The sequence below is a fragment of the Eleginops maclovinus genome, chromosome 19 (assembly GCF_036324505.1).
Source record: "Eleginops maclovinus isolate JMC-PN-2008 ecotype Puerto Natales chromosome 19, JC_Emac_rtc_rv5, whole genome shotgun sequence".
Lineage (NCBI taxonomy): Eukaryota > Metazoa > Chordata > Actinopteri > Perciformes > Eleginopidae > Eleginops > Eleginops maclovinus.
Window position 1 is genome coordinate 9,313,911 of NC_086367.1, and position 72,089 is coordinate 9,385,999.

Consider the following 72,089-nt stretch of genomic DNA (forward strand, 5'->3'; position numbering starts at 1 on the left):
TTTCTGTGTTCCCGGCTTTCCTCCTGAGGTTTGAGACTGGATCTTCAGAGAGGATTTTTCTCAGGTCGGGGCTTCTGTTGTATTTACAGGATTAGTTCAGCTCTGAGCTCTCTAACACAGCGTAGTGTACACTTGTCCATTTGATGGACGGCCCGCGGGGCCCGAGGGAGCGAGTTATTTACTGTTCGTTTGTTTGCTCTCACGCCGAGATATACGAGATAGCAGATTGTGAGGTAAAGTCGATGGTGAGTTACACGGGCCTTTGTCACAAATAGTTGTGGCAAAGGCACAATCATTGGAGCATGTCGTTTTCCCGAGTCGAGCAGTGCTTGCTGTGAGTGTATATTGTTTGCAGCACTTGACACTAGAACGTGAGGCTTCTCTCAGCCTCACGTTCTAGTGTCAAGTTCACCGGTCCTCAGAAGCCTGACGTTGTCTTGTGTGCTGAGAAAGACGACCCCGCCGACTAGTATGCTACTCAACATAATTGCCAGCAGTGTATAGCAATCTCTGTTATTTCTTCTTTGAAATTGCAGGAAGAGTGTTTTTACTAAAGATAGTTTTTTTTTTACTGCTGTCTAGAGTGGTGCTCTAATGTTTCGTATTGCCACAATCTGAATAGAACATTGTGGTGGAAGTCAATAGTTGTCTTTTTAATAGTTTAACCCCTGTTGCACTGTGAAAGCTATGTGCAGTTTGAACTTTCAGCTCTTCTGGATAAATCCTTTTCATGGATCAATTTAGCAAATGGAACGTGCTATTAATTTACTGCAGTATATGGTATTGTGTCCAGTCAATCACACTGTAACTGCTGTTACGATTTTTCAACTTCTTGTTCAGAGCATGAATGCAATACAGTAGATATAATTACACTATTTTAATCACACATACTCAGCAGTCATAATCAAATGGACAAATTACTAAGTGCAATTTTCCATTTTACGTACTGAACTGCACTAATAGAGGCTTTAAAGCTGGATATAATTATTTGCTCTTCATTTTGCATGGTTACATTATCCCTCTATTTTGAGCCTTGAATTGTTGCCAGGCCTGAGTTTCTACCCATCCACATTCAATAAAACACAGCATCTCACTTAATAACTAACTGTTTCTTTACTGATGCTCAGTAAGGCCTTTGTGGTCCCTGTTGTTAGTCTAAAACACTGTGTTTTAATTAAAGCTACAGTTAGCACTGCATTTATGGTGTAAAGATTTAGGAGGCAGAATTGCCCCATCTTTAAAATGTTTTACCATTGTTCTTCTTTCAACAGCTTATTATTTGTATTTGAGTATTTAATATCCCCTTTTATTCAAAGGTGGGTGTGGAACTGCAGGTAAAAGTGCTTGAAATGTCTGCTTCAATGGTGCATTTATGTGCAATTTTGTGAATCCTTTGTTTATGTGAAATCAGTGTTTTTTTTTACTCCCACATCGCTCACCACCAATATAGTTGTGGATAAGTCATGTAACAGTAGCAATACATCTAAGTTCAGTAAATATTGATTTCACAATCAAACAATGAACTTGGGGGACTGAATCGGACTGATATATACATGCATTATTCAAGCTTTTTTCAGAAGACTAATCATTTCAAATAAAGACGTTTTTCTTTTGTTTTCTTACAGATAAGAAGAAGGAAAGTCCATGTACTACAGTGTATAACCCCTGTCTAAGCTTGATGTTACTGCCCCTGTCAGCAGCCTGTCTGTCAGTCTGCCATGCTGTGATTGAGACATCAACTTAATCCATGTTTACACTGTCCTGCACGTGTCACGCCTAGCCGTTAACCACACAGAATTAGGCTGTGTTTGACACCTCCTGCAACCCGCCACTTGAACCCATCATCGACTTCAGCCTCAAAGAGCAGTACCAGTGCTCCGTAAGCAGTAACTGCATTGTCAAGGGCCGAGAAAGCAAAAATAAAGCAGGAGGCTATAAGGGGATCGGGTTGGGGTGGTGGTGGGGGTGTAAGGAGAAACGATGGATGGCTGTGGGTAAGTGCCACTCCTTGAATATCCTCTCCGGCTCCCTTCCTACTCTGCCTCTCTCCCCCTCTGTCCTTCATTCTCCTCATGTCTCTCCTCCTCCCATCTCTCTCCCTCATTCTCTCTATCTTCCTCTGCCTCCCTCTTTCTGTTGCCTACTCAGAGAAGCGGCCAGTGTTTGCTTCTCCTTATCCAGGTTTCTAATCCGCCGCCAGTGAAAGAGGGGGAGAGGGACAGGCAGAACCATTAGAGGAGAGTTTATCAGAGTCGCTCAATCTGTTATCACTCCTGTCCCTCTGTCCCTCCCGCCAGCCGCCACCTCCCTCCCTTGTCACAGAGCTACTGATTGTAGCCCCTACCAGTCCAAACACACACACACACACACACACACACACACACACACACACACACACACACACACACACACACACACACACACACACACACACACACACACACACACACACACACACACACACACACACACACACACACGGCCCACCTCTGAGTATGTTTGCGCATGTCTGTTTAACAGCTTTGTTGATGTGCTTTGCCATATGTTATTGCTACCCATCAGTTTCTGCACCACCTTAAAAATGGCTACAGCCAAAAATAAATAAAAGCCCCACTCTTTTCATCAAGGGTGTACTAGTTAACTTCCTGTACCTGATCACAAAGGCCCCGAGAAATAACATCAAATGGAGTATTTCACTAGAAACAGGAGAGGAGAAGGCGAGTGTTCCTGATGCACTTTGAGGTGTGAAGCTGCTGCTCTAAAATATGCCCGTGCCGCTTTGTTGGCACGGGTGCTACTGGGACTGAGAGGGGAGGGCTAGAGTTTACCTAAAGGATAAATGTCAGAGGATCAGCTAAATTAGATCCTCCCTGTATTAAGACATCAACGGCTGCTGGTGTGCGAACGGTGTATGTGTGTCTGCTCGGCTGTGTGGACCCCTGCTCTCAGCTAGATTGCAGTCCAGGCTAAAATGGAGCTCAGAATGGAAGTGGCAGAATAAGCCGTTTCCTAGAGTTCTGTCTAGTGCAGAACAAACCTGTGAAGAGGGACACTCCTTCTCTCTTATGTCACACTGTGCTGCTCATTCTATGGCCAAATGAACTGCACTACTGAAGACTCTGTTTAAAATACGCTTTAATTACTATTTTAATTCTGGATACAGAACACACAAATATATTTAAGGTTATTTCAGAGAAGGACATGTTTGCTATGAATGATTTATATTAGAAAGGTTTTGAGGAATTGTGTGATTGCTAATTTTGTGTTTAGCTTAACGATAGTTGTAGGATAATAATATATTTTCCGCTTCCGTACTTGATTGTGAAGAACATGAGATGAGTTGTTTTGATGTTTGTTGTGTTAATGTGGCTTTATTGTGTAACTATGTATTAGAATGTAATTGTGTGGACTCTATGAAAAATAGAAAATGCTCATGCTAGTGCAAATAGGGATCCTAATAAAGACATAAAGACACAACAGGTAGTTTTTAATAGTGGGTAATGTCCATTCTGTTTATTTTTCTATAACCTGTATCTGCATTAAGCATAAAGATAATGGTGATACTTAATACTTCACCGCAGTTAGACTCTTGAGTCTAGTTATATAAAGTGCATCAGAACTCCTTGACCACTATAGCTGCAGGCTTCCTGGGCCTATCTTTATTTACCATAAGGGTTATATAGGTGGACACAGTGTAAGTACTTCTTTGGCCCTAATATCGAGACAGGGGAGAGGTTGTCTTTTCCTCCCCAGGCCCAAGTGTGGTATGTCTGCTATACTGCTGCAGGGCTTTGGAAGCTTCAACACTCATCACACCTACAACTACAGCATTTGTTCTCATATCCGGTACTACCCAGAACACAGCAGGAGAAACATGCTGGCTATCAATTTGATGTGAAAATACAGACGGAAAATGACTGCATTTGGATACAGTTTCTGTGGGTAATTTGCTGTGAAAACATTGCGGCTGGCTTTATTAGAATTTGTGTGTTTTCAAATGTTCATGTTTCCCATCTTGGTTTATAGGGTGGGAAAGCACAGCACAGCGGAAAAGCAACAACAGGAAAATGGCTGGGGCGGAGTGACATTTCTGCCACTTCGTTCATGTTCCGTCATTTAGAAGTAATGGCCGTGACCACTGCCTCCATGTTTACATAGCAGTGGGCTCCCAGCACCCAGCCTGTGACAAATTATAAGCGCCAGGCCTCTGTAGCCGGGCTGCATTTCATTAAACTTTAACTTCCCTTATCTGTAGCGACAGAGGACGGAATAATAAAGGCTGACAGGTATCTAAAGATGTATGTTTGGACTAGGGGACAGGAACAGCATGAGAGTCTTAGCCAGCTTTGTCACCAAAGAAGGGACATATGTTGTGGGCTATAAAAACTGAAGGCAGATGTTGCTGTTTTACTGAAGCTGGGAGAGGTTGTCGACGCTGATGGCGCTCTGCGCATATGTCCACCATGAATAGCTGTCTGTTACACTAACAACGCTTCCTGCTGCACATTACAAAAAATGAAAAATAAATACAGGTGTTATTTGTTTTTCAATCAAATACGCTAAAAACCTCACAAAACATATTTACTTTTTAGCCGATTGCTCTAGATATTATAATTGTTCTCTTACCTTAAATGCATCTCCATGTACTGGGGCTAATAAGAATTTAAGTTTCAATTGGTAAATTAGTGCCAAATATAAACATATAATGGCATGCTAGGAATTTATAAAATGACCATGCACTCATGTTGGTAAAGAAATTTGAATATAAATTAAATATGAGTGATTTAGAGATGTTTCTTTGATTGCACTGAATAAATGAGTCACAAAAAATACTTAGGTATGCTGTCATTCATTATTAGTGAGAACAATATGCCTTAGCCTTGCTTGTCTCTCTGGTTGTGTTTTTTCCACCACACTGAGGCGGCTCTGAAATCCACTCAGAAAAGAAACTTGGATCTCAGGCGTAAGTTAGATGAGGTTTATATCTCAAAAGGATAATGTGGCAAGGCCAACATTAAACCATGTTAAGATCTTCTAAGAGAAGCAGTTGATTGATTCCATAGAACCTTGTTCATCAAGGCCACCAGGTTTGAACCAAAGATATTTGAAATGTGAGGAAGAAAGAGGTAGTTACGGCAACAAAAAGCTGCTGAAGCGGCCTTTGTAAGTATCTGAAAGGACCTATCTACAGCTTTCTAGGCTCTCCCGTTGAGCAGACGAAAGACTACCATGTAAATAAAAGCCAAGGGTGAGCTCACAACTTTGCCAGCGTGAATAAAAATACCCACAATAACTTTACAGATGCATACACAAATAAAGCCAGCCATTCATTTCCTTGTAATACTCAGCAGGCGCCTTCTTTTTAGTCACCACTGCGAATGTATATGAATTTCTTGTGCAGCTTAATTCAAAGTACAAAAATAAATGCATGTCCTATCTACCATTTGCTTCATTATGTTCAATAGTGCCTATTTTGCGAGACTTGATGATTGTCCGATATCATTTTCTCTCTCAGTTATATCCAGTTTCAACACTGGCTAGACTGTGTACACGTTTAAGTGCTGCCAATTTTGTGATTTTCCTACACTTTCTATGAAAGCTTGTTTTCTGTGGCTCTACCAGTGTGTGTTGCTACACAGCTGCGCACATGCTGCGATAAGGTCAGATATGGCCTTCCCCGTGGGTGTTGGTGGTGGCTGTGGAGGGTATCGGCCAGCCTGAGGAGTGGACGAGGTGGCTGAGATAGCCTCCTCCTGCAGGCGAGTCGGTCTGGAGTGCTGCTGCTGCTCTCTCCCCCCCAGCAGCCATGTCCTGTTGGAGTGAGCCCCTTCACCAAAGCTTTGTCTGAGAAGAGAGTAGCCGAAAGGGCCCTCTGACACACTGGACAAGACCCTTCAATATACTAAGCGCCACCTCCACAGCCTCGTAACTAACCTCGGCTACACACACACACGTGCACACATTCTGCATACGCTCATGTGCGGCACCACACAAGTGCTGATGTTGTTTTATCTTCTGTTTTTGTGTGATTTTAGAGTTTGAACAGAGTGCTAAGCTCAAACGCAAACATTGGGGAGCCGGAGGCGAGAGCAGAGCGCCATCTGCCCCGCTCACGGCCTATCAGGCTTTCACTGTCCATTTCCAACAAGAAAACCTCTGCATTCATCGCAAACCAGGGGAGAGAAAAGAAGCGAGATAGAGTTATACATCGTGACTGCCTGAGTAAACTTTAAATAGTGCTTTATCTGCTGTGTTTTTGGACTGTGTCTCTGGAAGGAGAAAGAAAGATGTAATCAATAATGAACAACCTTGAAAATGTCTGTAAACAGATGGCCTATTGAAAAGAGGCAGGCTTTCACCTTCCCTACTTCCCCCCCCCCCTTATTTGTGTTTTCTAATTTACAATCCAAAAAGAAGTTTTCTCCATTGCTGAGCCCCTGACTGCATCTGTTCCTGAAAAAGATTGCAAATCTCCCAGTCGATACCAGCGCACAATTGTCTTCCCTGTTATCATAAACAATAACCCACCTTTGCTTGTCTCTCAGGACAAAGTCTCCGCTGATAACTCACACCATGTGTCACTAGGCGTGAAAAAAAGCCCACAGTGTGACATATCTAGTCCAACAGAGAGGACTCGGAGATGGTGAGGGAAAGAAAGGAGAATAAAGACGAGAGAGCGGAGGGGGAAGGAGTGTTAAAGAGGAGTGCAGTATAATGTATAGTGGTTTTGTCCAGGTAACTGTTGGCTCAAATGCGGCTGTGACACATTTGAAATTGGCCCTGGCCTGCCTACAAAAACGGACAGAGGCGCTGCAAGCACTAGCCAATCCATACTCTCCAGACACCTGCTCTGCTTGGAGAATCCTCAGATATTGACCTTCAATTCAGCCGGCATTCAGAGTTGATGAAAAGAGATAAGCACTCTAATCTGTCCGTCGTCTTTGCGCTTCCATTTATTGACTAACTGACACAGACTTATTTTAGCTCTGGATGCACGCTGTCGCCGCACGCCAATGTGATACATAAACGTAATAGATGTTTATTTGAAAGAGGCTAATATGAAAATTGCCGCTAAAGACACATGAATCAATTTTCACAAGCAAACATAATTGGATATTCCGGGACACTTATTAAATGTGAATTGGCCCGGGTCTTCTTGTCTGTCAGAGAAGTCTGCCTTTCCCCCCCACCCTCTTTGCTATATTTCCTTGTGCGACATGTTATTATGCTCCGTTTCCCTCTGTCAGTCGTAGCCATTTAACAGATTGCCTGCCATGGAGAAACTACTTTAAAATCTCAATGGAGGAGTGTGTGTAAATGTGTGTATATCCAACCACATGCCTTTATGGGCATGCCATGGATACAGTCACACATTATACTCTGGTAGGTCCTTTTCCTACTCCTCCCACCATGGTCCTACATTTTCACATGACAGTTGTAGGCTGGACGTTAGAGGCACTTGACAATGAGTAGGGGAGTAGGAGGAAGTGCTTACTGAGAGCCTCTGTGGAGGATAGTGATGCCCACATACTGTCTGTGTCACAGACCTGCAATGAGGGTGACCATGTGGACGGATACACACACATACAATCAAAACACGTGCAGATTATTGAAAAGCTTCACCAACCGTGCATGCTCTCGCACCCTATCAGAGAGCCATCCGGTCATTTTCATATTCATATTTACATGTATATGAAAGCCGCGCATTCCAGGAATACAGATCTATTTAAATTCAGACAGAATCCGTAAATACCCCACCTCCGGAGAGCAGGGGGAGGGGGAGAGACTGAGAAAAGGAGGCCAGTATATTTATTTGAGTGACATTGTCTAAATTGAAGTTTGACACTCTTCACCACTCTAACCTTTATGCAAATGTGAAAACATCTATATGTGATGGACAGAATTCAATTAACTGAGATGACAGAAAATAATCTAGTGAACTGAATACATCATGCAGTTGAAAGTAACATAATCATCCCGGTAGGAAAGGGTTGTGGGGGCAGTGGGAGAGAGACGGAGATAGAAATAGACGGTGAGAGAGAGAGAGAAGAGGGGAAGGAAGGATGGGGGGGTGGAGGAATGGGAGGGAGGGCACAAAGGAAGTAGAAGATAGAGCCCATTTCTCCGGCGTCTTATCGAATGGCACAAGCTCTATTTCTCCAAAGCGGAGTCTTCAGTCCACTAAACTCTTGATCTCAAATGAGAGACCCTGGAACACTGTTGCTAAGCAATTAGGGGGGCTTATTGAGCAGCTGATTCCCGCCGCTCAGTGTCCATCATTACAATTTTTCTTCAACCTCATAGACTTCCATACTGATGAACAGCAGCCAGCGCCCAGTGACCATGCACAAGAAAATGGGCTCCGACGGGAAGGCTGCAAATTACCCCGTCGCACACGGAAACCCTTATTTCACCCAATATAGTAAGACTCCCCCTGAAACAACTGTTGCTGCTAAAGTAGTAAGAGAAAAATTGAGTGATATTAATATATCCATAATATTCTGTTGCAAAAAAAATACATCTTTCAACAACTCCTGGGTGATTTTGTTAAATTCCACAGTACAAACACTAATGATCTTGCTGAAATAATGAAAAGCCAAAGCAAAAATCATAGGTGGTTCAACCATCAATATCATCTAAAAATTAATTAAGGAAATTAATGGGTGAGATAGGAGGAACCAAAGGAGCAACCAAACCTGCTTCTCACACTCTGCACACTGTACACACTAGTGAGCTGTTGGCCAGAGGGGGGCACCCTTACCCAAGATATGAGAATCCATGCTTCATGAATGGAGCAGTCCCCCACAATGAAACAAGGAAGTGTGTGTAGGACTGGGAAGGGGAACTGCCAAAACTATTCAAAAGTTGAAATGCTTAACAATATAAACACTTCTGTAAGAAAACACACAACATTAAGAGCTTATTCATTGCATGTAGTCTAGATATGCTTTGAGATTAAGCTAGAATGGATTTTTTTAAATAAAATGATCATACAACTAAGCTCATATGTACTCCAACATATTTCTCAGTGTGTTTTCTGGCCATTCAGTGACAACAGTGTATGACCCAAGGCTGCCAGAGGACTGTATTGTGTGTTGAGTGCAAACACCAGGTGGCTCTGTGCTCTTTTAGTATTCCTGGGGAGCTACTCAGTCTCAGTGGATGGGTTTTGTTTTTACATACTGAATTTTACAAAACTTGTATTCCTTTTCTCCCATTAAATGTGAAAAGATATAGACCTTTGCTAATCACACTAAGTATTTCTAAAGTAAGGAATGTGATATTGTAGTGAAAACAACCAATGCTATCAATCAATAAACTATAGCACACTCCTTTGCAAATCTCCTCTCAATTCACACGTCTTAGCTAAATTGTATTAGAATGCTGATTTAATCATCATCATTTACATGTGGCTGAAAAATGGCAAAGCAGAACTGACAGCAGTCGTAATGGACGGTTAAGTTCTCCTCACCAGATCTCTTACATATAATATAAGTTCCATTAGCCCCGAAATGGCTACTGTATGGCATTTAATTAAATATAGCTTTTCAAAGAAAGCCACTGCACACTATTTAGAGTGTGGCTATATTTGAAGCCTGTGTGAGGTTACTAGTGCTTTTAACTACTGCACCCACTGCATAAACTGTTAATTAACATATTTAGAATGAAGTAGATTTGCCATGCACTAGGCTAATCATTCTCTAATTCACTAACAACTGCTGCCTTTCAAACGCTGGACAGTAATCAACATGGCGGGCCTAAACATTACATAATCTGTAATTATGTTTCCACTGAAAGACGTGAGGATATATATAAATAAATATACATAAATTAACAAAAGCCTATTGATGTGACTGGTTAATGGATGCCTTTACGTGTTGTGAAGGTCTATTTGCCATGTATACACTGAAACACACTTTGTGACACATTCACAGGAATGCTAGAGAGGAAGATTCAGAAGAGAGCACGCGTTCTCAAGTGCTCTTAATACATTTCACCAATTTCAAATGGAATGTTTCCTGCTCCTTGGAAATATTCTCAGCAGCACGCAAATATATAGCTTTATGTGTACAAATAATTAACATCCCCGTTGCTGTTATGGAAATGAGTCCACCCAACCCTGTTTGGTGCAAGGGGTGGGACTGTCCCAGAGGCCCCAGTGCACCATGGGTAATGTTTTGACTCCTCAGGTATAATGAGGGAGCTGTGGCTCGGCTGCTGAGAGGGAGAGTGGCAGCACTCCAGCCCTGACCCCCTCCTAATCCTGGGAAACCCATCCTGGATTGACTCCCGCCTCACTCACAGCTTTAGGCTGGAGGAGAGGCCGAGTACAGCTGCTCAGACTCAGAGAAGAGCCGGACACTCACTGTACCTGTGCCCAACCACAGGTTAAACATTGGACTTACCCTAACTTCACTCCTTCTGCAGTCATTCTCTTGCGGCTCTTACAGGATCACCTGTATCTACAATAGATTGGGCCCTCTACTACAATATAATTACTGCAAAATAAGTGAGATCTTTGCGAATGCATTTCCTTTTATGGCCAAGAATTATACCAGGAACAGTTGTATAAAATGATAGATGCAACACATAAAAATGCTATGGTGTAATAAAACAACTCCTATTTTTTATTTAGTTAATAGACAGTGGGAAAGTTAACCATGTAAGTAAGCATGTGCTGAATGTGAAAAGGAATGTGAATGTGAAGCTTCATAGCTGTGAGGTATAGGCAAACAGTAGATAAAGAAAGATAAGCAACAGTCTTTTATTATTAATTAAAAGTTCAAAAGCAGTTATTTTTTATATGTAGTTTTGTTGCATCACACTTAGGTACTGTGATGATCAAACATGCCAATATTGTGACTGAAAGAGGACTAATAAAGAGGAAACTCGCCAGGGGTTCAGATGTATTTTTGCATTACTTGCATCCCAGAGGCCTGCGATTCAGTCACACACAACCACACACACACACATACACATACACATACACATACACATACACATACACAGGGGAATCAGGGGAAGATCACACAGCGGGCAGGCAAGCCTCACTGCACTGGCTGTTGTCAGGTGACTCTCTCCGGCTCCGGTGGCGGCAGATCCCAGCAGGAGACGTTGCTGATTGCTGACCACGCACACAACAATGTCGCCTGTGAACCTACCGCTTCATGGCAGCCCCTGCTTTGATGCAACATCTAATTGGCCGAGATGAACTGTTTCTGTGTAGCAGCTTGGGGGCCCGGCTCCACTGTACGGCAGTCCACACAGTCACTGTCTGCCTTTAATTAGGTCCCCTCTGCCTCTTGTGTGTGTGTGCTGTACGTGTGTGCAAACTAATATGCACATCTGCCTCTATGTTTACTTCCACTTCTATGTGCAATGGTTTGTCAACTTGAGCATTAGAAACATCAATATATTTATTGTTTGTAATAAAAGATAAATCACATAAGAAATGATTCTGAAATAAGAATCAATGGTGGGGTGGTGACAATTTTAACTATTCTGTGATATGATGTTGTGTGTGCCAGAATTGAGTTTGGGGCTTAATTGCCCGGTGGTTTGTTTTGCCAGTTCTTGACGCAGCTCGATGTACTAGTGATTGGCTTGGGCGGTGACAGGGTGCGGTCAAGTACAAGAAAGAGTGAAGGGTGTCGTAGTGGTTTGTTGTCGCAGGCCCTTCACTTCTCAGTGCTTGGCGATGGGGCTGGAGCCTGTTGTCACCACGGAGGGGCTGCGTGTGAGTGGCGCTTTATTTAACTTCCTCTCAGTGCTGAAGAAACCAGCAGGGCCTGGTAATGAGTCGGCAAACAGGACTCACAAGGAAGAGCACAGCATTCCTCATTTCTAATTGCAGCGAGCGAGAGCAATGTGTTATCTTTTATTCAGCAAGAGGTTCTGTTTAAAAGGATACGCTGTTGATCATATAATCATCTTAATATCTTAATATTTTTTCATAGGAATCAACTTGTGTCCAAAGAACATTAGAGATTACTGAGCTAATACATATTTCACTAATACCCTAAAGCTACATGAAAGTTGCGTTGGCAGTAACATGCCAATAGATGTTTTCATTTTAGAAATGAGGGGCAATTTCTGAAGCTGTGCCGTTGTGTTTATTTGCATAAAATTGAAGAAACAAAAGTATTGTGTGTCTCAGCTTACTCACCAGTGCACAATGACTGATTATAGCAAATTACTATCCCTGTACGAGCTGCCGAGAATCCGCTCTCTGTGCTGTACGCAGCCCTGAAGCAGGGGAAGAGAAATTGTTCCGCCCAAGTACCATAAAAACAGATTGGAAGCTCGGCAGTGCGAATTAGCTGCACAGGAAGCCCCCTAAACCCCCTGTTTTATTCATGAGCATGAAGGCTATCGTAGTCTAAGAAACCCCTGTGGTCTTGCTCGCTACATCAAGGTTGCACGCCGCATCCATGGAAGGTTGCAATTTTTTTTACATGCCACATTAAAAAGCATCAGAGATTAACTGCTACTGTCATCTGCACGTACATAAACAAATGATTTAGAGAGAGATCAAACCAGTGCTCATGTTGAAAGATTTTTAATGATCCATCATTCAATCCCTGAATCCTGTTTGAAAAGTCCACAAGTTACATTTTGGGGTTCAGTGCTTTGTTTGGCCAACCAGGGGAAGAGCTGGTGTATGAGGGGAGGGGAGGAACTTTGCACAACTGTTGAGAAAATGCATTATTGTTGGTAATCCTTTGGGAAATTGAAATAGGGTGAGGCAGTGGTTCCTATGGGAGAGCGATGCAGTGGACACACACATGGCAGCGCCACACTAGAGCACTGCAGAGCCTGAGAAGTTGGTGCTAGCCACAGGGAGTGCCGTGGATTGGGGCCAAGTGAGAACAAGGTGAAGGGGCCACATCTGCCAAAATTGCAGAGGAGAGCACTGTAGAAAATGAGCTTTCAAGTAACCAAAGTCTCCTGCAGTCTATTGTTTACTGCTACAGTGCAATGTTGATCCCAGTGGAGCATATTTTATTAGGACAATACATACTACGGCACTGCAAAAAAATCTCACAAACAGATAAACTTAAATGTTCACAAACTGTAACAGCAATGGGAATTTCCACTATAATTATATGTTGTTTACATCCAAAAATATGATTGAATAAAATATGAATACAACCTGCATGGCGTGAACCAGCACAGGGTTCTAATCTCTGGCAACCCCCTTTCAGATGCATAAGATCAAAAAACAACAACTCCCTTTACCAATAAGTGGGGAATTAATTGGTCAATTTCCCTATTATGCTAATAAACAGGCCATAAAACACAGTTCCTGCTCCAACCCAAAATTACCCAGTAGGAGGCTAGTTATTTCTTTCCATTTTTAACTCCACTAAAGCTATATCTCACAATTTCCGGTCACAGTATATGTTAAATTCAGAGCCCTGTCTCTCTTTGCTTGTGTTGTCACAGTGCCAACATTTCCTAATTGTCCTCTCTGAATTTAGCAACTTGGTCTCTCGTCATTACGGAGGCACTGAAGTCCTAATGAGTAGAATTGTTGTCTGAAAGATGGCCCCCTTTTTTCCCTGCTGCGAAAGCATATTAGATCCAGACAGCTCATTTCCATTCCCCCTGTCATCTCTCTAGAAATGACGTGCAGTGCTTGAAACTGTTTATTTCCAAATTCAGACCTCCTCCGCGGCAGCCATCGGCTTCAATTACCAGTTTTTCCTGAGCGGAGCCATCAGGCAGCCTGACACTGAGGTCCAACCTAATTCCCACCTTCTCCAAAGTCAAGAGCATAATGTGCAGATAAAAAAGGTGGAAAATAGCCTGCCACTCATTAGCATGCAGCGCCTGCCTGTTCATTTGCTTGCTGCGAATGAAAGTTCTGACACTCAGCGCCTTGTGCAATGCGAGAATAGTCCTCTTCAGACTGCCTCGTGTCCTTACTGCCATGGAAAGGTCATCGGCAGAGGTGTGCGCTCACCAACCCGGCTCTCTGCTCTTCACCGACCCACCTGGGACAGGGGTTAGCTGGGGGTATTGATTCAGGGGGAACCTCATTACCTGCTGAATCAACATATTATTGCCATGTATCACCCAGCAGAATTGTTTACAAGTGTCTTTAGCGCGGGCAAAAGCCTGCTATGGTGGGTCACGACCGCATTCATTAGTCTCTGACCCCGGTGATTATGTGTTATCTGATACGCTGCTATCTGGCATGGCCGCATGAGCAGGGCCACTGGCCTGCATCGGCCTGGGCCCATTACAAGCCCTCTCTCTTTCTCTCTCCGTTTTTCTCTCCCTCTCCCCCTTGATCCCTCTTTCCCTCTGTCTGTGCTCCCTATGAATGTATCCATTAGCCTGCCGATGTGTAAATTGTTTTCACCTGCACTGCGGGCAGATGGGGAGCAGTGTCTCTGTCGTGATTTCCTATGCATGAGCTTTCTAATCAGTCGGAGAGTAACACGATTCCCTTGCTCCTTGCTCGAGAAAAAGGTGAGCTTGCACGAGCATGCACACATACATCGCATACATACACACGCATGTTCTCGCACTCACAATCTGCAATCAATATGCATGCTGTGTTGTGGGGATATTGGTGCAGTGGTGGCGGTGACAGGGTTCATTATGAGCTCGCCTTGCAACACGCTGATGGCTTAATACAGGGGAGAGGGACTGGGCCTGAGATGATCTCTGCCTCTGCCATTCCCAATTTCAGTTCAAATCGAAAGGATAATTTAACCTGGAAGACTAAACCCACATAAGCGCCATGATATCCAGTAGCAGTGTCAACTGAGTGTGACCTACAGAAGAGACAGGAGAGGACGCCCCTCGCGCAAACAAATAAAGCATTCCCTAACGCATTAATGTGGAAGTGACATGTGCCCTGTGGCCTCTCCTGGAGAATGGGTCAAATGAGCCATCCAGGACTGGATTGGCTCTTTAAATGTAGGAAAAGATGCTCATATATTGAGCTGTCTATTCCTGGCTGCTCACACAGGACAGACCTGGGATTTATATGTAGAATGCTGTATAAGAAACTGCTGATTAAATCTTCCATTATTACATTTTTACTGTATACGTATAATGTTTTTGCAATTATGCTGCAAGAGCATTTTATAGTCCTAGTATAGGATGCATGGGGATACTAGCACATCATCTGTATTTGCAATAAAGACTTTAAAATCATATATTGTCATTGGACAAAAATGAACTTTTCCTTCATACAGGCCAATAAAATAAGATAATGCATAGGTAATGCAAATGTTGAAGTAGTGGGTGCAAAAACAATATGTCTATAACAATATATGTTGGCGGTGGTGCCAGCATGTGGGGTGGCATTTTCTTATTTGTTTAAACATGTTTCATGAAAATCATTTTAAATGTTATGTATTACATGTAACTTAAGTTGAAGAATTTTGCCCACTGAATGTGGACAGTTCGAAAAGCATTATATTTTATGTCTGCATCTGCCAATGAGCCGTCATGGAATGATAATACGTTAAATTGTATTCTCTGAAATATGTGCGTACTGGTAGGGAATAAGTTGTCAAATATCAGTGAACCCAAGTGTAATATATTCAAAAATCTGAGTATAATGGAACATACAGGGTACAGATGCACAGTGAGAAAAGGGCAAAAAAAACACACAAGCTGTCAAATAGTTCAGCACCAATAATAGGTTCACTTCAGTAAAAAATACCTGCTGCCTTACAGCCTGAGTTGGTAAACATGGAGGTGGAAGGGCACTGTCTTAACAAGGCCGGGGATCAGTGTAACCAACTGGGCCAACTACAGGAGCAAACATGAAGCCCATGCTGTAAGACACCTGACCCGAACCGCCCAGCCCACATGAATCTCATCATCTGACAACCACACACACTGCCCTCACTCAATGCTGCGCACCTGTGTAGCTCTCAGCTGTCCGTCAAACTCCAGGCTCACAGACTCTTGTCAAACTCAGAGATGATCCTCTGCTTCCTGTCTCTCTCGCCCACTGACAGGGTCTGCTTGTTGGCCTTGAGCATGTGAAAATGATTGGAAAGGTGAGACTCACTAGTGGCAGATGTCCAAGGGAAAGAATAAAAAAAATGAAAGAATATACAAGAATGAATCCACTCTGAGAACCACGACATCACAAGGCGTGCATGCACTGACAACAGGCCACTGTCATTAGACCTGGGAGTCTTTGTTCACAACCACACTGAAGCATTGTGCTCTCAGACAGCACTCGAGACTGGCCTGATGTTTATTCAAATAACCAACAAGTGCAGCATCATGCACAATCTGATCTCTTCACTCATCCTGAGGGATACAAGAAACAGCAACAGAAAAATCTAAATTTTAAAGGAACAACAGAAAGTCGACCTAATGTGTTTTAACACTTCCTAGAACGGAATCTTGGTGTTCAATTTCTTCATAAGTTGTTACTGAAAAAGCAAGCATTGGAAACTAGTTTCCCTCCACCCGATTCTATTTTGTCAGCTTTCTTTTCCGTGAAATTATAAAGGGGATTTGTTGCAGCTTTTCATCCACTTGATAGCACTTAACTAATTGCTGTCTTCTCATATACAAAATTGCACTCGCAAAAACATACACACACAAATAAACCACAGGCAGGCAGGCAGGCACACGTGTGCACACACACACACAAATCTAGACTGTGATATTTTGTAGCCTTTTTAAAATTTCAAATCAGCCCTGGGTCTGAACAGATACTAGTAATATCATCATCTGGACACATTTAATCTTTTTAATATATCTTTGTGAAAATCAAGCTATACCTGTGCCAACTACAAGTGGCTACTTTTTGAAACGATTATAAAAGCCCGGTCAAATCTCTTCTGCTAGTGGTATCAGCCAATTATAGAAACAAGTGACCATTGAATTAACACATGGAACTTGAAAGCTTTTGCACTCTGATGTAGAACGCTCTCCGGAAAAAAATATGTCAGACCTTAATTTGCAATTTCACAGGGAGTCACCCGAGTTCTGTGCAAACAATGGGCTTTAACTCAATGGAAACACAATGGCATTGTAAATGTTAAAATGTGTTGATAAATGTCACAGTTCTTCCTCAACATTTTTCATAAATGCTATCCAGAAAGGACTAGGAATGAATGAATGAATAACAAATGTTCAGACTAAGTTCATTTTAAACTTGCAACAATAGGCAACGCCTACGCCTTTTTTTCTTCGTAGATGAGAACTGAGGATTTGCATTAACCCCAAACACTTCTTCAGTATCTAAGTGATAGTGAAAGGAGTGAAGGGAGAGCCATGAAAACCAGAGCTGTGGAAGAGCAGCCACAAAAGACAGATAAACCCAACGCCACAGAGAGGTGAGCCAACTGTTCCAAGTCTCACACAAGGGGAGGAAGAAAAAGGGTAGGGGGCGGAGAAGATAATTTAGCATTTGTGTAAGCTGTTTATCAAATTATTAACTGCACAGATGTTTCTGACTAGCTAGGGGCTGAACATGGGCTCTGCCAGGGAGGGGAACAAAGGTCTGAAGGATTCAACAGAGATGTGCACTGAATATCAATTTAATTTACTAGCTGTTAATTCTTATGCAAATTGTGACCTCTGTTAGGGCATATCAATGGCCGTACGCATTGTATGTCTTCAGAGCAGCAGCAGGCAGAAACACTGTATAAATTTACAAATAGGAAAAACAATATTTTCCGAGTTGCTATTTATTCAATAACATTTAGAAAACGTATGCTTGGGACTTCTTTGTTTTTACTGATAAACACTTGTAAAGGCTCTACCAACTTTATCATCGAAACTGTTTTTGTTAAGCACCATATGGGCTGTAAATATTTCAGGAAGGAACTACTGAAGATAACCTAATGTAGAGGTATGAATGCAGTTCAAGAAAAATAAAGATAAAAACAGTGTGGAAGAGAAAAGACAAATAATTATGAACTTGGAAGTTTTTCTGTGCATTTTCCTATGCAAAGTAACTGAAATCGAACTCACCAACATGACTTCGACTTCATTAGTGTCTTTACTTTGGTTGCAATCTCCCTCATTGTGCCAGCATCTTGATTCGTTTCTGCCTGATACACAAAGTAAATGAGAAATCATGAGAAAACCGTGGTTGGGAATATTGTCTATATTGTGAACCATATGCTTCTGAAAATAATTATTGCACAGTATGACATCCAACAAAGGTCGATCCCCGGATTCAACCTCAGCTGTGCTCAGCTGGAACAGCAATGTTGCAAGTCCAATTTCTTCATAACCTCCGAAGTACCGCTTTTCAGCTCTCCAAAGCACAAACAAAAAGCCTGGCAACAATATCAATTATACATGCAGGAAGCAAACAAGGGGATTTATTTCACAACAAATAGGCTCAGAGAGATGCTGAATAGGGCAGATTAGCATTAGAAAAGGACAACAAAACTCCCCAGTTCAACAGCTAAAGAGCAATTCGATGGGACTGGAATTGGGGAAATTGCTTGATTAGGGTGTGCATTTGGATGAGGCTGTCAATTTTATCCCAGCAAGGATGTGTAGTGTTGTTGCTTTGACAAAATGACATGCTGCTGCAGTCAAAACATGACATTATAAGAACTGTCAATTGTGAACTTTGATAATGCAAGACAAGATCAGGGGATGATACAGTATCCATCTGGGTAAATGAGACATCAGTGTGTATCTGATAAAGAGGGGGAGTCTTATCAAATGAAGATGCATAAATCATTTTATTGGATGGTATTTAGCCCAGTAAGGTTACAGACAAATGTTGACAGCATGGGGGAGTTTTCGAAAATATGTCTTATATATTTAACCTTAAAGGTATAATTTATACAGGATGTTTGATGGCCCCGGCAAACAAAATACGACATTTACAGCCAGTCAAACCGTTGAAACGTATATCTAGTTATCACATATTTTTCAAAAAATAGTAGCCTACTAGAGTGTGGTTTTCAGGAAGAGCTACTTGGTTATAAATACTACAGTTTTTCTTACCCGACAACCAGCAGGACTTTACAGGACAGCAAGACAACATTTGTGTCGTAAATAACAAAACTCTGCAATAAACAAAATATCTAAGGTGGGGGGGGCTCGAGCCTGCACTCGCACCACGTGCTCTCTGTTTATCAGCAATGCTTTCTGGGAAGCGGTGCTCATGGTTACCAATGTAAACACCGGCCATCCTCCTCCTCTTTCTAAACTCGGCTTTGCAGCAGCGCATAAGCGGGAGAAAATTTAAAACATGGCTTGCAGCGATGACCAGTATTATGAGAAGATAACATCGATTCAACAGAGCATGCATAAAAGGTGAGGTTTCCGTATGTTGTTGTTAAAGAAACAAGGCCTGGTGTTGACTGCGGACCCGAGTTGTGCTCTCTGGCTAGCTGCTCAGCTAACCAGTGAACTCCGTAGACTTAGCAACATTATAGCTAGTTGTGTTGTAGTTTGTTTACAAAGGAGGTTACAAGAAGCTAACAGCAGTTATATTGCCGTTGTTCTTGCACATACATGAATGGAAAGCTAACCCTACATATCTGTGAGTGTTATCGTTCGTTGCTAATTAGCCGAAGTTACAATGATGCTAAACTTCTTGTTTGTGTATGTAAGTTAGTTGCATGTATATCAGCATAAGCACACGCATGTAGCTGATGGTATGCTTGTAATTCGCATGCCAACATTAGCACACACACTACGGTTAGTTTGTTTACGATTAAATATATAATCACCCCTAATACTGCTGATAATACTAATACTTAGCCGTCAATTAGCCTAGCAAACCACGGGGATCCTGCAGTGTGTGGGTAACAGCCCCTCTGATTCTGTGTGCAGGGAGAAACGGAGGCTGCAGCTGGAGAGAGAACTGTTTGCTTTCTCCAGATCTGATAAAAGAATGTAAGTTATACGGATTCACTTAATAGAAAAAGCGATTACTTTACCTTGTTCTCATACCTTGACTTTCATATTAAGCTGTACCTTTGATAGATGCGATATTTAAGTAGAAAGCCCTTTCTATATGTACATTTGCTCAAGAAATTTACGTTTTTTTTTCCAGTTCAACTTTAAACCTCTACTACACTTCATCACAAAGGGAAATCTTAGACATATTAAATTACTAGTTACATAATATTGAAAGTACTTTAAAAAATATGATGTGTGATGATCTAAAATGTAATTACCCAAAACAATTCATGGAATGACAGAAGATTAGTTGACAGCAATACTTGCTAATTCAAGTCTTTTTTGTTAAAACATTTCATAATTTGAGATTCTCAAAAGTAAAACTTTGCTTCTATTCCTTAAAATTAATTGTGTAAATGTAATTGTGAGTACTTTTATGACTAGAGTTAAATGTACTAAGGTGTAATATTAGTACTTCTACCTAAATAAAGGATGTAAATACTTTCTCCACCACTGTAATTCAGCATAGCCATATAAGCCTTTTTATTTAGAATTATACAAGACCACTGTATTTTGTTCATCTGATTTTTCTTTTGTTAAAATAAACAGTAGGCTGAACAGCCTGTTTTTTACTGCAAAGTGATTCTAGTAAATATTAACATGCCATTTTAAAACAGCTGATATCCGAGTTGAGAATAAGATTTGCATTTAAAACAGATTGTGCTTAACCTATTCTTGTGAGAAGTCAAGCTCTTATTTTTTTTGACAATGCTCCTTGATAATATTTCCTTGGAATAATAGTTCTCCATTGCCTTCAGCTCACAGATAAAGTGTTCCAAACTACACAGTTATCTCAAAGAAATCTGTGACAGGGAAGCACGAGCGAAAATGAGAAACCTTGAGCTTCTGAGAGATGTGGAGTGCATAGAAATTAGCATGAAGGAATATCGTCCTGACCATGGCCCCCTGAAACAACAAAAGGTAACACACAGACACACAGACACACACACACACAGACACACAGACACACACACACACACACACACACACACACACACACACACACACACACACACACACAATTTCAATTATTCAGTATAGCGGTCTTTTTCAATATAGAGTTGTATTAAAAAGTTGTGAAAAATCATGAGGTTTATTCAGGTTCAGACATGGTCGTTTTTTCTATAAAGCAGTATTTGAATACAATAAATTATTTATTTATTTATTTTTGAGTACTGTGTGCTCAGTAAAATACTACCAAAAATACAGGGACAGGGAATAAGAACAATAAACTCACAGGTCTACAATATAATTGAACATTTGCCTTAATGATGTGCAGTAATTTAACATGGAGTAGAAATGTTTGCTTGCAATTGCTTGATGTGACAATAGTAAACACTCAAACTGCGCAATTGATCACGACAGGCAAATGAACGAGGGAGAAAACAATGAGCCAGTCAGATTATCACTTAAAACTCAACGACAGTGCTTGACAGCTTAATATCAAATTAACAAAATTGGCTAATTATGACTCGCTGAGTTAATTGCCCAATATAGAGACTGTGAAGTGCTCCAGAGGTTTAGTCATTTTCTCCCCTCAAGCAGTTGGTTTATTTCCTCTTGATGCTTTATGAGTCCGACATGTTGGTTGTTATTTTGGTTGTCCTGCTGCTTTGTCTCCATTGTCTAAAGTCACCTATATTTTTCTGGTTTAACTCTGATGTTTTTGATGCAATGAATACATAAAGTGAAGTCCCTCATACACATAACGATGTGTATACATGTATGACATGTTTCAGTGTATTTTTATTTCTTGGTTTTGCAAAACATTCAAATACCGAGTGGATGAATGAGTAATCGGGTAAAGTTGTCTTTTAATTGCCTGCTTCTCTAAACTATCATGTTTTGATGAAAAGCTTTGGCATGTTTGAGCTAATCCAAGTGCCCTTAAAATGGCCATTGTTTTTTTTTAATTGAAGTTGGGATTAAGACAGTTTAGTCTGGCCGGTCAGATAAATGCTTAAGGGTGTCAGCAGCTACACAGAGGACACTCGCATGGGAAAACCCGGTGTGATTGACTGATCCTTTGCACTGTCACATTTTTCTTTTCAAACCTTCTGCTTTTACATCACATTCAGATAATATCCAACAACACTATCACAGCAATATAACAGTCAATTCCTAGAATGCAGTGTTAGTTTGTTTGTCAGTTAAATATCTTGACTATCACCTTTGTGTCATTTTTCTGCTCTTATCTTGATCTAATATTTTCTTTATTCTGTCTTTACATCTCTTACAGGCTCTGTTTTTCAAAAAGATTTCTAGATTTATGGTAGAAAAGAAGAATATGGAGAAGGATCGTGATGCAGCAAAGGTAATGCTATGATGTGCAAAGTATATACTATAACAATTGCATTCTTATCTAGGGTTTACTTCCTGCATTTGTACATTTTGTACTTGACGTATCTATGTCTTCTGTGACCTCTGTTGTGTGTTTGTTTTATCACATGTCTTTTCATGGTTAAAAATAGCACTTGCTTTATTTACGTTAGATCCTTCCTTTTTGAAATGTTTACAAGATCTATGCAAATCACAGTTCTATCAAGCTGTGTTTGCAGCTTTGGAATAGCAAAGGAAAGTAGATATTATGCCTGGTAAATCTGTAGAGCAGTCTACATTTAAACTGTGTATCTGTAATAGCACAGGTGTCTAATCCTAGCTGGTGCATCTGTACAAGCGATGTAGTTCAAGTCCATAGCTGCTTTCTCCCTTCACTTAAAGCAGTTAAAGCTCTTTTAGATGAAATGTCTAAGACATCTCATAATAACTTGGAGCATGCTGTCTAGAGCAGTCACTTGTAACTGTGTGCAAAACCCCCGTCAGCTTGTCGATATTGTAATGAGCAAAATGGTACCGTCACTCCATTATGCATACAAGCCATTGGCTGGCAGTGTGCATGTCCCTCAGGCTGCAGCATTCATTAAGGGAAGCTTACCGGGCTGAAAGCTGGAGACAGATGATAACGGGATATGATTTTCATATTTAATACATTCCTTGGAAGAGCACACGCGTGCCGCAGATTGATAGAAGAATCAATTGCTACTTTAGTGAAACACTTTCTACTTTGCCCTGCAGCTACCGATGGAATCACTCAGCCAAGAAATTAACTTTTCCTCTTTTTTTTTACCTACTTTGTGGATCTGCTGGGCAGGCTGCATGGTTTACATTGAATGTTATTAAGCAGCTAACTGTTTGGTATTTAAGACGCTTATCAGAAAAGAAACAGAAGCCATGCTTTTTGTTATTATGTTTGGAGGGAGGCTTTTTTGCTTCCCTCCCCCCCAGCCCCCCGTCTCCTCTCGGTGACATTGCCGACATGAATCAAACTTGTCTAAAGGATTTTTAATAAGATGAAAAGTTAAAACATTGATCTTGAGACATTTTTCTGAAAGCTGTTTGTAAAAAATAATTCTGACCTTGGCCCAAATGAGCTACTCTTATTCAAATTTGTAAAGTGGATAGTAAACATACTTGTGTTTTAATTTTTAATAAAAGGTTTAATCAACCAGAGCAAGAAATGAAATGTCTTTTGAAGATCATTTTTATTTAAAAAATAATAATAAGAGAATGGACATTTGTAAATACACTGATTCTTTTTTTCAATTATTTGCAGGTTGAAGCTGTACACAGAGAATACCAGGACAGCTCCCTCTTTCAACCAGATAGGGACTCTACACAACCATCAGCAGTCATTTTTATGGGCCGCCAGACCTCCAGAGGGTCTGACGCTGAAGCTGGCACCACAAGTGTACACTCACACCAAGCATTGCATCGTTCACCCAATCGCAGCATGCACTCCCGCGAACGTCTACCAAGTGGCCTTTTGAAGGACTTCAGAGTTGGCGGAGAGGATGCCGCCGGCAACCGAGCACATTTATCAGATGACATTTCAGGCTCAAACGATTCCCCAGACGGCTGTAATTTGAGTGACAAACATGAAAGAACGATGGTGATGCTCCCATCTGTCCACGCATTAACAGGCGCAGCTGGTAATGTGCCTTTTGGAAGTGATGATGAACAAGAACCATCACCTTTAGTGACCTTGACGGGGCCTGAGAAGAAACCCAGCAGCAGTAGACTCATGAAGGCTGAGAATTCCCCTGTAGAGAACTCTGACTCCCGAGAGGCAGCTCATCAGCCACCCATAATGGAAGATGTGGAGAGAACTCTCAGCCATTTCCTGCCTCAAACCACTTTCGGAGAAGAAGCTGAAGATATTCCAGGTTTGCAATACTGTTTCTAATGCTTATTACATTGATTTTTATTGTCATTACTGAGACGTGTTTACTTTCAGGTAGAGGTGAGAGTGTCAGCACACCGAGCTCTGATGTGCAGCTGTCCGAGAGCACTGCTAGTGACCTGTCCATTTCCCTGACACAATCTGAGCTAGATGAGGATCCACCAGAGGGTGTGGCACCTGAGAGAAATGGCACTTCTGAATGGAGCTATGATCAAAATCAGCACAGTCCTGAATCCTCCCTCCACTCTGACGGGTCCAAAAACAAACCCCAGTCAAACGGCCAATCCTCAGCTCCAGCGGTGACCTTGGAAAGGTACAATATTTCTTCTGTACTTTGTTGTGTTGAATTTTCAAACTGCGTCGATGGGGAAAAACACCAACACTTCTTAAAATGTGCACAATGCAGTCAGTATTTTTTTTGCCAAGATTTAAGGCTAAGCAGGCAGAGGAAGGGGAATGTTGTGCACAGCCATGCTGAACCACAGAGGGCTGTTAATGATAGGAGACAGCGTACAGTCCTTGCCACCATCACATCAGAGGCTGACAGAGAGGATTGTGGGAGTCACGGTCGGTGCCACCACGCTCTCTGTAGCTCAGCGGCAGCTGCGGTGGTGGCAGTGATGCATCTTATAGGAAGAGCTCAGGACCTGTCACCAACAATATTGCCATAATCCAAGATAATGCTGTAACAGAGCAATTTTCTGCTTGAGAGACCTCAGGAAGTCCCCAGTAGAGGAGGAAATTTGTGGCACCATAGAGTGTTCTGGAGGGTGGGCATGTGGACAGCACTTACAGCCACAAATCCTTAGCGTGATGATGGCCTCTGAGTTGAAGGATCATTTTGGATGGGGTTAGAGCCACAGAAAATCCCATGAGAATGTTTGCACCCAGAGTCTCTGCATTTCCACTACTATATACACTATGTTAGGAACAGTTCCTGTTACGCTCCTAAAAAGGAGGGAAACTTTATTTTTCTTTACCATATTCTGAGGGATATTGTTACATACATTATTCCTATAAATCATTATATGCTTAATTAGTTTAAGCTAAGCACCAAGTTTCACACTTATTTTGTTCTAATCAAACCCATTATCATCTTTTTTATTGTGGTTTGCAACAACATAGTGCAGATACATCAGAGCATTATGTCTTGAGCATTACCATTATGTCTTAGCATTATAAAAAAATATCAAAGGTTGAAAGATTTTATTTTCTCTATGAGAGTATTGCATGTTTGTTTGTGCATGACTGTGTCTCTGTGTGGTCTACTATACTGTTTATGGTGTGACCTCAAGAGGAACTGCAGTTAGCCTGCTCCAGGGAAACGATGGGAGGGGGGGGGGGCTGCAGCTTTCATTGTTAACACAGAGGGCTTCTGTGTGTGAGGAGAAAACCAGAGGCTTTGATGTAAAGCTCAGAGAACATCCACTCTCTCTCTGTCTCTCTCTCTCTCTCTTTCTTAAGGTTAGTGTTTGTATCACTCCCTCCATTCAGCTCACCGTCAGGAAAAACAAGCCTGAGAAATTCATTAGATTATCCCATTATATTTCTCCTCCAGCATGGCTGGGGTGAGTGAGGGTACACGACGGAAATATCCTCCAGGTATTTTTTTTTTCTTTCTTCGAGACTCATCATAATGGCCACCCTGTTTCCTCCTCTCATGTGTCGTCCCTGAACTGCATGATGGTTCGGTCTCATGGTGGCAGTACGCCTTACAGTATACATTCTTAAAAATCCAATACTAAAGGTAGAAAGAAAGAAAATATGTTAAAGTTTTGCAATGTCATTAGATTATTCAGAACAATTACTTGGTGGTTTTATTTAGTGGATTTTGGAGTTGTTGCACATTGTCACACAGTCATATCCCAAATTTAGCCTTGCAATCCCATGCTCAATGTGCTGTTATTACTTGTGGTTTTTCCATTCCTTTGTCTGTTATATTTGCCGTCTGTGCCAGCACGGTGAGATTCCTGTGACACCAATCACTCCACAATGAGACCGTTCCGTGTGGTAAATCACACCGGAGCCAGTGCAGTACACTGTAGAGCAATATCACTGCAGAGAGGCTGACCCTTTCCTCCTAGCTAACAATACGCGCTCCTGATGATGTCGACATGCGGACAACGGCAGCATCTAAAGTGAGGTCGGGGACCTTGACATGAAAGCTGGCCCAATACAATGAGACAGAGGGAGAAGGGTTTGCAGAAAAACACAACTAATTCACTTTCTCCCTCTCTAAAGGTCTCTTTTTGAAGAGCATTGACAAATAAAGTGGAAAGAGAAAGATGACTATTTCAAGGCCCACGCTGACGATAAGGGAGAGAGAAAAAAAAAAGATAGCTTTTGCCTATGCTACTTCAGCCACACTGAAGAGGACTTAGCACAGACGGATTGCACACTACAGAATGTCATGGATATAATTCGAGCTGCCAGCTTAATCAGGATGTTACCAGGAAACAACCTGCAAAAAAGAGGGAGCAATTGTTTGCTGACCCCTAACCCAGGAGCCCATTACAGATTGTCATAAATTCTTTTTGGCCCCTTTTATGTAGGGGGGCTCAGGATCTCTCGGCTTGGGGTTTCATGGCAGAATTCAAAGAGGGCCACCCAGAGCTTAATGCTCAACGAAGAGATGGATTCTCAATATCCACATGCATTAGGCATCCATTTCTCATTTTGCAGCGCACACCGCTCCAGATTATTGTGTAAATCTCTCACAAAATGAAGAGAAATCATCTCGAGCATCACATTTTTTGGGGAAAATTCTTTCTCCTTGTATTTTTAAATGTCAATGTCGTATTGTTTTACTTGTTAAATTTGATATATAAACATCATATTTATAATGAAGTTTACTTGACCATGTAACTGTTCAAGGCTGATTTTTAAAGATTTATTTCCACATTATTCAGCTAATTCTACAAGCTCTAATTTTGAAAGCCAGTTTTCAAACACAACCAGTCATTACGTGTGGCACAGACATGCTTTGAATTGCTTGAAAAGTCTGTTATGTACCATTTTTTCTTCTTCTAATGATGAGATTCCTCCAGCAGTCCTTGAGTGCCTCAAGGAAATTGCCCTGAAAAATGCATCAGATATTCTTCGATCAAATTGCATCTTTTTTATTTACTTTGTATAACTATCAAGCTTATCGATCACATGGCTTCCTGCATTTTTATTTCCTTTCACCACATTAATTGGAAACATGTATTTAGTCTCTCCCAGGAAGGACTCTTTCATCTGCTAGACGACATCGAAGGACGACTCCATGGCGAGCAGACCGGTGTGTATGAGGATGCTTCGATTGATGGAAGACAACTCCAGAGAATTATCCGGTATACCCTTCCTGTCTTTCCTCAGACTTTACTATCTTATCGCTGCATTAAGTGCGGTCTTTATTTATTTAATGGCCATGGAGCAGTTTGTGCAGACGAGGAAAACATATTATCCTTCTGCCAAGGGCTCTCACTTTAGATGAAGTGTCATCACCAACATGCACGTCTTTATTTCTGAGGGGTTTTCAAACACACAGGATTGTTACCACCCCGTTGAATTGTTAGTGGGAGTTAGGGGAGATGGAGGATGGAGAACGTGTTTCATTAGACCAAGCTTATTTTTCATAAGCCTTTTTATATTTCATAGCATGATTAATTTACCATAATTGCAGTTCTTGTTGTAAAGTACGGATAAATGTCTGGCGAACGAAAGCTTTCGCACTCTTTTTGAACCCAGTTTATCCCCATCTATGCGACTGTGAATGTTGTAAATGATGTCAACAAGATATTCAATAGTAAAAAGAGTGGCGGTCGTGTAGTATGACCCTCAGTGCAGTGTCTAGTCTTCCTGGATATTTTGTGTGTATGTGCATTGATGTGTATGATCACGCTTGTTTACTGCGTGTGTACTGTTATCAGCTGTTAAATGTCCTCTGTTTGCTCCTGACCCATGGGGCTCCATGGCAATAGCTGACTGATCTCTATATATTGGACAGCCTTTGTAACGGTGGCGCGAGCGTGAATGGCGAGGACCTTAAAGCATGTGGAGCAGTCATCCTTCATGGGCTTCAGAGGTTGTCATGGAGCACAGAAAAGGGCTGCCTGCTACCTCAGGATCTAGTGAGTGCTCAGCAGTCCAGCACTGAGCCTAATGAAATAAGGTAAAGCCTCCTGGAAATCCAACACTAAAGACCGTTAAAAGTGTTTTTGTTTAATTTATTCAGTAGAGTGTGATGATTTTTTTTGTTATCTTAATGACACGGGTTATTGTGGGGTTATAAAAATGGCACAGTCATGTTTGATTGTTTGTGTAAATCTGTACTACTCAGGTCGTTTTTTCACTTTTCAGGACATTAAATTTCGTAACAAACTGCTACTTCTGAGAACAAATGCAACACACACACACACACACACACACTAAAATAGATCAAATATAGTGAGAAAAAAAGCAGGGTTTTTGCCGGTCCTTAAAGGGCCCCTATTATGCTCATTTTCAAGTTCATACTGTTTATTTTTGTGCCTTTTACTGTGACATGTCTCCATGCTTTAATGTTCAAAATCGTTTGACCCTCTGTCTGAAACCAGAGCCCAGTCTGTTGTAATTGGTTAGCTGGCTGGCTCTGTTGTGATTGGTCAACCACTTAGAGATTTCCCACCCTTTAGCCCATCATGTAAAATGTGTTGAACGGCTTGCCAATAGAAACGCCTGTGTTACCAAGTGATGTCATTATGTTACGGATTAAACAAAGGATTTAAATGGGGGCATTTCAGCCCTCCAAACCGCAAAAGCATTATAGAGCCCCTTTTTTAAATCGTCTTAATTTCAGAACCATAACATCTGTATTATGAGGTCAATATCATTAGCTTTAGTGTTGCTGTGTGTTTTTGGGGAAAGAAATGTCATGATCTTTCTGTTCAAAACTAAACATGCAACCAATATCCACCAATCAAAATTGTGTTGCCTGGTCAGAATTTATCCGAGCAAATTCAGCTACTGTCTACCCTATAAGCAAAAAAAGCTTAACATTAGTCTTTGAAAGGAAATGAAGACATAGATGAGCTCTTCTGACATTGATTATATGTTTACTCAGTGTCATTCTGGGACTTTTCTTCCTATCCTTCATACTTTTTTTTGCCATAATGGGTATAAAATAGGTCTTAAATTGCATTCCTGACCCTTCAAAGCACCTAAAAAGTTGAATGTCTTTAGACTTGCAGAAACCCTGTGTATTATATGTTTTGTGTTTACATTTCTAACTCTCCGAATAAGTAGTGCTTTAGTAGAGTATATCAGAGTGCAAATATCATCCATCTGACAGCTTTTCATAGAAAATAGAGAACAGTCTTGAATTCCACTTTCCAGACAAAGAAAGGTTAGCTACATTTTATTATTATTTTTTGGCCATGACAGTGGGAGGAGAGGGCTCGCACTTACAACAGTAGCTGAACATATCGCGCATGCTACCATTCGAGACAGCCTCCCCTTGTCCAGAAATATAAAGGTCATCTTTGGTGTCACCTCGTGCGGCAACACTGCACGGGTGAATGTCATGAGTAAATTAAAATGCCCTATCTGTGACTTCCAGTCCCTTGGATAATGAGTAGTTATACTCTGAGCGAAATCCACGCTTTGCTTCACTACTCTATTGATTTCACTGAGACCTCCATCCAAAGAAACACATCCAGCAGTGTCCCCCACTTTGCTCTGGAGATGCCTATTGGCGCTTTGACCTTTTATCTAGGTTTCAACCTGGTGCTATATTAGTCTCTATGTATTTCTAAATGTTCCTGATAATTATGGAGCCTTTCTCAGTAACTAAGGTTTATTGTAACTAATTTAAGCATGTCCCACTGTGTATTCAATAAGAAATGCCTCTTTTTATTTTCTCCCAAATCCCCCCACCCTCACCTCAGCACCAGCCTCCCTCCTGATGCCGCTCGGCTGTGGGATCGCTGGTTCAAGCACGCCCTTCTGCTGAAGGAGCGCCGTGTCCTCAGCACTGAGCGCTTGGTCCAGCTGTTCACGCCGCTGGTGCTGGAGCGCCATGCCACCTACAGCCACCAGGTAGCGTTGGAGGCACATACACATCCCACTGCTACACATAAAATACTAGGTCACACACTTTCAAGGCACCCCCTCCCAAACCCAAGCAGGCATTAACACACACATATGACCGCAGGAGTAGAATGCGTCCTTTTTTTTCTTTCCAAATAGGCTTGTTTTAATTTCTTTGCATGTTGTTGATGCCTGGCGATTGAAACGAAGCCCTGGCTGCCGACTCATCAGATTGCGCTACACATTGACCTAGACAGAAGGGGAACCCTGACCCATGCGCTAATCGCAAATTAAAGCCTCTGCTTGGCTCCTTTCATCTCACGTGGTGTATTCATCAGAGAAACACTTGCTTTTAATACAGCATTAGCCAAAAGTATAGCCATCAGCTGGGTCCTATTGAATGAGGGAGCCATTTGGACTCTCCCCACATAGATTATTTACAATATCCCACTCATTGTCCTTGTGTGGGATTATGCTCAAGTAAACAAAGACAGGAATTACAATTAATATTCACACTTGAAGCCTATAGATATGTCAAGAGATATGTCAGCAATCTTCCGAAAAGGTACCTCCTTTCTGCAGGAATGATCATATACATGCAGTTTTATACGTTTAGTTGAGGACTCATCTTGTCGGGGTTCTTGTGGCTCGGAGATCTAGCTCCAGTGTCCCAGACGCACTGAGGCAGACTATAGAGCCTCTTGAAAATATGAACTGACAAAAGGAAGAGAGGCTCTGCCATCTACATCATTGTGTCCAAGTGCATCAGGAAAAGCCTGAGTGAAAATCTTTCTCCCCTTTATCGCTCTCACTCCATCTACTCCATCTATTTCTCCCTCCCTCCCTCAATTTCTTCTTCTCTGCTCTCTTTCTGTCCACATACAACAGCTTTACTCTCCTCACACAAGAGCAAACAGAAATTTCCATTCACGTAACGCCACACAGCCTGGCTACTCCGACAAATGGGAGCATGCAGCTCGCATGCACACACTCAAAGAGGCCCTTTGAATATTCAAGTGCTAACAGTTGCATTCATTGATATTTAAAATGCAGTGGGTCCGCGAGAGCCCTCAACCCACGGTACATTTGACTAAATAAAAAAAAAAAAGAACAAAGACGGATATCGGGGACAAGGATCAAGACAGTTTTTATTGTGCAGAAACATCAAATACCAAGTGGCAAGCTCAGATTGGCATGTGTTTGCCTCTCTTCCCCTCAAACAGAATGAAAGCATGTACTTTGTCAATCTTCACTGCGACCTACTGATAACAACTCACAATGCACTTAAAGTTTGTCACTGTCAAAATCCTCCTGATCATCCCCTCCCTATTAGTGCTCATTAAAAGTTGCAAATGGCCATCTGAGGCTGAGAGGCAGTCTTTGATCACAAAAGAGAGATGATGATGGCACGATTTGATATGGGGAGGGAAAAAGGAGAGAAAGGGAAATCGGTGTGTGACATCTCCATGCTCCTCATCTCCCGGAACAGTTCCTCTTAATTGTGTATCCTCATCTCCCCGGAGATAAAAAAAATGAGCTGGAGAGTGAGGAAGAGAGCAGTTTGTCTCAATTCCCTCAGCCAAAAGGGGAGATATATGGAACGTGTTGCACATTAATGCCAGGGTGATTGCATTCTTTAGGCGCTTCTCTAATCTCATGGATGAGAAGAGAGAGGCAGAGCGGGAGCGAAAGTGTGCGAAATAATCTTTTTTTAGTTAAATGACTGAGAGAATTTGAAGTTATTTTCTCTTGGCGTTTGAACACGCGCTTCAGCTGCACCTCCTGTGCGAGCAGCCATGGCCAAAGTAAATGACTTGCCTAATCGGCAAGAGTTCAATTTGACACTTCCTTCACAAAATGGGAACAATTAAGAGTGTGGTTTTAATTTGTGCTGCTCACAGGCCAAAGTACTGCTGAGGACACTTGTGTCCCGGTCCAGTGAGGAGTGCCCCTCAGCGGAGGACTCGTCTTCTTCCTCTGGTCCTCCTTCTCTGCTGGAGGATGATGATGAGACGCCCGCCAAGCCGGTACAGAAGCAGCAGATCCAAGGTTACTGAAATGTATTTTTTATTCTAATTAGCCCACCACATTTGAATGCTGGATTTTGTTTATTTATTATGGGGAAATTCATTTTCAGACAATTTAAAAACTGTGAGTATATTCCCCCAAATGTTCAAAACAACCACTATTCTCTATCTTTGCACAGCAATGTAAAACAAGACCATTACTAGGAGCAGATGTAGACTTTTACACATTTTTTTGTAAACCACCTAAGCAGAGAACTTCGCTTTTATGAAAGAAATCAATTTCACCATAGAGCTTTTTTATTAATCCCTCACAGCCCAGTTTTCCTACAGGCTTCTATTCAGAGCTAAAGAAAGACCCCCCATTCCCATTTCTACCCCGAGACTCCCTTCCTCCCTGCCACTGCTTCTCACTATGCGCTTCCCTTTCTTACAGAACTACAAAGTACTGAAGAGGACAGCGAAGACGAAAGCCCTGTGGAAAGTGTTCCTATTAGAGGTAAAAAGGCATCGCCGGTGCCCCAGCATTCACACTGTCCTTATGTTGTGGTTTATTTTCCTCCCACTGCAGTGAATAATGGGCTCTTTTCACCCAATGGCTGAGGCAGGATGATCAAGGTGAATCCAGGGTCAAAGTCCCACCTGAAGAGCTGTGCTAGTTCTCTCTAATTATCTCCCAGGAAAAAAAACACTGGCTATGTTTTGAGCCTTGTCTGAGGCATCTGGCGAAATTGATAATTCGCTGGCCCCGGCATAATGCGGCTGCTTTAATTGTCAGGAGGCTAGGGTGGGAAGCGCAAGAGATCTGTCATCGCTTCTCATTATCTTCTAAACAATGCCCTGAAAAGGCTGGACTTGAAAAAAATACTAGATGTGAAGGCATCCTGGAAGCAGTTGGTGTGCCATCCCTAAGCTGCACCTCTGAAATGTAAAGCAACCCTATATTACCTTCGGCTATCAGATGTCCCACAGGCTGTTTCATGTGTCTGCATCCCCAAGGTGCACAGCCAGCAAAATGAGTCCAGTTTCCAAACGCTAGACCTAATCAAAAGAGCCCGTAAAAAGAAAACATGACTAAAGATTTTGCAAGGAAAAGGGGTTTGCTGTGGTGAGCAACATCAATGTCACAATCAAATACCATGACCTTGGAAGGGAAAGTAATTGCCCGGACATTATCATTATAATGGTTGTTTTTTCAGACTACGTGTAAAAGCAATGCCTGTGTAAAGTGCTGTGGGTGGCATAACACTGTACATATCATATGATATTTAGAGCATGATTAAAACATTTTAAAAATTCAGGACTTGGTCATACAAGTTCACAGTTTTTTCTTTCTCCCTTGATTTGGTAAGTGTATTTTTTCTGATAACAACCCATGATTTATTATGTTCTCCTGCTCTGTTTATTTGTTTGCCAGCTCCTCTCAAATTTGATACCTACTTTAGAGTGCCAGTGTGAAAGTAATTATGAGTGTTTTTTTAAAACCGAAAAATCATTCAATGCCTTTACTGGCAGGGGTTGTTTAGATATAGTGAGATTCTGATTGCTGTCTCATGGAAACTGTTGCTACATACTGTAGGCTAGAACCAACAGCTTAGCTGATTGAGCGAGCTGTTTTCAGCCGCTCTGTCACCAAAGGAGTCAGCCACTGAAGCGTGTTGTCTCATCAAACACAGAAACCTGTGAAAGTTGGAAACCTGGGTTTTAAGCAAATATTTGACAGCGACATTGTGTGTGTGTCCCTAAACAGAGACAAAAGCATATCGGTTACTTAAACAATCAGCGATGCAGGAAAGGCTGCAGAGCTCTGAAGAGGAGGAGGAGGAGGAAGAGGAGGATGAACTCTCAGGTAAGACATGTAGCCCATTCTACCAGGCAAGTAGCGAGCAACAGGAGCCTAATGACTGGTCAACACTGGCCTTATGTCACAACAGAAAGTAAATTTCGAACAATTTTACAACCTAAGTAATGACATAGCAGATACATGTCTAATACATACTTACAATGCAGAGCCAACAAACAAAACTAAAAACCTCTCATACATACAAAGGAGGTTACAGGAGAATCAGTTTAATGATTGTCTCTTCTATGATTACAGGAGATTCTGGAGGTTCTTTTTACAATAATGGCTGATAGATCAGGCCCAGTGAGATTTAAGTAAGGCTGCCAGGTTTTATAGAACTGCTCAGATTAATACTTGTAAAATGTTCCAGGTAGAAAGTACATTTTAGTCTACTAATCTTGGTTTTCTCAACTTCATTTTTAGCACTCAAAGACACCTACATATATTCCTAGCCTCACATAATGATGTGCACATATCAATGTATCAACATCAGGGTTAGGGTAATCAGTCAAGTCCCTCATAAGCATCACCGTATGTTTCTGTCTTAATATGCATTGTAGATTATGTGATGAGATGTCTAAATCAAATGTTGCCCCTGTTTGCTCTTTTAAGGAATAAATCATGGCCACGATGAGGACCTGGGGAGGGCCAAACGCTCCTCACATCAAGACCCTTACCCCGGGTAAGAACATTGTTATTATTCAACGGGCCACAGGAAATGGGCCACCAGACACCAAAGTGGTTGATGTACATTTGCATGGCCGCTCTCATAATTCCCTGTTCATTTCCATAAGATCAAGGGGGTGCCACCCATTAACTCGCTTACAAAGACAAAAGGCCTCTAAAGCCCCCTTCTCACTCACTGTTTGCCCGGTTCAGCCAGGTTTGGGAAATCAAAAAACCAAAATGTCCAGTAATAAATAAATTGGGAGGCATAATGTTGCTGTCTTTGGATGGTTTTCTGAAGGCAAATAGATCATGTCAAGAAGAGAATCAGGGACAACTGTTTGGTACGGAGGACACTCAAGTGTTGACAAGGACAAATCGCCTTTCATTTTTCACCCTTGAAAGGCATTTAGGCTTCTCAAATCAGGGCCCTAAGTGGGTTGGAAAAGAAGATGTAATGATAAATAGCTCGGTGGAAAGCAGCTAAAACCAGCGCGGCTACATTTGAATATCAACACGACTTCATCAAATCTGCAATTGCACGTCGGGTCCTTCGAGCACCTCTTCACTGCAAACCCATTTGGGCTGTCGTAATGGCTGGGTAAACGTTATGAGGAATAATCTTCTCTGATTTCATGTGATTACTGGGCAACACGCTGACACAAGGGCTGAAGTCTGTATCTCCCTGGCCTGGCAAGCAGGCTGCTCCCAGTCTGCCTATTAGCCCAGGGAAGGGCCTAATGGGCTGGCTCTATTGTGGCCCTCATAGCTGCCTCTGCCAGCCCAAGTGACCACCCTCTTTAATAAACATGAGCCAATTTTGGACACAGACCCTCTCAGATGGTGCCTGTCCTCCCGTCTGAATGTGCATTGGAAGCCCGCAATATATTCGATTAGCCAACATTTTCAGAAAAACTGAGAATGATATCAACTGTTGTGTACATTAGACAAATGGTTAATACATGCCTAACTGTAATCTCACTCAGGTTAGCAAGGACATGAGCTACCATGACCATAATCCTTTCTTTGGTCATTCAACAAATTCCCCCCTGTCTTTTCTTTGCTTCTCCTGGACGCTTAGATTTAAGCATTCCACTTACCACAGTCACTTCTTGCGCTTTATTGCTTCCACAAGTGGTCTGCAAGCCCTGCACTTAGGCAGAAGCATAACACTGCAGCATGCCCTCGTCCTGCTTCTCTGTGTGTGTGTCTCTCTTGCCCTTTCTCCATCTATTCGCCCCTTCTTCCTCTCGGTCTTCCTGTATTTTCCCCTCCTCCTCCTCCTCCTCCTCCTCCTCCCCCCCTCCTCTCCATCCTACTTGTTAATTATTTGCTTTATTTTGTCAGCGAGCTGATGAGTCTCATCAAAAGGAGGATGGAGCCGGACTCAAAATACAAAAATGGCTTCCTCTCTGTTGTCTTAGACAATAATTATGATTTGCCAGTTAAGCCTGGACTACAGCAGAGGGATTGTAGTTTAAAGCAGAGGCTTTGGTGCAAAAAATGCATTTATAGCCCTTTGTGAGGCTCCTCATTATGTGTGGGCCCGATTCATTAAGTAATTGGTTTGCAGTTGTTTACATGAGTATTAAGGCCTTCTATTCAGGGCCTTTGAGAGATACATTGTGCAAATGTTGCATGTTATGAATGCAGAATGAGAGGCGGGGGGCCAGTCCTATTGGCCAAACACTGCACTCGGCTGAAAAGCGAGAGAAAAGCACTGGGTGCTGCTTTGCATAGCAATGACTAGGGCCTTAATAAGCTTTACAGATTAAATACATGCAGTCTATACAAGATGCAAAGAGATACTCTTAACACATTTATATGTGCTCATTTCACTATTATGGCGTTGCAGAGAATTGAGGTCTTTCATATTATTTTTTTCCCTCTATCCCTCTCTTCCTTGCTCTCTCCCACACAGTGTTTTTCAGTCAGATACTTTTATAGAATGTGCTGTTTATTGTATTATAACTCGTGGGGAAGCGACTGATTTGTCCATTAGAAATCTTTTGCTGTCTTTGTGAGTGGCAAAGTAAAACCACTTTGTGGTTGAGTGGCGATGAAAGGAATAATGCACGAAGGAGTGAGTCTTAATAAGCAGCTGCACTCCATGTAAAGACCACTTGTTCCCCTTTGTACGCGAGTGCATGCCACTGCTTCCTCTCGTGCAAAGAATCATTGTGCTCCTTTCTACTGTAGGCATTTCAGATGCCACCCCTTTCTTGTTTTTATTTTGAGTTTTATAATACCTTTCCGTCATCCCCCTCCGTCTTGAATCGAGGAAAAATGCTCGTACACATGTGCACACACAAAAACACACACACAAAAACACACACTATCCTCCAGCCATCAGCCGGTGTGATGATTGTTGTGCCTAGTGCCTGCTTGACAAAAACCTTGACTCAACAATTAGTGGTTTACAGCTTTGCCTTGGACAACAGGATGTGCTCAAGCATTCGACCTCAAATCACTCAGAATGTCAAAATCAGAAGCTCCCTCTCTCTCTCTCTCTCACTCGCTCTCTCCCTCTCTTTCTCTCTCTCATGGGGAAGTGATGTATGTGGATCTCTGACAGCTCACTGGGAGGAGGGATGGAGGGGTGAGAGGGACATGAGCTGAAGGAGAGTGAAAGAACCGGATTGGAGACGTAAAAAAGGGTAGTGGGAGATAGAGGGAGACAGAGAGGCGGATACAGACAAATGGGTAGTAGAAGATGTACTCCTGTTCTTCAAGCCAAAAGTAAATGAATGGGAAACACGTGTGAACCGTTTAACTGAAAAATATTAATCAGCAGAAGTCCGGCATGTGGCAGCATTCAATCTGTGGATTTGAAGAATAACTTTCAAAAACAAACAGAACACGTGGTTCATACGTGTCATTTTCCTTTTTTTTTTTTTTTACATTTGGCAACACATTAAATGATCTCCTTCAGTTTAAAATAAGATTACAACCCAGCCAAAAAGACAGTAGCCATTGAGGAAGGCATCATTTAGGGTCTCTAACCAGAGGAGGTCACTGTCCTATATACAGTAAGCTGACTCAAACCAGTAAATAATGCCTGTGATTTAATGCCATATAAATGTAACATTTTAAACACTTTCAATGCTATATTGTTTTATTTCTATAAATAGACGACACCCTTTAGGTTTAGGATGTATTTACTCTTGAGCTACTTAAGCTGTTACTAAAAAAATAAAGACAAAAAAAGGGCAGTCATTTATTATGCTGTCATTGCTGATAGCATTTTCTTGTATTGCTTGATGTTGGTTATTGATGCATGGGGCAAAATGTTACACAAGTATTCCTTTTGTCATAATGAATTCTTAGTTGATTGACAGCCATATGATTTTTACAAATAATGTATTTAATAATCAGATCTGTTAAACTGAAGAATATAGTAGAAGCACCACTATACAACTTGTGTTTACCAGAGATGTTTCTTGAACATTATGAAAATAGGAGGAAATAGGCATTCAAAATGTAGTAATCCTCTAAAGAAATGTTTGTGGACTAAGAACAAAACAACCATTTAGTGAACTAAGAGAGAGCAGCCCTAAACATGAGATGAAGGATCTATCCTTCAGCCGTCCCCACTACACAGCCTTCAGTCAGGAGCACAGCTCTGCGTAGAAATCATTTTCCTCAGTAGATTTCCTCTGAGTTGCAATACTTCCTCATGCCCAGCAGAGAGCACTCACACGTTAGAGAGTTCCCCCTCGCAGTGCACTCACAGTTTGCCTCTCACTGTTTCCCCCCACTGAGCCTATATCCTGCTACCATTCAGGCCCGTGAGAGTACATCTAAACGGAGCCTAAACAATGTTTCTACGGGGTCATAGCTGGGATGGGAGTAGGAGTTGATGGGAATGATGAGGTGATGGGTCTCCCTTTACCTTTAGACAAGCACCGCTGTGCAAAAGTGCTATTGTGCTATTAGCATTTGTGTGTGGGTGGCAGGAGCTTAAAAAAAGCCAGGGTAAATAAAAGCAGTTTTCTCGCTATCTGTGTGCAACACAGTTTTAAATGCTTGGTAAGCATTATTTCCTCTGTCAGTCCTCACATTCCCTAATGCGAGTGTTAAGGATTACAAGTAAAATCCGTCACCAGAAACCCTTCCTGGTCTTGCTTTGCAATTGCTTTAGACTGCAGTTTGAAAGAACATTGTGTTCTATATGATCATGTCTTTTTCCATGTGCTATTTTGGTTAATATTCAATAACAATATGTATGATTGCAGCATTCTCTGCCTAAAGTCTCTGTTGAATACAGCATGCTGTTTCAGCTATGGGTAGGCCTATGTGGTGACACAAATTAAAACCATAATCTAAATTATCCATGTATTTGCCAGATATTGGCAGAAAGAAATTTCTCCAAAATTGTCACAACATATTTGCTGAAGTAGAATTGGCATGCTGCTCTTTTTTTAACTCCAGGTTTAGAAATATAGAGAACAGTCTTAAAAGGAATTTATATTTACACAGATAAAGATCAGTCATTGTGTTATTCTATTAGAATGTGTTCCTGACGAATGGTACCAATACCTTCCTTGGCCAATGTATACATTGTGTCCATTGTGAAGTATATGCGGTAATATGTTTGTTGTATTTTTGATTAATGTAAGTATCACATAACTAGGAGCCTTGCATAACTATCTTTTTACAATCTGTTTTGAAAGTTTGAAAATATGTAAATCTGTGATGTTTAACTAAGCTTGTGTAGTTTAAATTAGCAAAACAAGACCAAGGTTTTCATTAAGCAAATGCACAGATTACATAACGTGTATTAAACTCATCATACAATGTTAAAGGGTCATTGTAGACTCAGCAGACAGGCAACTGTTAAAACAGAATATAAACAACAATATGAATCATAAAAGGCCAGAGAAAGAGAATGAGCGAGGCATTGAGGGAAAAAAAGGACATTACAATAGCTGTAATTTGCATCATTTTACACATTACATTCACCTCTATCTACCGGAGCTTGTGAAACACTGGCCAGCCCAGTCTTACATATTCAGATCATTTGCCTCAATTAAGGGAAACTCAGCAGAAGATGAACTGGCATAAATGTTTATGGAAACGGAATATTAGATTGGTGGGGTCAGATTCAGTCTGGGCTCTCTATGGTAATAGCCCTGTCTTGAAATCAGTCCTGTCCCTCACTGAAGTGGAACAGCTGATAGACCATTCCCATCCCCGGGAGGGAGTTCAAGAAAAGAAAAGCCCAATTTACTCTCCGTAACAGCTATTATTGTGGCAAAGGAGAGGAAGTAATCGTATGGATTATTGCTGTATTTTTGCTGCAGCAGGGACTGGTGAAGATATGTTGCCTAACAATTGTAAATGGATGCAGCAGTCCTCTTGCTTTAGTCGTGCTTCAGAGTCTCTACTTTATCTCTTAGTATGTTTATAAAGCAGAATGCTTATCACAGGTGTATACAGTACATTGAAACACTTTAGGATCCATGATATTCTTTTTTTTTTCATCTTAATAATTGTGTATATGGCCATCTGTCGGTCTAGTACGGTCAATAAGAAATTATTCTAACAAAAAACCCTCTAAATATTTCAAAAACATTACTTACCATCCTTTTGGTCTCAAAATAGATGACCAAAATAAAGTTACCATCTGCAAAATGCCTCAATGTCACAAGATTTGATTATTGATTTACTAGAATACATATATTTTGGCCAACAAAATCCTCCCTCTCAATGAAACACAACACCCTGCACCTTTTACTTTGCGTGCTGATTATCCATCATTGTGTTTCTTTTCTTTTTTTGGCCCAGCTTCTCTTACTCAGCCTCTGCTTTTGATTTGCTAGCATTTTAAGTGCCTGAGGTTCAACATGCTGTCTGAACAGATGCAAGAATCCTCCAAATGTCCTGTAAGAAGCCCTATCAGCATATGAATATAAAAGTTATTTTCTAATGGTTATACGGGCTGTATGGTATATTGCTTTTAGCACCGAGCAATCTGTTCACAGTTAAGAATGGGAGTTGCTTTGCGCTCTGCCTTGAGTGGTGCAAAGCAGCAATATATAGTTTAGAAGATGGCAATTGGAACGCAGCCAGAGTAATTTGCTCCTCACACTCAATGTACAGTCACATGTGCCAAGACTTAGCGGAGGGAGAGATGAGGAGATGAGGGTGATTTAGAGGATGACAATCAAAGGGGTCATGGGTTTGAATTGATGCAGATGGAGTAACACGCCACACAACAGTTTTCTTTTTTGCCTCATCTATTTCAGACTCTGATTTTTTTTCCAAGAAAAGTGACAACACAGCGCCCTAGATAGAGAGTCCAAACAAATAAGCCATATGGATATGTATGCTAACCTGGGAGATGATGAGTATATATTGTGGGGTTTTGAATAGCCTCTGTGATGATGTAAATTAAAGAGGAGGCCTTTAAAAGTGGAACGGGGGGGGGGGGGGGGGGCCTTATTGCATATGCATTGAGGTAGATCAAAGCCTTTTCGGAGGTCACACATTTACATAGCGATATCACCAGAGCTATGGGAACCTGGCAACCCTGTCTCTGGACTATTTTTGAATAAAGAGGGCCTTGTGGAAGTCCTTTAGCACAATTATAGGAGTCAAGGAAGTTCCCTGAGCTGCACTGTGCCTGCCTTTCTCCCTTTTTTTTTTTTACAGTTTTTTGGTGTAAAATAGCAGCGGCTCATTTCCAAAGTAAGCGTAAGATAATTACTCTACAAGGCTAATAACTGTCTTTGTGTTTCCAGGAAAGAAAGGACTAACTCAAACATTCTTTCTACTCTGAAGTCTAGAGGTGAGTATAGACAAAGACATTTCAATTATGTGTGTTGGAAAATGGTTAATAAGAGGTTTAAGCATTCACAGACATGACATACACAAATATTTGTGGCTGAGAAGAAGAAGAGCAGCTGTTTGATAACATTTCATTTTTATTTAATACTAAGGACAAAACCAGGTAACTGAAAGCCTAGATTCTTATATTGAAGAAACATTATCTAAATTGTATAATAAATTACGAAAGCAGTGCTATTAAGGTGTACTGACATTACTGAATTTGCAGAACTGCTCTAAATTAAACCGTAAAACACAAGTGGTGATTCTAATTGCTTTGCTATGACATCTTTGCTTTATTAAAAAACAAAATATATCATATATAAAAGTGTCTTGCTTCAACAGGGGCAGGTTGCAATTGACCACATGTTTCACATTGTATCTCAGTTCTTCTTTAAGTCTAGTTAAAAGGAAATATTACACTTTTAACAACATATGCTAAAAAAGTCACCAAAAATGATTTCCAATTTTTTATTTATGAATCCAATCATCTTTACTTTCATGCTAAAACAGATTTGAAGCAATCATATAATGGCATTCATCAATCAATCTGCAACTTTATCAAACAGAAAGTTGTGTGAAGCCAACAGTCCTCAAAGCCCGCCCCCTTCTTGGCAGTCTAAGATTAGAGGGATTTATTCCTTGTTGTGTCTGTACAGTGCTTTGGTTAAACTCTGGAATACATCTCAATTAAAAAAAAAGGCTCGAGACACCTTGAATTATGTTTTCAGTATCAATCTTTCCCAAACATCAATTCCTTTCCAGGTAAAAAATCCCTCACATCTGCGTTTAGATTTTGTTACGGCAGTGGTCAGATCAGACATGAGTGCACAAAAGACTAGCTACTTTTGATATAGTATATTACCTTGTTCAATTCAACTCAAGGTCAGCTTTAGCTGCAGTGCTTTCAGATTCCGGAATGCTTATAAGTGAGAGATTACAGATGACTGGATAAATAAATTATGTAGACAACATTAAAGGTTACTCCACATTTGAAGCATGGATGGGGACACATTCTGCTATAATAAGCTTGTTTTCTTTCCCTTTTTATGAAGATTTCTGGGGGGAATCGGATGACAGCAACTCGGAGATTGAAGCAGCCTTACGTCCTCAACCTTTCAACACAAACATCGGTGACACCGACAGCTTCAGTGACTGATATTTCCCCGCAGATATTTTTTTAAATGCACAACATTATAGCGCTGCAAAATTCCAGGCAGTTTGGCTCACAGTAACTCAACCCCTGACCATTCTTTTATTGGTCTGCATTGTAAATCATATGCGCACTGTATCGTAAAAACAAATATTAAAGTTGACAGCTCTCACGCTGGGTAAAGTATGTGAAGAGTTGTCCAACACTCTGATGTTAACCCTGCTTCAGTCTCTTTATCTGAACAACTCTCCCGGCTCATAATAACAGCTCGAAATAGATTAAACTGATCTTTTAAAGCGATTTGTTTGCACTAGGCTGAAAATCATGCATTTTGAATGCCGCAAGCATCTCCGAGTGCTCTACCTCCAGCATGCTCGAGTGTAGTGATGTGAGTCACCTGTGAAATGACAAAGCACAATGGCCACTCTGCACGCTGCTGCACGACCTGTGAACCTGCTGAAGAGGCCCATCTCCCGGGGCACAAAGTGTTGCTAACAAACTCAGAATATTTAGATCCTACGACAAGCGCTTTGTTCAAATTGACACAGCTTCTTCCTTTAATCATGCTACAGAAACACATATGTCTAAATGCCTCTGTGTTGTTGTGCACATGAGTCTCGAGTAGCAGGATTGTTGCTGAAACCAAACATTAGTCTTCTCCCTTTTATCAGTTTGCAGCACATTCAACACTCTGTATCTATTAATAACTCCGAGCTGCTGTGTGGGAGGCTACATTCCCAAGTTTACATTTATAGTTCATTATGTCTGTAGTGTAAATTTCCAAATCTGCCATTCTGGGATGTGGTAAAAGCCCCCTGGCATTCAGTGTCAGCAGGATTCCATTAGTCAGCTCCAGATGACTTTACATGCCTGAACCTTTTTAAAGTAGGACTCCACATTCATTACCAATAATGGCTTCAGACGGCCCTGACCCACCACAGAAAGGGACCGTGGCAGAATAATTTGGAGTTTGCTAAAAGGCTCCCTAACATAATATCCATGTTAAGGAGCATGTCAACAGATACTTGTGTGCGACAGATAGCTCACAGTGGAAGCGGAGTTATATTGTACTAATGTGTACTAACACTAATATAAAAAAAATAACTTTTCAGATTACCTGATGAGGGACACAATGAGGATGACATTCGGCTAATTCTCTTGTCATTCTGCGTATAAAGAAAGGCATGGAAGGTGTGTATCTTGCGGTTAAATGGCGTTACCAGTACAGCGTTATCATTTTCAGTTCTAGCGTGATCTATGTTTATATGACTTAATACAAGGTGAATCCAGATATAGCTCAAGTGTAAGGGTTGGGTAACAAAAGTATTTTTTACATCTATAATTTATATGCAGGAAAACATGTTCTCTTATAACTCAATAACTAAAAGGAGATTATTTATCTTTAGAATATAACACTTTTTAAGCCTCAAAGAGCACAAATATCAGAAAAAAAGGGTTGAATCTTATTATGCCAATTATTTTCTAGACTAATCAATTATTTGTTTATAAAATGTCTTTAAATGCTATTTTTTGTTAGTCTAAAGCCCAAAGATAGGCACTTTTATGATTAAAAACCGGATAACGCCATATTTGAAAAAATCAGCTTTTTCATGAAGAATGTACTTCATCCCAAAAAATGTTTAAAATGGACGTATCGATGAATAGTCTACAAGTTCAACTCATTTGGATTCAGTCACTACGCAGAATCAATACAAGTTTTCATAACCCTGACAATGGCGACACTTAAAAGTTAATGGATTTCAGTCTCCAATATTATTCACCTTCAATCATTTCTTTTCAGGACACCCAAATAATAGTCCTTAAAATCTTTAAATGACATCCAGGTATTAATGTGATCAAAATCGCTCATCTGTGAGAGGCTTATCATATTTTATATTCACTTTGAAAATGTAATTTTGCTGCTTTAAATACAATAAATGGCAGAAATGGAAATATGTTAGACAAACTCAACATTTCAACTCATTTTTTGTATGCAATGCCCATTATAAATGCTTTCAAAGTATGACTGAAGCAATAATTGACACTTAAAGTTGACGTGAAAGTCAACATTTATGACATTGAGATGGAATATAAAATATACTGGTTGAATATAATCTTAAGATTCACCAGTGTGTTGGAAACTCAAAGTTCTGTCTCTTTATAAGATGTCTAAGTTAAGGCCAGGGAGACTGCTTAACTGCCATCATTGTTTAGAACTTTACAACTTTCAGAAAAATATGTAACATGCACCGCGTCTACCGGCATGTATGAATCCACCTCATGTTTCCACTAAATGCTATGACCCATTCTTCATGCGCCCGTTACCTACCGTATGTAACAAAGGTCAAGGTCTGACACTGCAGCTTTTTTAAATGTTCATGCAATGTCATTAACCTGTCGGCGGTTTGACAACACAGCAGGCAGCGTTTCGGTAGTGATACAACAGGTGGACACCGCATCACAAACAAGCAACAGAGAATATTATAACTAATATCATTTTGTTATCATCGAATATATCAAATAAACTAGTGAGCTGCACAAAGGAAAAACCAGTAGAGACTTTCCAGTTTCTTAAATTAGGAATTCTCAGTGGTTTCAAGTCTGTATATTTTTAGGTTTTGGCTGCCGTTGTTACAAACATGACATTTTCCGATACCACCATTGGCTCTAGGAAACTGTTATGAGCGCTCTGCACTGTTCGCTGATATTTAATTGACAAAACAATAAACCATTAAATTGAGAATTAATAATCTGTTAATCATTAATTCATCTTTGATGCAACTACAACTGATGTTATAGTCATATCTTTTAGTTCACTGACATATTTATTCTTAATGAAATCTCATAGAAGCAGTGCGGCTCCTAGACTACAGCGTATTGAATACATCGCGTGACATTGAAGTTCTTCAGAAATATATCTATCAATGTAATTTCTGTGTTGTACATAAAAAGTGCATTTATCCCACATATACTGGAACAAAGATATAGGACCAGCAATGGTACACGGCTCACATAATAACATAAATATGCTTTTGAATGTGCGCTTGTAACAACTACTGTGTTTTGAGTATGGGAGCCTGTTCTTTTCAGTCTGGCACACTATCAAGTACTGAGCTTAAAGCCATTCATGTTCGGCCCACATCAATTCAGCCTTTTTTTCCTCACCAATTGCTGCCATGAGTGTCTGGAAAGTTGAGAGCAGGGTCTTGCTCCCTCACAAGCCAGATTGACCTACTTTTTGTCGAGACAACTTCCAATAAGACGAGGTCAGTGTTCTTTCATTGGTGTCTTGCTTTGGAGTCTCCCACATGTGTCTAATTTCAAAAGACACTTGTGTTACTTAATAGTAGAAGAAAAAGTGGATGTATCCCTCTATGATAGTTCATGCATATAAATAATCATAATAAATTAGGAACATTGGTTTTAAAAATGGCTATTATTCCTTTTGGATTTATGTTTTAATAAGAATAAAATGTTGTCTGTAAGTGGGGGACACATAGATGAAAGCAAGTGGCAAAGTTAAACACATTCATCCACAATGCTGTGGTTTCACTCTCATATGTTAGTGTAATGTATTCCCGCCTGCCGGACAAACCGAGGCTCTCAAGTGTGCGCCTTCCATTCTCCCCTACCCTACTTTTATTTTTATCACTGAATAATCATTAAGAGCAAGGTCATTTTGATCTTCTGCCTCAATAGGCCTCAATTAAATATTCATTCATTCTGATGTGGCCTCCTCGGCAGCTTCTTTGGTATGTGTGTTAAAGAGACAAAAGGCTGTGCTTTTGATTACACAAGCTCAAGCTTTTTCAAAGACATCAGGCACCATTATATAGAGTTAAACCATCTTTTCCACTGATCAACAGAGTTGTTGGTAAAATGTTTATTTTGGCGAAGATCCGTGATTTTGTCCTTGACTGTTAAATCAAAAATAATTCAGTTTGCAAAGCTTAATGGAGCTGTGTCTTCAAGGCTTTGGTTTTATGTGTTGTGCTGTACTGCTACATTATGAAATTCAGCAATCAGCCACACAATATCTGGTTGTTGTTTAACCTGAACACGTAGCAACATGACATTATTTTCATCTATATTAAACATCTAAATAACAGCATTAGGGACGTGGGAAAGGCATGACAATCCTAGTCATTTGTTCCATTGCAACACTTGAGTAAATAACTATAAGATGGATAGACGTTGTTCTTGGTACATATTCATTGTCCACAGAGGATGAATTGTACAAAATGGTGATGATCCCTTGATGGTGGCTTTGTTGTACTCAATTAGAGGGCTATGTCCAAAATGTGTTGCACCATATATTGCACTTCCTTTCCCCTTTGCCATATAATTTATCCCAATTTTTTGTGTGAAATTTACGCAGCATATATTGCCCTTGAAATTCATGTACAGTACACTTCTGTGTGATAACGATCCCAAAATGCGATGTGAGACAGTCACTCCACACTACATCTGTGTCATACAAAATTACTATGATTCAAAAGGCTCTAGAAAGACACAGACGTGTAACACATATTACAACCCTGAAACAAAAGCAGCTAAATGCAATTCAGCCATCTTTAATTTAGTTTTTGTGCTTTTATTTAAATAAAAATATAGAGGGAAGAGTGCAGAAATAGTACTTTTTAATCCTGTCAGCCATCATCTGAGAAAAAGCACAGTGTCAGTAAAAACATATGTATTAGCATTAACAAAACATTAAGTTGTCCATTGTTCTAGCTAGGTAAGAGTGCTTATTGTTTTACGTCTTATTATAGCTTTTCACAATATGGAACATATCTCCAGCCCTGCCATTACATTTATCACTTGATTCAGCAAGTATCTGAAAGCGCAGTGAGTGAACAATAGGTCCAAGGATGATTTGCACATGAATGATGTCTGTGAATGAGAGTGGGTTACAGAGGAAGGCTGTCTCTCCATAGTCGGGGCAGGAAGGTTTTCTCCCCTCTGCCCCCACTCCAAAGACCAGGTGAGATTCTCCGACACAAAGGGCCAAGTGAAAATCTGTTCAGTATGGACGCCTAAAACCCTTATTATGGTGATGCTTTATGTTGGATTTCAGGGGATGTATATGAAAGCACCAAGGTGCGCCTGTCTGCAGCTGGGTGCCGTGTCTTTATGGACTGTTGTTACATGTCCACCTGGCTTTCAACTTTTCAATACATTATATTTTTGCCATATATTCAATACCAGTCTCCATCTTGATCTGTGATGAAGCAATTTTACAGCTCTTTGCTAAGGCAGTACACAATAGGTTCAGGATTTATCCAAAACCTTTCACTGTGCAAATGTAATTACTTATAAGTATTTTAACGAGAAAAAAAAACCCTAGGGTGAATAGAATATTGAATTAATACATTGAATTTTGGTTGACACTGTTTAATTACACATCTTGAACATATACACTTTAACGAATGCATTGCCCAACCCCTACACACATTCACACACAAATTGAAATGTGAATCATAAGCAGCATTATTCTAAGCAGTCATACGTTTATAGCAGAACCACACTCTATGCTCCATTTACTTACAATTCCATATGCCATTAAAATAAACCATAAGCAGTTTACGTAATATAAGCACGTCCACCTATTGTTAAGTGTAGTCATATGAAATGTTTAGCTAGTAAACATACACAATGTTCATAATGCAAGACTCAATTCGGTCAGGTATCTTGTTTGCACAATGTTCCTACTAGTTCCTTTCCCCCATCCAAGTGCAATAAGCTCATTTTAAAGGATTTAATCTAAATCACTTGTTGAAACCTTCTACCTGGATTGATCACCTGAAGGTTATCCAGCCCTATGATTCACAGTAATTTAATGATTCTTCTCAATGTGTAGTTAGCCCTTTACCTGTTGACTTGAGAGGCAGATAAGGCTCATACATGGTTTAAGATAGTCAGTTATGTATTTTGGCCCTTAGCACAGACAATTTAATACAAGAAGCTGAATCTTAAAACCTTTGTTTTACACAATTAAAGCCATTCAAAAGAAAAGAAATGGAGTGTAGCCTCCATTTTAGTTTTTGTTTTAGTAACATGGAATTGTTTCATGATTCTTTCTGTTTTTCAGACGGTAATGGTTTTGTTTTTGAAAAAGATAGATGAATGCCAACTTTCATTGACCCTACTCTTGTGCCAAATGCAGTAATTCTCTTTTGGTCTGAATTTTCTGCATTTAGCTCAAGTTCATAAACGTTTGTTAAATTCTTTGGCTGAGAAAAAGCAATGGAAAAGTTGTTGTTTGTTGATAGAGCAGTGTGCGTTTGAGTGTCGTCTTCACAAAAACAAAACTTGACTTTATTGCTTTAAGTAATGTTGCCAAGCATTTAAATTTCAAATAGAGGAAGTCCAGGGATTGAAGTCGGGGAACCACACACATCATGTTGATCGGCTTAGATGCATGATAACGATAATGACAGCCATAGCACTACATACTTCCTGATAGTCCTTGCGCTGTGGTTTGTCCATCTTCCAAAGACAATTGAAAAAACAGTCAACTGTAAAGACGCCAGCTCTTACTTAGCGTTTAGGAATAGATCATTCAGCTGGCACATGACCTCATATGTGACAAAGCAATAGCCATGTTGGGCTGCAATTTCATCATTTGTCTGTGAATGCTATACAAAATGCATTTCACATTAGGGTAGTCTTGTATGTGCCTCAGAATGCAACATTTAATAATTAGAGAACTGGATTTGAAAATATCCTTATATGAGTATTGTTGCATTAACTCACACCCTCCATGACTGACTGAAATGAACTAAAGGACTTGGGGTTAGGAATCTGAATAATCTGCTCCAAACATGCCTGGAGTAAACACAACCAATGTGCCCCAGTTTTTCTCTTTTGCTTCTTGTCTATTTCTGAGGCTAAGATAAGCACTGGCTATGTTGAGTCATAATGAAGAGACCCAAACTGGAGCTATGGTCAGAGAGCTCCAAATCTAGATTGCCAGATTCCTGCTCAAGATGCTTCAAATCACATTATAATTAACCGCATTTAGGATGGAGAGCGTAGACTCCCTGCTTAGAGCTATTCCCATGATTCTGTCTCTCTCTATCTCCTTCGCTCCCTCAGACTATCTTCCGCAGTCCCCATCTCTTGCTATCCCTATTTTCAGTTTGGGTAATTAATATGGAAAGATGGAAAGGCATCATATTCTACAAATTCCTATGAGATTGGCTTGCAAAAGCTGTTAAAGCCAAGTAGGTAAATTAGTATTCATGCAGGTTTTCCTGTTGCAAGTCATCTTTCCCTGTGGGACCAAGTAGTAGATTGGGTAGACAGGCAACGCTCATCCTTGATTATGTGAGCAGAATGCCACCACACAGCCGAAGCCCAGCAGGAAAAAAAAAAAAAAACATTCCTTAGGCAGTAAATCAATTTCTGTGACCTGCTAAATGTAATTGACTACACTCTAATTCTTTAACCCTGTGTATGATGGTGAAAAAACCTCCTGAGGTAGAATGATTACCAGCTATTATACAAATCCATGGTTTCTGTATCAGTTAATAACCATTTACAGCAAAATTATACATGTGCCATGATGCAGTGGCAATAAACAATTGCTTTAATGCACTAGTCATGTCTTTGTTTAGTCAATCAACTGGATCTCAGAAAACCACCTATTATTCAAAATACCAAAATGGCTTGGTAAAGAGTTTTTTTGCTTTTAGATGCATGGAAATTTGTATGTAAATTGAGATGTTAATATTTCAGCAAAACACTGGATATGGCCTTTAATGTTATGGTTCATACACCATAGGGTTCACTGGGAACATTTGATGCTGTTACGCGACGTAAAATGCTTTAATGATTATGGATACACATTACCGTAGTTTCAGATATTTTGCACAGCATAACAATGTTTATACATATGTGTTTATGTCAAATACATTTTCAAATAATTGCTTAAGTACAGATAATTCACATTGTTGTTGTTTATACCATTCAGCATTCAATATATTTGACAGAACAGTTTTGCCATACTTTTTCTTCTACCTAATCTTTGGTCTCCTTTGACTGAACATGTTTTCCTGGCCTCAACTTGATCAGTTGACAGCGGGCCCAGGACATGGACTCTGACTTTGGCCAGATTAATTAGCAGTCCATCCTCAACAGTCCATTCACCAATTTCTATTAGACCCAGCTCAGCAATCTGGTGGAAGGTAATTTGGTGCTCCATGCACACAGGGCGCAGCATTGACACCTTATGCTTCGTGATTGAAGGCAATCTCCTGGGGACAGTGCTAAATTTATTCATGGTGCGCTCTCCCACAGCCACTAGAGACGTGTCTGTGCCCGCCTGCCACACATTCACAGATTTCCTGCTCTGCATCTTTCACCGAATGCACAAATAATACTAAATGATCTGAGGGAGTTGTTGCGGTGTCTTACATTCCTACCCTTGCGGGAACCTGGTGATATCTGGCTGAGTGACTTGTGTCCCTGAAATGAAGACAATGCATAATGTCAGGCTAGTGAATATTATTGCATTTACAAATCTTCACCCTTACAACCTCTTCCATTCTCCCTTTCTCTCAGGGGAACACACATGTTAGCAAACTCACGCACACACACATCCATGCTCTATGCAGCAAGGTCACAGGAAGGGGAATTGATGTAATTCCTTGTTGATGGTTGACATCTGTTAATAATAGAGATGTTAGCAAAGGTGATCAAAGCAGATTAGCTCAAGACACAGCAGGGGGATTCGTTGGACCCCCTGTCATTAACACAGGCTGTTATCTGGGAACCTGCACGCTCACTAGTCCACACTGGGGGAATACAGGGTCAGCCATTAGCATGGAGTAGAAATGCTAATGCTCAACTTGAATCAACAGACCTCTGGCTGCCTGCCACCGTTTATTTACTGTCGAGGTTTCAAAGCCCTTATTAGCCACTGACGCAAACAGCTGAACTGTGGCACTGCTAAGCTTTGTGGGTAGTTGCTTTAGGGCATGCAAGGTCACTACCAACATAACCATACGTGTTTTGTCACGATCTAGGAACCGGGTGTAAGGCTAAAGAATAACATCACATGTGCAACCTGGCCTTTTGTGTGACACATTTTAAACCGAGCGAATCACAAACATTACAAGCCTCGCATGTGACACGAAGGTGAGAACACAGTATTAGATCATGGTAGTATCACTGAGAGCTTTACACATCCCCTCGTCTCTTGCAGTGATAAGAGGAAGTACGAGCTTTCACTCCTGAGGCTGCAAACTTGTTTTGAGTTATTGAATCATCAGAGCAGAAGAGGCAAACAAGTGCCCTCAAGCCTTGCAGCGCTTGAGGTGGAAGAGGTATTTTGACAATTAGCCCTATGAATCTGGTTCCCTCGGCATCAAAACACGAGTGCTATCAATATTTGTTACACAATACATGCTGTTCCCAGACTGAGGCAAGCCTATTTCCTAATACAAGTGACAACATTGTAGCGTTGGAGTAGGAATAAAAGAGCTGAGCTTTCGCTATAAGAGGGTTGTCGTATAATCAAATGATTTACCAGTAATCATTGTTTATGCAAATGGTGTGAGGATACTTCTACATTTAGTGCATTGAACAAGTTAAAGAGGAGTATTATTTCATAGAAGAACAATTTAAGCGATAGATAGATAGATAGATGGATGGATAGATGGATAGATAGATAGGTGGATAGATGGATAGATAGATAGATGGATAGATAGATAGGTGGATAGATAGATAGGTGGATAGATGGATAGATAGATAGATAGATGGATAGATAGATAGGTGGATAGATAGATAGGTGGATAGATGGATAGATAGATAGGTGGATAGATGGATAGATAGATAGATAGATAGATGGATAAATATATTTATATCCAAGATGACACCAAAGCCAACGGAAATGCTTAACCTAAAATCTTTATCACAACAACATTCTGCATGCTGGTTATAGCAGGCAGAAAAAGCGAATGCTTGAATCCTGATTTAGGGATTGATTTGGAAACATGTTTTGTGTTACATTCTAAGTGAAGACTCAAGGAAAATGTATTTGGTCTGACACACAGTCAGTCGAGCACAGAGAAATAAGTGAAGTTTTATGAACACAAACGCTGAAACACAGAAATTCATGCCAATCAGTTTGTTAGTTCTCTTTTCAAAAGCTCCATATTCTGTGAAGGAAGGTCAAGCAGTAGGCCTATTCATTAGTCCCTGCTTTGATATATTTGCTCAATACTGTGTGGAATAATGCCCCGCAAAAAAAAAAGAAAAAAGAAATCCATGGGCAAACATGTCTTTTTCCTTTGGTTCATTCAGTAAGAATACAAGTAGTCTAGCTCCAGTTATAAACAAACTATTCAAAGATGACAAAAATGCTAAACTTTTGAGTGTTATAATATTTATTTACGGCTTCTATGCAAGTGTTTTGATTATTCATGTATTGAAATATAATATAATTGATTGTGGACAAAATCATCATCCCTTCAATCATCACAATTAGTTTTTTTGTAGCGCTGACTTAATGAAATAAAAAAAGTATGAAACATGTTTAATAATTAAAATGTAATTGGATGTGCAAGTGTCTCTCACAAGGTTTGAATGATTCTCTCAACTCTTTACTGCAACACTCTCTTCTGAAATGCATTACATCCATATTTAACAGCACGTTTCCACAATGCAGGTGTGATAATGTGCAGCAGATTGGTCCAGCAATAGCATACAGATCAGATGACCTCTAATAATATGACATAAAAATAGAATATTCATCCTTTAATCCATCAATGAATAAGTCTACAGTAGTCTTATGCATCACGTTAGGAAGGACGACATTGATTTTCCATTAAAGAAAATGGTGTTACAGAGTTTGGATCATCACCATCAAATTAGCATAAAGGGAAGTCAGTAATAGTCCAGGCTGCTTGTGGATCTGCTGAATTTTAACACATTCAGCCTCAGGTCTTTAGTGTAAGGGAGAACATCACTGCAGCTGCATGTGACAGACGTGAAGTGTTTAAATATGAGTTTTGTTCCAATAATGTTGGTGCATTGATTTACTAATGATCAGTGTTTGGCAAATTGAATATGCTATCAGTTATTCTTACAGATTATTCTACTTATTAACTGAGGTGGCACCAAGTCATTGTTTTGCAAGTTATAAGTCTTAAGTCACTGAAAGGGGCACAGATTATGCTCAGTTTCAGGTTCAAATTTGTAGTGAGTGCCTTTATTGTGACATGTTACATGCTTTAACGTTCAAAGTGCTTTATTTGTCTCATACTACCTGTGCTGCAGCACCTATTTGCAGAAACTCTGGGATTATAGCCTTGGCAGACCATGTACTTGCACACAAACCTACATAATACACTACAGGAAAGGGAGAATCCCCAAAAGCAAAATGGGGTCCCTTTAAGTCCCAAATGAAGACCCAAGACAAGACTCAAAAGACTGAGGTCAGGTGTTAAGTCCTAACCTCTGAGTTTTGAGTCCTAAACAAGTAATAGTGCTGTATACCAAAGCTAATGCTATTTACAATCTGTACTTTCTGAAACTGCAATTTGTTAGGGACCAGTGTATAGTTTTTGCACATGATTAAAATGATCTTTGGTATATTTTAACTGATTGCTGTCCAAGTTATGGGACTCATGTCTACATCTCTGCTAACAAAAGAAGTATATACTAGAGTATACTAGTCCTATCTAAGTTCATTATCAGCTGAAACTAAGATTTGTTGTGATTTTTTAAACTAAGAATGAACCCTTTATAGCTACATAGGGAGTATGTCCCCTTCCACGCAGTCACTCATGTCCACACACAAGTACCAAAAAACACACAACCACTCTAAACAATTGCTATGTTATCGAGATACAATGCCCATCTCTGATCAGCACCACGGACAGCAACCCAAGACTCAATTTATCAACGTCAATTAGCCTGCCTTTGACTCGGCTACCAAATTTGATCACAAACACAAATGACACGTATGTGCACATTTTATACAAACGAGACATAAAAATAACATTGCTATAGAATTAAATGTGTAATTCCACTGTATAACAAGACATGTAACTGAGAGCTTCTGGTCCCCTGTACAGCTGCATCAGTTCCACAGCTGTAATTTACAACAGTTTTTTGACCTTGAGTTCATCATAAAAATGTAAAAAACCAATGTGTGTGTGCAATCTAGCTTTAAAACCGGAATATGTTTTAACCCCAAGAAAAGCCCAAACAAGCTCAGAATGTTTAGTTTTGTGCCGGATTCACCAATTGTTGTCAGGTTTGTCATACTTTTAATTATTAACCATGTTATAACTTTTATTAAATAGAACATTTGTAAGGCTTGTGATAAAGTACCTCCAAAGAAGTGAGAACTGAGTTAACCGATATAAAAAAATAAAACAAAAACAGGGACATTAATTGTTCCTCAAGTGAGTGTTTCCAACTCTGTGTGCACTCCATGTCGGTAAAATGACTATCTATTTGAAATTGAAGTGAAAATACACTTTAAAACTGATTTATCTTTCATATATGTTTCACATTTCTTACAAAAGTATTCTGTGTACAGGCATTTGATAAGGGTTGTAGAAATGGAAATGAAACTACCTACTACTAGTATTGACTACAATCATATTTTATTTAAATTCACATTTATCCAGTTACATTAACATGTTCACTTAACTTTATAGCGCTGGTTCTTATTTTTTTTACCATGGTTGTGTAAATATTTGTTTAACACGTGATTGCCTGATAATTCAATATTACATCTGTTCCTTTGGTCTATTTTCTGCTCTGTTGCTTTGCTGTACATTTCCCCACTATGGGATGCTAAGGACATTTGTGATTCTGATTCTGAAGACTATTTGCGTCCATATATCCTCTCCTGATTTACCTTTCTGTCCAAGCTGTCACCTTTCCTAACACTGCTCCCCCCAGCCCATTTCTCAAGATGAAACTGTGTCCTGGCAACTCAACCCTGCATGATACACCATATACTGCACAATATGCTGTAAGCATCATACTGGTTTTCATTGCTGCTTACTGGGTGCTCTACTGTTTATATTTTTATGCTTTGCTATACTATATTTATATAGGCCCTATTTTAGTTTTTTGGTATCCCTTTCCTGTAGTGTGTTTTTGTACATTTAAATGGTCTGCAAAGGTTAAAGGTTTCTCTCCTACACACTCCCCCCCACTGCCTGAACGCTGCCCTCTTGGTTTGCTTCCAAACATAATGAAATCACTATGTAACACTCGTGCTTCTACTGGCTAGCGCTCCAACATGTCAGTGGTTTGCAAAGTCTAAAATCCAGCTCCAGAACATTTACTATTGAACCATTAAATAGTATGTCTAGAGTTTTATTGACATTGCTTTTATGCTGACAGAGCATGATGGATTTCAGGAGAGCATATTTAAGTTTAAGTGATGTGGGATAAAACTGCACCACATTTATCAATGTTTGTTTCTTAGAATGTCCACTTGACAATACAAAAGGGAAAAACCTTCCCTTTAAGAAGCATTTGTTTGGTAGTTATTTCCCTTTGTGGATCTCCTCTAAGGGTGACATTATTTTAAACAATGCCAGATCCCCTCCCTATAGATGGAAATGGCAGTTTTTCATTTGACCCATACATACAGTGTGTTCATTTAGCTTGACCTTCTTCTCCTGTTCTTTTTCACTTTAAATGTTTTACTTGTGATGCACTTTGAAGCTTTCTGAAAGGCGCCAAGCTCGACAGCACAGAGCTGGTAGACTGAGCGAAGGGCAACGCGGTCAATCAAAGGCCACCTTTCCTCCCTCGGCTTTGCTTTGGGGTCGTCCTGCCGGTAATTCTCTGATTTGACTTTGATGTGCCAATTTGTGCCTGATGAATAATTGTCTGGTTTGCTGATAACTTGTGGGAGTCAAGTGTATTCTGGTGGCACTCAATGCAAATGGGAGATATTTGGGTCCTTCAAATCACGACAGTAGCTCCTCTACATTTGCCTCCCCGTTCCGTGAGTAAACTGACCAATTAGCTGTGTTTGAAGAAGCCATATTTGATTAGAGCAATCAGTAAACAGCAAGGCCTATCTGTGATTGTCCCACTGATTAGATGAGTTGTCACTTGAGAAGTTGCTGGAGAATTTAATTTATGGCCTTATATCGCTGAAAAGTATGGTAATTACCTAATCCATTCTCCACAGTTCAGCACTTGGATTAAAATTCATCCATACTGTACATGTTGATGACCTAATTTTTGCTCAGAAAGTTTCTAAGTAGTACCTCAAGACAGCCACCATTTATGTTGACAATGGTGATGAAATCAAGATGAGGAGAAAAAAATGTTAGAATACAATTGTTATATACTTTATGACAGATGTTTTTCTTTATGTCACTCAGTCGTGGTTGTGTTTCCATGCTGTCGGCTCCAGCAACAGGCTTATTGCTCATGAATGATTATGTTATAATCTGCATAAGGAAAAGCTTCTTATTATTCACACCCATCTTTAAGTGTCTCTGCATTATGTCCTAATTAACACCACAGACCAGTTAATGACTTAAAGACTGTAATAAGTGAAGAATGATAATACTTCTTATGCAATACATTTGCCTGTGACGTAATTGTACATTTAAATATATTAGCATTTTAATACTGTTATAAAAGATAAAGACAAGATCTGGCACAGAACATTTTTAACAATAAAAAATTATATCTATATTAAACATCGACTCACAAGATACATATAAAAAGCAAGAAAAGAAAGTCAAATTCAAGGAAAGAATCGCAATATTAAAAAATGTATGTCATTTTCTCTTACACCAGTAATCACCCCCGTTCAGTTCAAATAAATAAGACGTTGTTAAGGTTATATCTGAACTGTTTGTCAGTGCTTCAATCAAGAAGTGACTTCACCTGTAAGTAAACAGTTTTTCATTTGTTCACAATATATATGCAATCAAACATGATGGGTTAGGAGCAATAATAACAAATGATGATGATATGGAACCATAGTACAGACAATATGAGAACAGTACTCCTCCAAGAGTCCAAGACTATGTGAAAAAGCATTATTTATAAAAGAGTTTACTCTATGTATGCATACAGTTAATAACTTGTATAGGGGTAAGCTAATTACATTTTATAACTGAAAGAAATTCTGCCATGAAACATTTTCCTACACATATCACTGAGTATTACTCATTTCCAGTTGTTTCATCAATAGACTAAATCAGTTTTTACCGTTTTTTGGTTTTGTTAGAAAGTGAAATTGAGCTAAAACACTCGTCTCACAGTATCACTAACATTTCAACAATGCTCTAAATCCCTTGCAGGTGTTGGTGAAAGCCACCCATGCCACCTGTAGAAGTGTCATAGGATGTCGTCGTGCATTGAAATCCCGGGCACAGCTACAGCCTATTGCAGATTGCAGTGTATTGACCACCAAATCCCCAAATGATGCCTTAATCAATACAGCAGACGCAGTAAGTAGGCAGGGGAAGGCTGTGTGTGACACAAAGCCAGGATTAGGCCTGATTAGGGCAGTTTTAACATGTCCTGCTGATTAGGGGCCAGTGGATCTGACCGCTAATTAGCTGTGAAGTGTGGCTGTCCGCACAGACAGGACAGCAGCAGGAGGAGGGGGGGGGGGTTGGCAGCCCAAACTCACCCCCCCTCCCTTATCCACCCACCATCTCCACAAAGGGGTCTGGGGTTCTTTGATTGGGTGTGTGGCATTGTGGAGAGGGGAGTTGAAAAAGAGTCCCATTTCCCTTTTGCTGGGCCACTACCCCCTGCAGGGCGGAGTCAATGTAGCCTTTCTGTGCCTTCGTATGACCAGCTGGCTACAGCGGGGCAAATAAACACTCCACATCCACATGGCCAGTGGGACTCCCCACTGAAACACAGCCTTTGTCCCATGCGGATTGTGCCCTAATTGGTGTCCCCGAGACAAATTCTCAGTGTGATTGTTATTTGCACTGATGAGGTTTTAACAGACAGATAATACACAGAAGATACAAGTTACAAGTAAATAATAGACTAGTAGGTCTCTGGAAGAATCGAAGGAGACCCCCCCCCCCCCTTGTGTTTACAACATTTAAAACAAGATACAGTTCAGAAATCCAAATTTTATGATTTATAAACTAAATTATTAAAGAGTAGGACTATATAGTATATACTATACTATCCTATGGAGGGATAACTACCCAAAACATTTAGTTAAACCAATTCCACACTTTTGTGCATCAAACAGTTTTGCTCTGAAAACAATATTTCACATAGTTATCAACCATAGTATTCATCAAACAAGTATTTTAAAGATTAATCAACCCCAAAAATGTGAATTTCTGTAAAAAGTAGTGCCATGTTTTTTGGCCTTTGCCATGCAAAAACTATGGACTTCAGATCAGTGATATCCTAACCTTTAATGCTTGTATCCCCTTAACATTTAGCAATGTCAAATTGTGACGTCTTGTCTCAGGTTTATTATATTTATATCAGTCAACTTGGGAAATTACCCAAAATGAAAATGTATACAGTTTGAAAGTAAACGGTTTCATTCCCTCCTATCCCAGAAATCATCGAGTGACCCATCAGATTTATATATTTTGAACCCTGTGGGTGATCTCAACCCCAGGTTGGGAACCTTTATTTAAGATTGAAGTGAAAACCTTACCCTAAACTCAACCAAAATGACTCAAATTGAACCAAACTTCACAGTAATAACCCAAAAATGAAAGTCTTTCATTGTGCAGCATATGACATTAAAGTGTATTTTATCATAGAACATTTACAAACTTCAGTTAAAGGCTACAGCATTACACTAATACCTGAAGTCATTTGTGTATTTGCAGACTTAGCGGGGTATTCAGCTGTGTCCCAACATTTCCTTTGCCTGCCTCCACCCTCAGACACCCTGACGACAGAAACTCCAGAGAATGAAGGGAGAGCGTAAAGGAACATGGGATTTGGGGCGTAATCCTGTTTGTCCTCGGGGTCACAGGCTCTACAGAGTTGAGATTGTCCGCTACAGTCTGGAAGTTTATTGGAGGGATAAACAGCAGTGTAATTGTAATTCCCTCTGGAGAGTCGTCAGTGTCTCCTGCTGAATGCTGGAGAGGAGACAGGTTGCTGCAAGATGATAATTGAAAAGAAAGTGGGTGGTCCTCTTTGGCCCCCGTGGCCCTCTGGGACGGTTATATTGAGACGCCTGCATGTTTTGGAGGGGGCAGATTACAGAATGTTATATTTGAAGAAACGATTATGTCCTTCTGGGCTTAATTTGACAGACGTAGCTATTGAGTGGTGGCTGTCTCTGTTGTCTTTTGCCATTCATGTCGATTTGTGTTTGTGTGTTTGCTGTTGGATCATTGCCCCCCATTAATTAGTTCTGAGAGCATTTTTTGTTTTATTCATACAAGCATGTTTAAAGCGTCCTTTTCCAGAGCAATTTTTTTTACCTCTACTATTTCTGACTCCTCTTTGTGTCACGTGTTTCCAATATCTACTCCTATTTATCTCAAAATTCATGATTATTTGTAGCTAAATTCATTGGTGAGTTTGCATCTATGAAAGGAAATAAAACAACACACTTCCACACACACAGATAGCGCTGCCCTAGCCAACACACACTGATCTTATCCATTGCCTACCTTCATTGAACTGCTCTTCAGCCCTGGCCCTATTACCCAGTAAGCCACAGACTGGCAGCTGGCCATTACTGTGGCAACGGTGAGCTAGGAGAAAACTGCTTGCTGGTTCAAAAGTAAAGAGGAGTGTTGTGAAGGACAGCAATGGATTCTTTTCGAGCATTGAATGTGTCTTTTTCATATTTATGAATACAAAAACCAACAATTTCTAACTCATTTTTCACTTTTTCATATTCAGAGGTGGCGATTGAATGTCTTTTATGCTCGCTTGATTATTTTTGGTTTGTTTGTGAGAAATTCACCAACAGATTGAAGGCAAGGATGGTGTTTAATTATATCATGTGTGGTGCTGTGAATTTAACAGACAAATATTTAAAAGGCATACAAATCTTTTTACTTCATGTCATGAAAGAAGTATTGGTTTCTGATGTTTACAGTCAGTCATTTCAGATTGTGAGTTAACTCAAGGTCTCAATAAAAAAGTTAAAAACCTTAGGGAATGACATACAGTACATTTAGAAAATACACATATATCTTTTAAAAAATAAAATAGTTTTTTAATTCCTAATATGATAGTTAAAAAATATTAATAATGTTAAAAGTATGTCACTATGGTCCCACCTGACATACTGTAGCTTGTGGAATATATATTTCTTTTTTGCTTCATCATTTCTGCAGGTGAATAATGACAAAATATCTCAAATTTAAACAAATATTCAGTGTGAAACGGTGATGATAAGGAATTTAAAGGTTAAAATATGTGCTAATGTTTAATGTAGTGCTTAAATAAAGGAAGGAAAGAGGATCCAAATGTATTGAGTGTTGATGTCACTCACTCCCACATCTTGTGTCCTCGAGTCTAAACACAGTGGCACCTCAGTAGGGGCTCCACGGCCGTAATAGATTTTGGAATTGCCTAAACTAATTTCCTTAAAGAAGAGTTTGTGGGACTTAATGAGGCAGAACTAATGGAAGTCCCACAACCATCAGTGCCATGCTGCAAGCACCGTGGCAGGACAGAGCAGCCATTGATTCTTGCTTCAAACCTCTTGAGTTCCTAATCAGCTTCTTTGGTTGTACGTTTCAGGCCTGACAAACCTATTGTTGGCCTGTGTCACTGGAGGTCAGTAGTTATTAGTGGCAACTGAAAACAGTTTCTCTAACTACTTATGAGCGAATTGAATAACATGCATAGGGGGACTTGGAGGGGGGATTACTGGCAGCGCAGTCCGGCCGGCGAAGGAGAGAATGTGACATGGTTTTCTAATAAGGGATGCTGCCCCCCCAACACCACCACACACACACACACACACACACACACACACACACACACACACACACACACACACACACACACACACACACACACACACACACACACACACACACACACACACACACACACACACACACATACACACTCCTAACCTGGTCCTTCATACTTCATCCCCCCCAAACCCCTTCTAGTACAGACATTTGTGAATAGTCTTCAATAGGTTGCTTTGCCTCATATTGCTAAAATGGTATTCATAGTGAGCAATGGAATTAGCCAGAGCAGGTCCTGAAAAGCATGTAATTGTGTGTGTGTGTGTGTGTGTGTGTGTGTGTGTGTGTGTGTGTGTGTGTGTGTGTGTGTGTGTGTGTGTGTGTGTGTGTGTGTGTGTGTGTGTGTGTGTGTGTGTGTGTGTGTGTGTGTGTGTGTGAGTGTGAGTGTGAGTTAATGTTTTCGTCAAACCAAATGCAACGGTGCAAATGTGGTTTCATGTATTTAATTTCATGGAAATCTATTAGAGTGAGAATTGCTTTCAGAGTCCTATGACCTTCTTGAAATGTTTTTTTTCACTCTGTAGGAAGATGATTATTTGCAGGCTATTTCTTTCCATTTGAAAATGACTGGAATTAGGGAACTTTCTGCCTCCTGGGGCAAAGACTTGTGCAGTGACTCATTCTTTAGAAACCTAACAAATCCAGCAGGCACAGGTTTGTCATAGACAAATAGATCTTGGCAGAATGCAAGGGCAATATACTAATTAAAAATCTTGCTCTGTGTCTCTCAGAACTTGCCAATTCAAATGCATTCATTTGCACAGTGAAATGAAAAGCGAACCTCGCCACTCCTATTCCTGAGAAATAGCGGCGAGAGAAGGTGGTCGAATTTGGGAGGAAAACTTTATTGGAACTGATTTTAAATGATGCTTTCCTAAATCTTTTGCATTTATGGTACCGTACAAGACACCATAAAAGACATGAAATCCTCTTGGGGGAATGGAGCCACATTATTTTTTCTACCTGTGTGTGTTTTTAGGAAAAGTCTTACCCATGCACCATTTTTTACTCAGGAACTAGGTCAGACTCTGCTTTTAGCTTTAGTTTTAATTGCTTTTTAAAAAAAATAAAATCCAACAACACAAAACAACTTCCTCTTCTACTGGCAAAACTCATAAAAATGAATAAATGTGTATGATGAGGGTTATATGTTCGGCCCATGTTTTTGTGTAAACTATGCAGCCAATAATGTTAAGCCCTAGCCAATTACCGCTGTCTAGGTTGCTAGGTCGCCATGGTCAATTGAGGAACACATCAATAGGACTTGAAAAGGTTTCTCTGCGATCAGACCTTCTGACATATTAAGTAGAATAATGGGGAGGAAGGGAGTTTGAGGGGTGCAGAGTATAAAGCAAGGCTTCCTTCTGCATTCACATTATTCAGTGCAACCTGCAATTACCTGAGAATAATAGTCTAAAAATATATATACATCAGCAGAATCTATTATCCCCTGGTTCATGCTGTATGTAACATCATATATGGCATTGAGGTGGAACACTCCTTCCAGCACTAATGGAAATATCTCTTGTGTATGCCATGGGCATTTTTATTTATTTGCTTAACTTGTGTAGGGTACTTTTGCACATGTGGGTGATGTTCTGCACATGCATGGAGGTAACACCACACAGTAGCAGCCAGGAGAAAGTTTCCAGACAGAAATGATGATGCCAGCACCAATTACAGTGCCCAGCCTGTCTCATATATCCTTACAAAGAGAGGTACCCCTGTATGAACGGAGAGAAGCAACAGGCACAATAGCCAGTGATTACCAAGCATAGCCTATTAGTGCGCCATAACTATGGCTATTGAAAAGAGAAAAGAATGGCTTCACCTCCACTTTCATTTCATCTGGCACACCATCAGGAATCTTTGTTGACAGCTCATTCATGCCCTCAATTTAGAGACAAAATCTATCAGGAACACCTTTGCAGCATCAAAGCGTATATTGTGGAATGCATTTCTCTTTTTAATGCTCTTATCAAACTCCCTTCTGATGGAGTTGCTGAGCTCAATACCAAATGTCAGGTGCATATTGGCTCTGATGCTTCCTTCGAGTGTAGGGATGATAGCACATATACATACAGCTGCCAGGTATGTGAAGGGGTTGGAAATGGGGGCTCTCCAAGGTCTCCATTGAGACACACTGATAGCCATCATCATCATCACAGGGTGTCATCAGCAAGGGGATTGAGAAGTAATTTCAAAACGTGTTTAAATGACCACAGGAAATGAAATGTTAGATCCTATTATCAGCCACTGCTGGTGTAAAAAAAAATGAGAGGTTTTGGAGGACAGTAAAGGGGAACCGACAGTGATGCTAAGTGATGACCTTAAACACTTTGGAGTTTGTTTGCACAAATCATTTCTCTTCTAAAGAGACTGGTGAGAATGAGCATGCATGTGTTGTGTGTGTGTGTGTGTGTGTGTGTGTGTGTGTGTGTGTGTGTGTGTGTGTGTGTGTGTGTGTGTGTGTGTGTGTGTGTGTGTGTGTGTGTGTGTGTGTGTGTGTGTGTGTGTGTGTGTGTGTGTGTGAATAAAGAATAAAATGTGGCTAATGTGTATTTTCAACATTCGCTGACAGTGCCTTTCAATACATCATAAAACAATAATAATATCCCTGTTATTAAAAATCTAAATTACACTGAATATATCAACACTTTTTCGTTTGAACATGAAGGAAATTATTTCAAACTCTTTATATTGTTGCAATTATGCTTACTATATATTGTGTCCATTTTCTTTACGACTATATTACTGTATTACGAAGTCATGAAATTGTAAAATGATGACATTAAAGTTTGATATATTTTTGAAGGTTTGAAATTTTGCAATAATTTAGTTTACAGTAGCATATTCTCATTGAATCCCCATAAGTGCGCTAAATATCCATACTCGTAACTATGTCTTTCAGCTTCATGCTCTAATTGAGCTTTAATAAAAATCGAGAAATTTTAGTTAAATGTTTAAAATAATATTCATTTACAAATTTAAATTAATAAACACATTTTCTTCATTTGCATTCTTTTTTATGGGTGGTGTTGGAATCCTATATTTTCCTATATGTTTAATTTGACGACTGAGGCCTGTGCATAACAACAACTACAATAATAATAATATTATTATTATTATTATTATTATTATTATTAATAATAATAATAATAATAATTCGAGTGTAATTAACCTTAATGTTGGTTCATAATAATTTAAGGCATGCTCTCCATTCTATTCTATGTAGTATTTTCGATTTTCCAATAATTGCTAGGTCGTTGTGTGTTTTATGGAACCTCGCATTCACGATAAAATTGACCAATTACATTACGGCACAACGAAGGTCTGGGCCTATTAAACTCAGTAAGATCAATGTATTTTTGAAGAGGTTGATAAAAAAAATCTATATATTTATATATTAATGCATGAATTAAAATCACTATTAAACCTGCTTGCGAGTGTTAGTGATTTTTAAAAAGGTGATTCCCGGTCTTAGACTCCTGCAGACTTCCTCCATGAAAGGCAGCCCTTCAAAATGTCACCTGAACAATGCTGGCTCCCTCATCGACCTTGCTTTCCTACTCAATTTGGTCTCAATCACAACATAATGAAAATGCACTCCAAAACAGATCCCTTTAAAAAAAAATTACTTCTTCAGGAATAGCTCTCACACTTCCAGTTATTTATTGTTAACGTTCACTTGGTTTTTGAAACATATACAGCAGCCATCACGCATTTGTTCCTTTTTAACTTACAAAAGAATAGAGAAAACATAAAAGTGGACGCAATAACGATTATTATACAGTTAAACGCATTCTTGTGTGTTAGCCAAATATACAAGTCCCTACTTTATTTAATAAGTCTAAATGAATACATTAGTTTACAATATTAATATGATAAAATACCAGGTTATCACCGTAAATAAGGAGTGGTGGCTTTAGTGTACTCCAAACCTGATCCCACCTTTCCCCCCAAACCCCCCTCCCCCCACACACCCCAAGTCCGAACTCAAGTGAAGCAGCATTCCTTTTTGTTTCAACAACATAGACTACGTTTAAAACATCATGAGGAAGGTCCAAAACATGGATTACAAAAGGTCCAGAAACGACATAATTGCTTTCAAGGGCAGCCATTTCTGTAATGTTCAAAAATAGACTCCCCTCTCAGAGATGTCAAGAAAATGTGCCCTGATCAGCTGGTGCGCCTCTGTGCGCCCTGATGTCCCTCCAACACCAAAGAGCCCCTTTGTTCAGTTCCCACAATATTCATATGTATGATATATGATATATGAAATATATATATATGAATATTGTTTTGCTCGTGGGCTCATCCGCAGGTTCACATAGAAAAAGTGGAAAGTGACAGTATGTATTAAGTCCTACCACGTTCTGCCGTAGAGGAGGTTTGAGCTGACCATGCTACTGGTGTAATCTACAGCAGATGTGTCTATCTGGGCCATGTTGAGCTGGCTGTGCAGTGAGGGGGGGCTGGGCGACATCTCCTCCAGGTCCAAAGCGTTCACCTGCTGCTGGCTTTGGTGCTGGCTGAGGCTGCTTGTCGAGGATGCGAGCACAACTCCGGCTCCGTTCTGTTGTTGGTTTTGTTGTTGGCTCTGTTGCACCTGTTGCTGGTTCGGCGTCGGCGTGTTGGAGCCGTTCTGGCACGGTTTACCGTCCTTCACCAGAACTGGCACGGCTACGCGCCTCGGGGACTGCGCCTGCTGTTGGCACAGGTTACCGTCCTGTTGCTGCTGCTGCAGCTGCTGCGTCGCCTTGTCTTTGGCCTGGCGCTTCATCTTGTACCGGTGGTTCTGAAACCAAATCTTCACCTGGGTCGGTGTCAGGTGGATCATGCTGGCCAGGTGCTCCCTCTCAGGCGCCGACAGGTACTTCTGCTGCTTAAACCTCCTCTCCAGCTCGTAGACCTGAGCCTGCGAGAACAGGACACGCCGTTTCCTCCTGGGCGCAGCGTGGAGAACTGGCATGGATTTGGTGGGGTCCCCCATTCCTGAGAGGCTCCCCATTCCGCTCATGTTCATACCTGTGGAAGGTCCCATGAATCTAGAAACTTAAAAATATACATACATATACATGCGTTCAATAAACAGAAGAGGAGAACACTGTTTCGCCTGAACTAGTCTTTATCCATTGTTTTATTACAATAAGCAAGTAAAATACAAGCTGGAAAGCCTTAACTTAAAAAACAGATTTAATAATAATAATAATAATAATAATAATAATAATAATAATAATATTATTATTATTATTATTATTATTATTATTATTATTATTATTATTATTATTATTATTTGCTTATGACAGAGATAAAAAAAAAGTCAAGCCAGACTTGAAATAATGATCTCCTTTTCAGTTTAACCTTCAGAAATTGTCATTGTAAATGAAAGAAATCTTAAAATTGTGTAAATAATTTACATTAACTTTGTATCTTTAGCCACCCAAACATAGATTACATATTATTAAATAGCAAAGCATATTTAGCCTTGTGCGTTTGCCCCTCTCATTCCTCAAATGTCAATGTATTTATATTTATTAATAATGACATTTGAAAAAAATAGAAAATGTGCATAAAGGGATAAAATAACTTACTTGTGGAGTATCTTGGATCGGGGTTGGCGCTGTACCACCCTGTTGCTGCTGCACTATTCCGCATGCTTTCCTGGTACGACGGGAGGTCTCCCATGTTGCCAATGCTTCCATTGCAGTATCCCCCCATCGCGCTGTGGGAGAACTGGGAGACGGTGTGCGGCATGTGGTACGTGGTGGCCACGGTGGCGTTATGGCCCATGGAGTGCTGTTGCATGCCGGTCTGAGACACCTGAGTCTGTCGGTAGGCTCCCAGTGGAGATGTTAGGTTCCCTGCGCCGTCCATGCCACTAAACTTCTTGTAGGTCTCCTCGATTGGACTCAAAATATCTGTCACTGAAAAAGGCGTAGTGTGCTTTGGGCTCAACGACATGATTCAGAAAGCAGGTAGATTTTAGTGTTTGAGCAGAACAACCGTGTTGTTGTATCGGCTCTCTCCTTGGTGGATGTCTACGTAAGAGAGTGCTTGTAGAGCGCCTGAGATCCTATTGATCGCCTTGGAGAAGGAGGCGAGCCCAGGGCGCTCTTAGCCCGGGTTTATTGGAGCCAGGAGCCAGGTTTACGACAAACACAGGGGGCGGAGCAAACCGTCTAAACCAGCAAACAATAGTCATTGACATTTGAGGGAAATAATTCATGAAATAAATACTCTTTGCTTTATATTAAGTTGTATGCATAAATAAAACACATTTTCTTCAGCCATATATTTTTGAATCTCTTTTTTTCTGACAAACAGATGAGAATCACCCTGCTGCACATCAGCTGATCTGACCACATATGACTATTTTTTGCGTCAGGAGGGAATTCCACTCTTTCTAGAAACTTTGAGAGCACTTTGAAAAGACATAAGGGCCACCGAGTATCATCAAAGAGGCACAATGAAGTTGTATGACCGGCTCATTTATGCTTCTTAAGCATCATTTTACCCCAGCAGAAAGGGACAAGTCAGAATAAGCTCAAAATGCTGAAAGGGAGCTGCAATAGAGATCCACACCTGTGAGTATATCACCATCTAACTTCCATGATCTGCAGAGGAATATAATACACATGATTTCAAAATATTATTATTATTGACAGGTTTCCTGACACCAATTCCTGCATAATTTAGGAAAGATTACAACTCGACCGTTCTTAGAATAAAGAATATTCTTCATCCGACTTATTGCAATTTGAAGACAATATTGTGAGCCTTAAAACCCTCGAGTCTGGTCACCATGTTCTAATGACACTTTGCAGTCTTAACCTGACATTGTAATCTTTGAACAAACTGACTGGCGCCAGGGGAAGAGTAAGAGAAAGGAGAGACACAACAGGGGGGGGGGGGGGGGGGGGGGGTCAAAAGAGAAAAGAGCTACTACAAATTGCAATAATGAACACCAGTGAATATAGTTTCCCATTAAAGCCTAGAACATGTGTCTCCTCTACGGATCTATAACACATTATTGAGCTTATATCTCACAACCATCTTCATAATTGAGAGGGGGGAGAGCTATCATGCTGCTCTTAAACGCTTAAAATCCTAATGATATTTGGATGTTTTTCATCAACACCTTGCAGCAGGAGCAGGTGCTGTGCGTTGGGGTGAAATGTGTCCCAATCTTGCTTTTATTGGAGGAAAGAAACACTCGTCTCCATGAAGCCACTAATGTAATTTAGCATGGCATGGCTGCAAGTAGCTAGCTACCCTAATTGAGCAATTGAAGACGTGACATGGTCAGCCATCAATTATAGCGACATATCAAGAACACCAATCTCCGGTTAACTTGACAGCCTGGTTGTAATAAATAATTGTTCTCGTGCATATTTTAACTACCCGAATTACTTCTGCTTTTTTTTTTTTGTCCCTCAGATGTCTGGATTCCGCAGCGGATTTAAAGTGAAGTGGTTGGACTTTATTGTTGTGGAGGTAATGCAAACAATGCGTGCGTATTCAAAAGTCAGCTGGAGTTGACAGAAAGACACCGAAATAAGAAAAATAAATCCTAGAATGAAGTGTTTCGGTGAAAACAGGTGTAAATCTCTCGACTATAATAATAAAACACTATTTATAGGAGAGAATTAAAATGATAATGATCCCCTTTCTTAAGTTAAGGAAATTTGTCATACCTGGAAATATTCCTACCCTTGTCCAGAATTATGTGCGTCTTTCCCACTATTTTAGCAGCGGCAGCATAGTGTCTTTTCATGGCGTAAAGAAAAGGTAGGCCTCGGCCCAGACCTCTAACATTATGTAAATGAGACAAACCTCTCAACCTTGTGGATTACTGAGTCAGAGAGCAGGACCCTGGTCCACAGACCCTCCACATTAGGATCCCATAAAAATCTGGAGCTGGTTGGCTGCATGCAACGCTTATGAGAGTCTACATTAATATAGTGGTCAATCTCAGTTAACTTTAATTTTTTTTAACATTCAGTGAATTTGATTTGGCCAAGGCAGAAGGGAGCGAGATAAACGGACGCGCCAAGGAGCCGTGAAGAAGGCCAAGCAAAGGTTGGTTCATACATCTGAAACATTTGTAGAGAAAATGATCTAAATAACCGAACCCTTTGGCAGATGTTTATGTAAATAGTTGTGTTGCTTTATGCGTAAAATACAACCGGAGTGTAGAAGTAAAAATGCTAAAAACATAACATTAATTTAAATGAGCCTACACTGACTCTTGCCGCTCCAATGAGAATAATTGGAATCCTGCACGCCGTATGACAAGGATAACATGTTTTGCTCCCAGAATACGCACGGGATGCTGTCCTATTTAGCGTATTAGCTGTCTTAAGATAAGATAAGATGGAACTTTATTTATCCTCGTGGGGAAATTCATGAGTTTAAACCTTGCTTTCACCTGTAGATACATATTTTTAAATCTCTGCTCCCTCACTCATACATTTAGAATCTTTCTCGATTATTTCACTTGAAAAAAATTCAACACGCGTTTGATTGTTTAATTGCTAAAATACGATTTCAAGTTTTTAATAAACAAGTGCGAACCAATGTGCTATCATTCTGCAGGGAGCTGTTTGCCAAGCAATTCCTGTCAGAAGGGACTAAATCATTGTGTGCATTTAAGACAAGACGTATTGCTGCAAAATCGCCACCTCCAAATAATCCTACTGGGACATTTTTAACCAATTTTCCGATATATGATGTGGAAGTGTTTAACGGACCATTTAAGTGTTGTTAACCAGAGCTAAATAACAATCCATTTATGTAGTTTACATCATACAGAGAACCTTTTCCCGACACCCTAACCCCCCTCAGCTCAACTCAGCACAGCAGATGGAGCAAAGCGCCTGGTTTCTGAAGTGCTTTTCTCCATCTCGTCGTTGCTGGTTCAATACCCTGAGAGATGTGGAGAGATGGCTGAAGGGCCAGGGTCCTGACCTGCAACCTCAGCCACACACCGGCTGAGCACAAAGTGCAGAAAACATGGGAATGTATATTGTCTTTCTGGCCTAAATCTGTAACTTAACTTTGTTTCTACATAATGCGATTATATGAAAGACGCCAAAGGGTTTCGGCGTCATCCTGTTTGTATCGTGCAGTTGCAGAGGCACATTTCAATTGAATAATATAAAAAGCATGCCACCTTAAATATACGAAGATAAATGCCACTGCACTCCTATCACAAAAAAAACAACAACAAAAAGAAACAGAAACTTTAAACAATTAGGTTTCATTTTGCCTGCGGAAATTACGCACGACTTTGGCACATGCTTTTTTTCTTTTTCTTTGTTATCGCCCTGTAGGGTGTCTTGGGTATAGTTTCTTTTAAAGAGTTATACTAACAAAAACAAAAAACAAAATATAATAATATAGGCTAATTCCTTAAAACTATTTCCTTAATTTGTCTGAAGCGATTCAGTGGGGATGAAAATGTTAGATGGCATTCGATTTTGTAAGACGTTTTTTCCATGGTTTTGAAATATTTTTGTAGCGTTTTTACGCACGAAATAGAATATACCTTTACTGTTCCGTGAAGCATAAACCTTATTTTGGGATTTGAATACGGGGACTGAATCTTGCAACAGCATAAATGAATTGTCTTCCTCACTCCAACCTTTACATTTAAACCACATCTATACTATGGCCAGCCTAGTGGCTTGCATTGGTGTGGACACATTCCACACCTGTAAGTCAGTGTAGTGCCATTTAGATCGAATTCATTCTCTCCTCTTAAATCTCCGGGCAGTGTGAGAGTAAAAGGCGGGCAGGTGCATATCTTTCAGCTGCACTACTTGAAACGGTGCGGTTCCTCAGCTAAGTAGGTTAAAGGTCCTCCCAAGTGGAGAAAGTATGTGCCAGGCCTCTTGAAGACCGTATTCTTCTGCAGGAGTTTGCATTCATTCACAATTAATGTCGCTTGATGGACGAAATGATGCTAATAGGGCGCCAAAAAACCGAATATGGGCTTTTATAGGATCCTGATAAATATCTGACAGCTGGGAGGAAGTGTTAAAGAGTTCAAATTTATAGGATAAGAAGTTCTTTACTGTATTCATAATGTGCACTTCTTTTCCTTGATAATTTTACAACTATGTTATATCAGACACCGGGAAAATACTCAGTCTTACTGTATGACTGCAAATAGTTAAATGTGTTATATTTTTGTTTGGCCTAGAAAACAATGTCCCATAAGTCAAGGCCACTGATTGCCGAAGAAAAAGACATACAAATGTTGATGATAGAATATGAAAACCAATTGTTTGTCTTGTTAAAAGAATAATACTACATAAAAAAAGAGACCATTTTAAGTAACTTCAGTAATATCAGGCTACTCCTTGCTGTGAGATTGCAATAGAAAATAAAGTCAATTTTACTTGAAATAAATATC

The 72,089-nt window shown here is 40.3% G+C and overlaps 2 protein-coding genes across 2 annotated transcripts; one reads left to right on the forward strand and one right to left on the reverse strand.

Moving 5' to 3' along the window:
• The first annotated feature begins 19,136 nt into the window (after positions 1 to 19,136).
• On the forward strand, positions 19,137 to 43,232 carry kiz (kizuna centrosomal protein). The gene is made up of 15 exons (XM_063908228.1): positions 19,137 to 19,272; positions 19,795 to 19,857; positions 20,682 to 20,844; positions 22,163 to 22,237; positions 23,537 to 24,146; positions 24,218 to 24,476; positions 27,376 to 27,495; positions 28,152 to 28,316; positions 30,070 to 30,220; positions 32,113 to 32,260; positions 32,672 to 32,734; positions 33,986 to 34,084; positions 34,691 to 34,760; positions 41,488 to 41,534; positions 42,628 to 43,232. Exons 1-15 carry the CDS (start codon positions 19,208 to 19,210, stop codon positions 42,729 to 42,731), a joined length of 2,202 nt encoding a protein of 733 aa, XP_063764298.1. The 5' UTR covers positions 19,137 to 19,207; the 3' UTR covers positions 42,732 to 43,232.
• Positions 43,233 to 65,679: 22,447 nt separating this feature from the next.
• nkx2.4a (NK2 homeobox 4a) lies at positions 65,680 to 67,713 on the reverse strand. Its single transcript, XM_063909305.1, has 2 exons — positions 67,264 to 67,713; positions 65,680 to 66,697 (listed from the first exon to the last, which is right to left on the reverse strand). The coding sequence occupies exons 1-2, from the start codon at positions 67,631 to 67,633 to the stop codon at positions 66,036 to 66,038; spliced, it is 1,032 nt and encodes a 343-aa protein (XP_063765375.1). The 5' UTR covers positions 67,634 to 67,713; the 3' UTR covers positions 65,680 to 66,035.
• Between the last annotated feature and the right edge of the window lie 4,376 nt (positions 67,714 to 72,089).

What these genes read in the sequence shown, in the direction of transcription:
- nkx2.4a (XM_063909305.1), bottom strand. Translation starts at nt 67,633, where the DNA reads ATGTCGTTGAGCCCAAAGCACACTACGCCTTTTTCAGTGACAGATATT. An exon ending in CGATCCAAGATACTCCACAA is followed by an intron (nt 66,698 to 67,263) that starts GTAAGTTATTTT and finishes GACCTTCCACAG; the next exon opens with GTATGAACATGAGCGGAATG.
- kiz (XM_063908228.1), top strand. Translation starts at nt 19,208, where the DNA reads ATGGCTTGCAGCGATGACCAGTATTATGAGAAGATAACATCGATTCAA. An exon ending in AGGATCGTGATGCAGCAAAG is followed by an intron (nt 22,238 to 23,536) that starts GTAATGCTATGA and finishes AATTATTTGCAG; the next exon opens with GTTGAAGCTGTACACAGAGA. An exon ending in ACTGAGCCTAATGAAATAAG is followed by an intron (nt 28,317 to 30,069) that starts GTAAAGCCTCCT and finishes CCCTCACCTCAG; the next exon opens with CACCAGCCTCCCTCCTGATG.